Raw genomic sequence first — 72,089 nt, forward strand, 5'->3', positions numbered from 1 at the left:
TCCCGTATCCCGGCTCTTGATGCCATTTGTTGGGTTTCTATGGAATTTATAAACTTAGTTAACCATTTAACTAGTCACAATAAAGGCGGAAGCGTGATATAAACAAACTAAACATATGTATCCATGTGTTTATATATGTATATATTACAAGTTTATAGGAAATGTGTACATGAACAACCTAATTTATTCATGTTAAAAGATTACCAATAATCTATTTATTAGAAACCCGAAGCAAGGATCAAATGATACGGGAAAACTAAACTATCAAAGCTTGTAAAACTTACATTCTTAAACCTTTAAGAGATGTAGTTGATGTTGAAGAAGATGATGATGTTGATGCTAGACTTTCAAAGGGAAAATCCTCAAACAGAATATACCCCGAGCCTCCAACACACACCGAGCTATGTTAGGGAGCTTGAACACGAAAAACCGAGACCCGAGCCTCCTTTTTGATCTTGGCCGTAAGCTAGAACCAAGAAAGAAAGAAAGACTTGTGGTTTTTTTATATCTTTTTTATATCTTACTTGAAAGTCTTTTCCATACTATATATATAATCATATCATATCTTTGGTTAGGTCTTGGTTAAGTAAGGATCACTCCATCTCTACCATATCCATGACATGATTTTTGACCAAAACTTTGGGGTGTGGGGCCCACCCTAAACCGGCCCCATAATTATATATATATATTTTTTATTTATTTATTTTATACTTTATAAAATATATAAACACCCCATCTTTTATAAACTATTTTACAAAATAACATATAGTTAAATAATCATTCCAATAATAATTATTTGAATAAATAAATTAACCAATTAATTTATTTAACACTTTCAAGTAAGTATTCAGAAACCCGATTTTCTGAATGTGTCGTGTTCTGTATTTGTCTTATAGATCTTATCTTAACAAATACATAATTGGTGTGTGTCTAACTCGTTATTGGGTATGACCCGACTTGGATCAAACACGACTAGCCACATTAACCTAATTATGTGTCTCGGGCATACGGTATTCCAACACATAGTTGGTACAGAAATAATTCTTGGCAACCTAATTCACATTCACATGGAGGCGTTGGTGCATGGCTTAATGGTTGGAGCCCACCACCATCTCATTATCCAACTCAAGGAATGGATCAATACGCAAGTAGCCAGTTTATGCCCCAGTTTCAATCGAGCGCTCCAACTGAGCAGGTCCCGGGTCAGGTGAATTACTACAATCCCAGCCCAAATTCATCTTCTAACTTTGTCGGTTTTTTTGAGCATGAACCGAATGATCTTGCACATACTATGGGCCAAGCACACCTTACCACCAACGACCCCTGGTACATGGACACCAGTGCGTCGTCCCACCTAACCCCGGACCCAGGTAAAATTTCTTCACGCTTATGAAATTCAACTGTAAAAACTATTTTCGTTGGAAATGGCAATCATATTCCAATTGTTGGATCTGGCAACGCCCTACACCCAACACCAAACCACACCTATCAATTACATGACATCCTTTATGCACCATCAATTATTAAAAACCTTCTTTCTGTCCGAAAATTTAATATTGATAATTGGACTTCAATGGAATTTGACCCGTACGGTTTTACTATAAAGGATTTCAAGACTGGAGCTCATCTATCCCGACACGATAGTACGGGAGAGCTATACCCCTTCACTCAACCGGTCTTTCCTTCCGCTTTTGTGAGCACCACATTCAATCAGTGGCACAATCGTCTCGGTCACCCGGGTGAACCTATTTTAAATTTGCTTCGTTCTAGTTCTTCAATTTCATGTGATAAGCAATCCACTATACCTTTATGTCATTCGTGTCAATTATCCAAACATAAACGATTACCATTTTATGAGTCTAATTCTATTACATTTGCTCCTTTCGATATTATACATTGTGATCTTTGGACGTCTCCCATTACAAGTAAAACGGGTTATAAGTATTATATGGTATTAATCGACAACTTTTCTCACTTTGTTTGGGTTTATCCTCTAAAATTTAAATCTAAAACATTCACAAATTTTTCCAAATTTCATCAACTCATCCAAACCCAATTTAATATTAAAATTAAAACCTTTCAGTGTGTTCTTGGTGGTGAATTTGATAATCATGAATTCAAAAACTTTGCCATCACTCATGGTCTACTCTTTCGTTTTTCATGCCCCCAAACATCCCAACAAAACGGTAAAGCCGAACGTATGATTCATCGCCTAAACGACATCATTCGTACTCTACTTACCCATGCCCGCCTCCCACCTATGTTTTGGGTCGAAGCTCTTCACACAGCTGCATACCTCCATAACATTCTTCCCACCAAACGCCTTAATTTTTCCACACCTCATTTTGCCCTCTACCTTCGACACCCCACCTACGATCACCTTCGGGTGTTCGGGTGTACGTGTTACCCTAACACCGCTGCCACCAACCCTCATAAATTTCACCCACGCTCCATTAAGTGTATCTTTCTCGGTTATCCCGCTGATCATCGCAGTTACCGTTGTTATGATCCTGTCTCGGGCAAGGTTCTAATTTCCCGACATGTCGTCTTTGACGAACTGTCATTCCCATCCATAAACTCCATCTCACCCGATACTTATACCTTTCTTGATGAACCACTTCCTTCCCATTTCCTTCCCCACATCTCTCGGCCAACCAATCCAACTTACCACCCCCCACCTCAAACCCAAAGCACCCCCCCCCCCAATCCACAGCCCACCATCTTCCAACACAACTCCTTCACCTCCATGCCAAACCAACCCAAACTCTTTTGACTACCCAAATTCATCCACAGCTAGTGGAATTCCAAGTAGCCAACCCAATTTACCAACTCAATCGGCCCATCCTATGACCACTCGTGCCCGTGCCGGAATAACAAAACCGGTCACTCGATTAAACCTTCACACGACAACCAACGCACCTATCTCTCCACTTCAGAAATCCTACCAAATTGCTCGTGCCGATCCAAATTGGCGTGATGCCATGGTTAACGAATTTAGGGCCTTACAGGAGAATGATACGTGGGAACTCGTTCCGAGACCAACTGATCACCCGGTTATTCGATGTATGTGGTTATTCCGACATAAATTCAAGTCGGATGGGTCTCTAGAACGATATAAAGCTCGATTAGTGGTAAATGGAAAGTCTCAAACCGTGGGAATTGATTGTGATGACACGTTTAGTCCGGTTGTTAAACCGGCCACCATACGCACATTCTTAAGTTTGGCAGTATCACGCTCATGGCCAATTCATCAATTAGACGTCAAGAACGCGTTTCTACATGGGGAATTACAAGAAATAGTATTTATGCACCAGCCACCGGGCATCGTCAATCTCACGGTTCCTAATCATGTGTGTCGGTTGAAAAATTCATTATACGGTCTAAAACAGGCACCGCGGGCTTGGTATAATCGTTTTTCTACGTTTATTGCTACTCACGGATTTCGACGTAGTACCTGTGACAACTCGTTATTTACTTACACCCGTGGTCACAAACAAGCATATATGCTTTTGTACGTTGACGATATCGTTATTACAGCATCTGATACCGACTTGTTGCAGAGCATTATCAACATTCTTTCCAGAGAATTCGCAATGACTGATCTTGGTAGTCTACATCATTTTCTGGGTATCACTGCAACCCGTGATACGAACGGCCTCTTTTTATCTCAAGCTACGTACACACGCGTTATTATTGAACGAGCGGGAATGATATAGTGCAAACCGTGCGCAACTCCGGTTGACACGACAGCTAAATTAAGTGCTACTGATGGTGAACTTCTACCTGATGGTTCTCTTTATCGTGCATTAGCGGGGGCACTACAAAATTTAACGTTTACTCGCCCGGACATTACATACGCCGTGCAGCAGGTTTGTTTATTTATGCACGCCCCACGAGACACCCATTTTGGCTTCATGAAACGCATTATACGGTACCTAAGTTGTACCATTGATCATGGTCTATGCATCGTTCCGTCTCAAACAACTACTTTAACTGCTTATTCTGATGCCGATTGGGGAGGGTGTCCTGACTCCCGTCGTTCCACATCGGGCTACTGCGTTTTTCTAGGCGATAATATGTTATCTTGGTCCTCGAAACGTCAAGCCACCATTTCCCGTTCTAGCGCGGAAGCGGAGTATCGTGGGGTGGCTAATACGGTAGCAGAAACAACTTGGTTACGTAACCTTCTGTTGGAGCTTGGTGTTCCACTTAGTCGGGCCACCATAGTTTATTGTGACAATGTATCCGCAGTCTACCTATCTCAAAATCCTGTTCAACATCAACGTACAAAGCATGTCGAGATCGATATTCATTTCGTTCGGGAGAAGGTTCGTCTTGGTCATGTTCGAGTTTTACATGTTCCGTCCTCCTCTCAATATGCAGATATTTTTACCAAGGGATTGCCACGTCAACTATTTCAAGATTTTCAGGCTAGTTTAAACGTTCACTCTACACACGTTCAAACTACGGGGGAATATTAGCGGATATATACTCACATATTAATATATATTCAAGATTTAGTTAAATATGTATTTGATTTAGTTTCATAATTAGAGTTGGTATAGAGTTATGTTTCTTCCCCTATATAATGGGTTTATTGGATCAATAATAGGGGAGGATGTTTGGATACCATAAACACTTTTATATAGATGTTTTTGTAGCTTTAACATGTATATCAAGTACCTTTAAAAATTACAACTTAAGCGTATTATATCTTTTGATGATATGAAAATGATAAAAACACATAAACCGCTCCAATTAGAAGCTAATTTAATGTGGAATAACTAGTTCATTCCAAACTTAAGCATGAGTACCAAATTTTATAAACCAGTAATGAGTACCACACATTGCCGGGCCTGTAGTAGTGAGGATGCATGTGTTCCTCCAGGCCAGTAAAATTATAATAAAAGGAGGCATGGGTAACAAATTATGCAATCTATAGCAATACTGAAACCGTAAACTATATCTATAACAATTAACAAATACAATATTGTACCAATATTTAATGAAGCATTTAATACATGCATAAACGTCAGGTTCTGCTCGTTTTTCCAACGAAATTCGAAGCCCAAGGTGGCTTCTTCTCGTTACTACTGGCTGGTAGCCGGTGGCTGTGTGATGGTGACGGTGGTTGGCCCAAAAACTACTCACTCGGACAGATATATATGCACAAAGAGTAACCATTATATATAATGAATGGCAGTGCAAATGTGCAATCTGCATAAACATACCATCCTTAATATTGGAAATCACAAGGACACTTTAGGATAGAAATAAGAGGACAATTCTCACCAGTGCTGGACTGTAGCTTGTCTCACTCTTAAGTCTTAACTATGTAAGGTTTCCTGTTAACAATAACAAAATATCTTAAAGTTCTGATATCAGAATGTTAAGTGCTAATTACTATAAATATACATACTTGTAGCTCAAGCCTCAATGTGCGAGAGTCCTTGCATATCTTCTGAATTACCTCTATCCTGGTGATTGTTGTTATCGCATTAGGATCTTGCATGCCAACCTGTAACAAAGTTTGCACTTCTTTTACATACGAATCTTAGCTAATTCATAAAGTGTTAGCTTCTAACAACAACAACAACAACAACAATAATAATAATAATCATACCTTGGACTTAAGCATGGAAGAAAAATCATAATAAGCCTGGCACACGTCTCCAACTGTTCTAGTCCGATCGATTACTTTTGCAGCAAGACCTAGAGAAACAAAGGCCCCAACAAACTCATAGTATAGTAAGTAGAAATATATGGAATAAACTTACCATGTCTCATCTTCACTACACCCTTGTAAACATTAATGTTATTATAGCATAAAGCTAATGTTCCATATGCAATGACCTGCAAAGTACACATATTAAATTAGGCTACTAGTAACAAGATAACTAAACATTCTGTTAGAAACATCGAGCAAGTCGACAAAAGTGGAAATACTTGCTTTACCTGAGGTATGGCACAAAACCTAAAGATAGCCGGATCACGCAAGTCAGACGTATACTTGAAACAATCTTCAATGTGTATTATCGCGTTTGTCACCATATCATTAAGGCACTGATGGCCTTTTCAGAGTTCTGTTCATGCTTGAGGTCCTGAGAGTGAGTTAGAGAGGTGCATAATTAACAAACAACCTATTGTTTTTTTAAGATCGACACGCACGTATAGGGGTGAGCGAAAAACGGTTCGGAACCGGAACCGAACTGGTGCCTCAGAACCGCTAATGTGTGTACCGGTTCGGTTCTCGGTTCTCAGAATTTGCATTAAACGGTTTCCGGTTCGGTTCCGGTAACACCGGTGGTTCTAGACTTGGAACCGACGAACCGGAATATTCAAAACGTTTTAAATAAATTTACCAATACCCATTTTTTATAGAGTAACTTATTAACCGGCATCCATTCAATTATTTTTTAATTCAAATCTTCTTTCTTTACGTTCAAGAACTAGCAACCATGAACAATTTTGATTTAAGCTATCAAGGTAATTTAATATAAAATGATATGATCTTCCACTAATCTATTGTTGCTAATGATTTATTTAACTTGAACACTTAAGTTTTAATAAAAACATATAACGGATGTTCATATTGTAATCTAAATTAGTTTTACCGTGAAAAAAGACATTCAATTGTATAAACTTGTTTTACAATTTGCAAAGTTTGCATAACTCATTTGATAAATAAATGATCGAACCGGTTCTAGCCAGAACCGGCTTTAGCGGTTCTGGAACCGAACCGGTTTACTATAATAGATTCCGGTTCCGGTTCTATTTTTCACTCATTTACGGTTCCGGTTCGGTTCTCGCGGCACGTACCTCTAGTTTATTCACATATTTACTCCATATCACCCTAGGCCAATATGCGCGTGACTTAGGTGTCGCATTTAAATCCTCTAGATAATCTTGTATTATATTTACTTTTTGCAATTTTATTACAATATAGGATCCAGAGTTTCATAAAACTGGGACAAAATATTAAGGCTTAAAAATGTTTATCCAATACTTACCTGAAGAAATACACCCATAGAGTTGGATAACAATTCTGGAAACAGTACTTCGGTGCCTGAGGCATGGAAGATCTTCGACAATCCCAATCCGACTAGTCCTGCAACATAATGACAATACTCATCATAGTCGTCAACTGTTTCCACCTGCAAAGCGGGATAACTGTTTTATGATTATGGACGAAAGAATAGTATTTAAAGACGACGATTAATGGTTTGGTTTGAAAACGGTAACAATTACCTCTTTACAAATAAATTTTGCCATTCCTGCACCACCCATTTGCATGGTTATGTCCTCTATTGCCTCTTGATAACTGTAGATTATATAAACCAAATTCAATTGCTCAATAAAAGTCATGATCCGCAAGTTTTATATGTAAAAGTTACTCTTTCTTAAGCTCTAGAAAGGCAGCAACAACGTGATAGAACTGGTCCATGAGAACTTTGCACTCGTTTCTGCCACCTTCGAATATCATATTCAGGAGTGACATAAGATTGGAGTTATAAACAAACAACTAGTAAGTTCAGTACTTACATGCAAAGCGCCAGCCACGGTCATAAATATGCCGATGAAAAGTTATTAGAATGGGTACTTTGATATCAGCATCTCGTCCTCTGGCAAAAATCCAAATTACTATATCATGAAAATCAAATGAGTGGTTTAAATTTCAACCAAAAACATATTTAGTTTGTCCCAAATTGGAAAATCCTCAGGCCACAAGAGGTCGAAATCGATATATCAACCATCACTAATGAAGGAAGATCACTGGGAAACAGTGTGAGCAACTGTGCATGAGCCGGTACGGTTCAGTTTTGACTTTTGGGTTAAAAACGAAATGTCTGTTTTCGAGTTTTTTTTTATAATCATTCGGTTTCACTTCTTTCAAATTTTGGTTTGGGTTCGATTAGGTTTCGGTTTTGCCATTTGGGCTTGAAAATTTTAGGTTGAATATAAATTTTGACCAAATATTTAGATTAAACAATATATTAAATTATTATAAATTACTTAAAATTTAATATAAACAATACAAAATGATAAGCTTTGTTTTTCGGTTTTAGTTGCACGCAAAACCACTTAACCGAAAGTTTGGGTTTTATGAAAACATAAAACTAACCAGTCGGCTTTTGTTTTCAGTTTGGTTATTTCGGTTTGTTTTTTCAGTTTCAGATCAGTCTTTTCAGTCTCATGCACACCACTAGCATGGAGGTATGAACGCATACCGACGGTGTCAAGAGCACGTAGAACCAAATAAAATATGCACACCTGCATAGCATTTCGTCCAACACATTACAATCAATTTAAAAACACACACAAACAAGATGGATCAAGTTTGGTTGATTAAACTTACAGTGTCGCGAAGCTCGAGATTGAGCTGTACGTTGAATAAAGTGTGAGAAACTTTTAGAAACCTTATGAAGGATAGAGTAGCAGAACCGCCAGTGTGGCTCTGCCGGAATCTGTTTCTTCGCCTTCTTCACCGCCATCTTCAACTTCAACAACGGGTAATTAAACTTCCCATTGTATCACATAAACTGATTACACAGGTTATATATATATATATATATATATATATTAAAGTTTAGGATTCCCCTGATTTTGTGGTTGATCAATGTGTGTGACAAATGGAGGTTGTTATATATGTGTATGTGTAGGCATGCAAACATGGTCGACAATCTATAAAATGTATATTTACTTTATTAAAATTTGAAATAATAATAATATGATTTAATTATATATTCTCGTAACCTTTTCTAGGTGTTATAAATCTCCACACTTTCACAATCTTAATTTTTAAGAGAAAGCTTTATGTATGTTTGTGTGTTATAACTTATAACTAAAGTTTTGGCATAATGCTACAAGTTAAACAACCTTCAAGTCTTCTTGTACAAAACTATTATATATATTAAAACAAGACATATATATTTTTCTTTATATGTTCACTGATTTATGACTGATTTTTGGTATTTATAAAAGATAAAACAAACATAGGACTTCATTTTTGGACACTAAAATGCTAGTGTGGACTTCAATTATCAAACCACGAGGCCAAGAACACGAAAACGGAACATTACCTAGATTTATGAATCTTAAGACGGTCTTCAAAATTAAATGAAACTTTCTTGCTAGATAATTCTTTAGTACTATTGGAAATTTATGTGTTTAGTTTGTTATAATATGGCGTGCACCTTGAATTTCTGACATATTGTAACTTATTCTGATGAGTTATTTCAAGTTTTAGAAATTATGAAACAAACCCCATTTGTATTAGATTTTTTTTTGTTTCTTGATTGCATATCCAAAACTTATTTATTTTTCTACAATGTTTTAATTATTTTCTTAAAAATTTAAACTTAACATCACTTCCTTTGTATATCACAACGAGAAGTGAGAAAACAAGTTTATAGCCACTTTCATTTGATGAAAAAACAAATTTTCTGTTAAAACGATTTCTAATATAATTCTATTAACCATATATGTAGATTTTATAGAGGAATGTGGAATGAAACAAAACCTATGAAGGATTATAATGTAGAGGAGTGTATAAAAATTTATTAGGTGTTACAAAGATTGGTGGAAGAAAGAAATAAAAGTTATCGAAAAATAATTAAAAAAAAAGGGTTTGGTTGGTCAACCCTAGTCCTACCAAGAATCTTGGCCCATCATCTTAAAATTGTGTTAGTGTGGGTCATTTTTAAAATAATTTGGGTTGATATGCAGGGATGGCAATGGGTCGGGTTTAGGTCTTCTCAAATCCATACCCGGTTATGAAAGTCCGTCCCAAACCCGTCGAGTTTTAATCGGGTAATTACCCGTCGGGTTTCGGGTTTTCCCATCGGGTTTCGGGTTTTTAATCTGGTTTTGATAAAATACCCGTTGGGTAGACTCGGCTCAAAACCCGCTAGGTTTCTACCGGGTTTTGACAAAATATAACTAATCGATTACAAAGATGGTTACCATAAAGATAAAATGTCTCAAATAATTGACATAAACAAGTTCCGACAAACAATATATTTGGAATATAGTATATATATAATAAGTTATATCGGGTATATAATCGGGTAACTGGGTTTATGTTATCGGGTAATCGGGTATATTAGAAATCCCAAACCCGTCCCAAACCCGCGAAAAATTTCAAAACTAATCCAAAACTCGTCCCAAACCCTAATGGGTCGGGTATTACCCGTCCCATTTATATCGGGTTTCGGGTTTTCCCATCGGATTCGGGTTTCATTGCCATTCCTATTGATATGGGGAGTGTTTCTCATACAATAAAAAGATCAAAGTGGGTTGTTTGAGACAAACTTTTCTAATTAAACATGTCGAAATAGGTTTGTACTATTTTTCAAACATATCGAATGAACAAGATTATTTTTCAAAGAGGTAAAGCTGATGTGATTGCGGCGGTGTCCCCACGAGCCAAGGGGAACCCTTAGGCCGTTCGTTGTAGGGGCGGTGGGTTCTGGCGTTAACACCACGTGACCGCCGATGTGGCATGCTTTTTGCAGGGATTAGCACCATGTCGGGGAGGCTGTGTTTGGCGTTGAGGTACAACGTTAACGCATTAATGAGCAAAGGGGAAATATGTGAGACGGTATGGTGATGTTGATGAAGCTTAACGTCAACCAATGTTTTTTTAACGACCAATAAAGAAAACTTTATTAAAAAGGTTAGCAAGATTTTAGGTATAGTGGTATCCGATTTACAATGGTACGAGACCAACCCACCTAAAAGAAAAACCACCCAACACCCCCAATTAATCAACTACATTAAAAGGCAGCCAACTTTCCCATGCTAATCCCGACTACCTTGCTCGACTCTTCACCCACAAAAAAACTTAGTGCTTTAATTTCGCCAATCACTTGGTTTAAACAAGCCGACTTACTACCTATTGAATACCACCTCGTTCCTTGTCTGCCAAATACACATATCGTTGTTAAACACACCGCATGAAACACCTTAGCCACTTGCTTCGGAAAAAGCATGTATTTATATAACTCTAACAAGTCATGTGTTGAGAACGCGTAAATTGCCAGGACCTTACACCATGCTGTAATAATACACCAAACCGATTGAGTGAATTGACACGATACAAGTAAGTGTTCCGCCGATTCCACTTCTTATTCACAAATTGGACATACTACCATTGCTAATCCCCACATTTTATTTTGCCAACGGAAATAATGTCCGTTTCCATTCTATTTCCTCCCTCCATGTTAAAATACCCATGTTTGTGGAACAAAATTGTTCCCACTCAAATAAATACCTCGTATCGGTGTTAACCACAACGAATAGCCTTGCTATTTTGATTCGTTAAAACACAATTAATTAAATTAGGCCCGTAATTTGTTCGTTCGATAGAAAGTTCTTTTATGTTCGTCCATTTAATAAATGAACAGGGTATAGACAAACTTAATTTTTTAATGAATGTAGATGGACATTTCACGAATTTTCGTTTAGTACGGTGTTCATAATCCGTCCGTTAATCCGACAAAAACTTAACAGACCTCTAAATAAATGAAACAGGAGCGTGGATTCACCATCTTACTCGGTAGCAATATGGGCGCGTTATCATCATCAGCTTCCCCTCTTATCCTCCGATGTCTCCTTCGCCGTCCGCCGCCATCAACCACCACCTCCGCCCTTCATTTCTTCAAACCCTTCACAAACACCACTTCAATTTCCAATTTTACCCCTCCACTTCCAATCTCTCACACTCCACTCTCCTCACTAATCCCTAGACCTCTCTCCACCTCCACCAACACCGCCGTTGAACCCGTCATATTCACCGGAGACGAAACCCACTCCGACACCAAAACCGACGTCGTTTCGGAAACCCAAATTGACGATGTGGGTCCTACAGAAACTGAGGCTGAGCAGGCTCCTGTAGACCCTAGAATATTAAGTGCCCATAACGAAATGCTGTCGAAACTGAAATCAATGAGTGTGAAAGAAAAGAAAGAGTTGGGTTCTTATGCCAACAGTTTGGGGAAAAAGCTTAAATCCCAACAGGTCGGCAAGTCCGGTGTTACCGATGCCGTTGCCATTGCGTTGGTCGAAACCCTTGAAGCTAATGAGCTTCTCAAGGTATTAACTTTCTTTCGTTTCAAATTCGGTTTCAGTAGTTAAGCATTGTGTTATCATTAGTTGGATGTTAGGGTTTAGGAATAATGCCATATGCAGTAGTATTGAGGTTTTATTTTAGTGAAGCGAATTTTAAGATGAATCCGAGGTACTAGAGAAGCTAACCTCAAAATCGGTGTTCGTTTATATGGTGTATTGACTCTGTATAACTAGAAACATTGCTAAAGTTGTTCTTGAAAAGAAACCGCTGTTGGTAAGGTTTAGTGTTACTGAAAATGTGGAACTGCACTTCACGTGGCGGAACGTGCAAATGGGGATCCGAAAGATGTGGTAGAGTTTGTGAGACATTTAATGGATTGGATGAAAAAGAGGACGTTTCGTCCTTGAAAATGAAATTAACTGTTGTTTTCATTTGGGCTTCGCAGCTAGAAACGTTGAAACTGTTAAGAACATGGCATTGTCAGCAAAATATTGTTCTTTTCTGTCATAATATTAACGTTGTCAATGTTTCTAGCTGCATTCGTTAAATGGAGCATAGTGTTGAATTTTTATTCATGTGCCAAGTCTTCTTTTTCCATCAAATTCACTAGCTTTCTTACGGACTCTTCCACATCTTTCAAATCATCTTTTGTAGATACCGCTACATGAAGCGCGGTTTTCTCAATTTTAGTGATGCTAGTTTCAAGAAGCAACGTATCTAGTTACATTTAATCGAGGCATCATGTAGAGTGACACCAATTTGAGGCACTTATCTCTAAGTCCTTAAAGTAGTTCTAATGCAAATATAGTTAGTACGTCATTCATCTTAGGATTATATTCACTAAGATAAAGCTTCGATTTCATTGCATTTTCTGAGTTTAAAGAATTCCTTAATTTGGTTTTGACATGATTACTTCAAGCCTTGGTTTTAAAACACGCGCATCAGGAATGCATAACGTGGTGATGAAACACCGATGCACATAATGTTATGTTTTGACCTGTAAACTTGGAGGTTGTTTAAAATTTTAGAAGACCTGTTTGCATTGTTTTCGAATGTGCTTAATAAGCCTGTACAATGAGCTGATGAAGCTGCTAAGTTAGCTGTACAGAACGACAGATCACTTGTATCTTAAGCATAGACTACTTGTACACACAGAGTTAAAAATACTAATTTTTGGTTACGCATAAAACTTCTTTTGTAGTAATAGAGCCTTATTTGTATTTATTTATACTAATTTCTTATTTTAGTGTTCAAAAGGTAACAAGTTAAAATTTTATCTATCAATAATATTATAGTGAATCCATGTAAAAACTATAGTGAATTATGCCATTTTTTGTCTTCTATATAAATTAATGTGAGCCGACTATTATGCCATTTTGGTTTAACTTAAAAACTCTTAAATATTTCTGTGTGTATTCATTATATACATGCTATGGTTATGGTATTCCTCCACTTCAGTATCATTAACAAGAGTCATCTCTGTGTTTTAATTCTAATGATTGCAACAGCTTAAAATTCACAATAACTGTCCGGGAGAGCTAGACGATGTGGTGAGTCAGTTAGAGGAAGCCACCGGTTCTGTTGTGGTTGGTCGAATCGGTCGAACTATAATCATTTACAGGCCCAGCTTAACCAAACTCAAAGCAGAAGAGAAAAAGAAACAGGCTATGAAGGTTTTCCTTAAAAGAAGAGCAGCATATAAAGCATCTTATCAGGTTTAAATGTTTAATTACAATTTTATTCTTGACCTTTAATATTTGTTTATATTATATCCATAAGGTGTCATAAAGACATAAAGTTTGGTTTTTTATATGCAGGGTAGAACGCAGAGTAGAGGACAGTCAGCGACATCATCTAACCGGAGTCGAGAGTATAGAAGGTCTTGAGTTTGCTTTGTTGGTACATTGGTTCATTCACAATGTACTAGTAGAGCTTGTTTTGTCTATAAGACTGTTGGGTTGGGTTGACTACTCCAACCAGAAAGGTATGATGTTTTGTTAGGATACATTCTCTATTAATGGGATTGGGTTGGATGGGGTCTGGTATACGAGTATCATAATGTTTAGCTACCGACACTTAGAAGCATGATGTTGTAAACGTTTAGACATACTTAATGCGACTTTAAACGCAATTGATGTTTCCTACCATCTTTTTTTGGTTAAGTTATTAAACTTGTTGAATGTGCCATAAAAATATATGTTTTTATTTGATTTGAGAGAAAAAAAAATTGCAAGTTGGTTTGGTTAAATGGAAGAGATGGATGGTGTTTGCCTGTTCGGTCCTTGGTCAAGAACTAGTTTTTGGAGGTTCTTTTGTGTGGCATAGGTCCATCAACCGCAATGGTTATGATCTTAGCGTTATGGCAAACCAAAGAATAAAAACCAACGTAAAATAATCCAAAACGACTTAGTGTAAACCCCTAGACTAGTAAAATGATTTGTAATATGTTCATTGTTTAAAACATTATTTTCTAGGAATCATGATTCAAGAAGGCATGAGAGTAATTTCTGAAGGGTCTTAACTAAGCATTTCTTAGCGCCTTCTCTTCATCATAGTTATCATTCATACATATAATAACGACGCAGTTAACTCAGTTACAACGATACGTCTGAATCTAACATTGTAATGAGTTTCGTCTCGTATCCTTATCCCTATCACATATCCCAACATTATGTCCATCTTATTTGTATTGCTTCTAATCTTACGTGCGTATACGTGTAACAACCACATCATTCTCACACTGATACGTATGATGAACAAACTTGCAAAATAAAATAAATAAAAAATCATATTAAAACACATGCCTTTTCTTCTACCAATGTAATACACGAGGAGTTTCTATCCATACTAAACTTAAAACATTTTAACACAACAAGTTCGGTTACCTATTACTCCTTGAAAAACTAAAAATTCAATCATAAAAGACGGGTAAATTAGTAAATTGACAGATGACAAAAAGGTCCATGAAAGCAGGATATGGGATAGGCAAAAGCAAAACACACTCGATTCAAAAGTCAATAAAAACATTTGATCTTTTTGACTTTTCACTGGACCTAAGCAGTGGCAATAACGTAATAAACGGTAGAAAACGGGATATTAAAGAAACACAATATCCCTCCAATGGAAAGTAAATGATGATGCGAGAGTCCACAAGAAGCATTCGATTTGTCATTTGCTCTCGTCCCAATCACCAGCAACCCGATTCCAGCGAGTGCAATTATCCTGACACAAAACATTGTACGTTTGATTATATTCGTATATTCAAATCTGACACAAACCTGAAAATTTTCCTTGTAATCATGTCATACAAATGAACCTAAACATGATTCGTGTATTCAGTATTCATGGTATGACACAAACATGACTATTATTATACTTCAAAATTCTAAACATACATATTACTTTTATTCTTCTGAAACAATTATATTTAGGCTATGTCAGCTTAATTTTAAAATTTTATATGCTGGAATAATAAAATACTCATACTTTAAGCATAATGTATGAAACACATTTTTATATGAAAGCAAATAAACGGTATATGGGTTCGACCCAAAAAACTCACTCACATTTATCTGTCGAGCCTAAACAAGCAAATAAAAGTATTCAATAAAATCTCACTCACATTTATCTGTCATATCATGAGATAAAAATGTTGCACTACTCGTAATGATTTCTAATAGATCAACACTCCCTCTCTCCCGCTCCCGATTGTTTTCGTGTGTGTTTATTTGTTCGATTAAAGTTAAAAAGAAATTACAAAATATATATGATTAACTAAGATTATTATAAAAGATGAAAGGAGATAGGAAATGAGTACCATGTAATTATGAGAGATACAAATAACAATTGTTTTCTCCACTCAGAAGCTTTATGGTTGCCCTCTTGACTACACGCGGTGCAAGCACCTAGCAAGTTAGCCAACACATGAGCTACAATCAACAACAAAATTGCGCCAACACCGAACCTAAATGCTTCTTGGCTTGGTTCTTTGCACTCAAACAACCACAACCTCAAATGCTTCTCCTATATACTCATCACACACAAAAAAAAACAAACATTAAATCACAAATTCATTCATATGAAATACAAATAACGTATCATTCATAGATAATTTGTCGGTAAAAGTCTATTTTCTAGTAATGTTTTGATTCTAAAAATGAGTTTAAAAAACAGTTGTCAAACCTGATTTTGTGCTGCTTCGGCTTTTATACCAAGAAATCCCGCAACTATATCTAACACGACGATGACAAGACAGACAAGTATGCCAATAACTTTGTTAACCATCGTGACAAAGATTTAATCAAGCTAATATTAGTGTTAGGGTTTGCTGTTTGTCTTGCAAGTGTTGTATGAATAGAGATCAAAAGGAGGGCGTGTAATAATATATAGGGTTCACGCGGGATACCATTTTTCTACATTCTTTTTTACTTTTAAATCTTTTTAATTATTTTTATGTTTTTACTTTGGATTCTTTGTAGGGAGACTAGGTTCTAACCGGGTCCAGAGCAAGACATACATGATTCTAATTTCTAAACATAATATAATATATTAGTATTTAACCATTATTTTAGTTATACGTAAGTTTTAATATGTTTAATCTCATAGTTATTAACAAGATTTTGTGAATAATGTTGATGTTTTATGATCGATTTCTTGCTCAAATTCATAAATATTTAATATTTTAAATATATATCTTGTAATTATATAAGCACTTTACCCAATAATATTATAAGATTTACTAACAAGAATCTTAAACAAAAATATTTGACTTTTATGGGGCATGGCGGTCTTAAATGTGATATCAAGCATGCTAATATTGCTAAACGCTAAACCTACTTTATTTTCCTTTCTTATTATTCTTTTTAATATGAGGCACTATGGTTTTTAAATACTTCACGTTTGATCCTTATACTTAATTAATTGCAAACCTGATCCTACATGCTAACAACTTATTCCTTGTGTGATCCCATACATGAACGTCCATTAGATTTCACCGTTAATTCTCCTCACATGAGGGTATTATAGTCTTTTCAAGCTGAAAAGATGCAACGCTTGGATTGCACACTCTAGTCCCTAGATGTTAGTTGTCCATTTTTCCCTTTGATTCTCATACTCGATCTTCAAACACAGTCAAGCTAGGGACTAGACTGTACAATCGCACAAGAAATAAATTGTTAATGTGTAGAACCAAGTTTGTTATTAATAATTAGTTAAGTCTGAGGATTAATTGTACTTTATTTGAAAACCACATTGACTGGCCAAACAATTTTACTCTCATAATTATGTTTGAGAAAGTTTTCATGAAACTATCAACGTATATATTGATTGTTACAATACTAACTATTTGTTATACATTAGACAATACCTATGCAAAACTAACATACATTTTGTAGTTTTTTTAACTTTTTCTCTTGACAATTTTTTCGAGCAAAAAGATAACATAATTTTTTTGTTTTCATTTTCTTACAAAAGTCCAGTAAGAACTTTTACACATTAAACGTATCTACACATTTTAAATTTAAGCATAATTGTAACTTTTTTTTTTACATATTAATGGATCGTTCGGTTCACTGAAAATTTTTGTTGGAATTCACGAAAAGAATATGAATAAATAATTTACATTTTTATATCATGTTTGGTTTACAAATTTATTAAAGGAACTAGAATGTTAAAAAATATAAATACATAAATTCTCTTAATAAACTCCTACTAAAAATAATTCCATCACTATCTTTTAAAAATGTAAGGATTACTTGGTAATTATATAAAACTAGTAAAAAACCCGACGCGTTGCGGCGAGGGGACATGAATTCGGTCAGGATCAATTATCAAGACTAGTTTTGTGAAAAAACAAAACAATATCGTTACACACACAACTTATGATTAAAGCTACACAGTTTAGGTTGGTATCAGTTAAGTTTGTACCAATACTAACACAACCCAAAAATAGATTAGTAAACGCCCATAATAGTAGTAACAGTCATATATCTTATAATGAAAAAAATATAAAATGTTTAAAACGATGTTTATCGGCTACGTTCGTTATGGTGCGAAAGTTAACAACCCCCCTCCCCAAAAAAAAAGGCAAACACGCAGCCATTATTGTAGATAGTCGACATGAATTCGGTCGCTATCGGTTAGGCTTTCTACAATACCGGAAAGAAAAAAACCCAACAAAATCATGTTTAATTTAATATATCTAAAATAACTTCGGCATGTGTTTACTTCATTGATTTCTTTGCTATTTATCAAAGGTAATCATTATATCTTTTTTACAATTTAAAATTAATTTAGTTAAGTTATAAAAATAATAGTAAAACAACTATGAATTAAAAACAAATATAAAGAAAAAAATAACAACGAAGAAAAGACAACAAAGCCTTAACTAAAAGTTTAAAGCAACCGAGTTAAACAATTAAGTAACATCACAAAGCAATACATTTAGTAAAGGGACTTGCACCTTTTGTCCACACACTATAGATAGTACAGAGGAAGGACAGGTGGATAAACACGTCAAGTGGAAAGCACAAAACTAATAGGTAAACATAGAGTAATTTATTTGGTCCATACTATTTACTATTTACTATAAACAAATAATAAATTGCTAGAGGTGCACAAATCGGGTTCACCTTGAAAACCCGAATTGGTTCAGAACCGGTTTTTTTCACACCGGGTAGAAAATGAAACCGGTTCCAGTCAAGAACCGGTTCGGTTCTCAACCCGAACCGATGCCCAGAAATGCAAACTTTTAGGAACCGGGTAGGGTTGGAACCGGACCGGTTATTAGGTAAAAACCGGTTCCACCGGTTTTTTTTGAAATTCAAACAATATAGCCGTTAGAAACCGGTTCCAACGGCTATATAGCCGTTTTTGACCGTTGGAACCGGTTTTATTACTATATTTAGCCATTTTTCATTCTATAAATACCAATGTATGAGTGTGTACTTGTTAAACCACTTCCAAAACTATAAAACACACTCCAAAACACAATTAAGCTTAAACCGACAACAAATGGCAACTAATGACGACGTTGTTATGGTGATCGAAACAACAAGATGCCCCGATGTTTGGGTTCATTACGATTTGTGTCTAATGACCGACTCACATGAGATGGCACGTTGCAAATATTGCTCGAAGTTTCTTAAAGCAGCGTCCAACTCGACATTACGAAAACATACGAATAAGTATTGTCGAGAGAAAAGAAGTTTGGATGCTAAAAAAGTGGAAGTGGGAGAATCGTCTGGCTCTACAACCCAAAAATAAGTATTCCCGAATTAAAACGACGGACTTTGTTTTTTAAGTTTTAGTTGTTATGTTTAGTATCGTTTATGTTTTAATAATGTTTGTAATAGTTATTGTTTAAATAAATAAAATGTTCGTTGTTATTAAAAAAGTACAAAAAATTAATCATGAGTAACAAAAGTAATTATAATTAAACAAATCAAAACTAAATATTAGTTGAACAAGTTACAAATAATTTTACTAAAACAAATAAAAAACACAAATTACAACTCTTCTTCGTCTTCATTCTCGTCTTCACCCTCGTCTTCGTTATCGGAAGAAACCCCGTCCTCCGCCTTCTCATCATGAATATGACGCTCTATTGGTATTTCGTCTTCAAAGTTCGCCTTGTGTTGTACACGATCCACCGCATCCAAATGATCCTTTAGGCAAATGCAAACCTCTAGAGACTCGGGAGTTAATTTTGTTCTTCGCATAGATAACACCCTCCCACTAAAGGAGTAGTATTTTAGTTTGTTTTTGAGTTTGGTGGTGAAACAAGTGGTGGAAAACAAGTTATATATAGGTTTCGGGCATCAAAAACCGGTTCCAACGGCTATATTACCGTTGGAACCGGTTACAATGGCTCTATTCTCTCTCAAAAACCGGTTCCAACGGCTATATTACCGTTGGAACCGGTTCCAACGGCTATTTTGTGTCTCAAAAATCGGTTCCAACGGCTATTTTGTGTCTCAAAAACCGGTTCCAACGGCTATATTACCGTTGGAAGCGGTTCCAACGGCTAATTTGACCAATGTTTGACTAGTAAAAAAAACCCGCCGGAACCGGGTTTTTCGGGTAGGAACCGAACCGGTTACAATTAAGAACCGGGTAGGAACCGGGTTGAAACCGATGGGGACATACAAATAGGAGAACCGGGTACGATTTTCGGGAACAAAAATACCCAAACCGGGTATTGGGCCAACCAGGTAGGAACTGAAACCGGTTCCGGTTCGGTTCCACCAGTTAGGTTCCGGAACCGGTTTTTTTGTGCACCTCTATAAATTGCAACCGTCACATTGAAAATAGTGTTGCTTTGCACACTTGTCAAAACCCTATAGGTATTTCTTATGAACAGTGTAGAACTGTGAGTAACCGGTAACTTACAAATTAATATATATATATATATATATATATATATATTAATTTCAACGGAGAATTTGAAAGCCGATGAATGAAAGTATTAATATTAAAAAAAAAAAAAAACAATCCAAATGCATTTTCCACAAATGTTAAATTCTATTTTTCACAAATATGGACCAAACATGATTTATATAGGAAAACATTTCAACTCCAACTAGGCAACTACACTTCCAAGACTATCAACATACCAAACAACCCCTAGTCCTAGTATGTAAAAAAATATTGAGATGAATAATTCTCTGTAAAAACTATCTGATTTGGATAAAAGAATTTCTTTAAATCATTTAAAAAATGGTACAACATTGTTGTTGACAACATTTATTGATAAATAATATAGTTCTTATTCAATCATCATAATAAAACTTCAATGAGTCATAAAAAAACTAACCATGCCATAAATTCATGAGATTAAATATAATAAAAGCCACCTAGTTTATAACATTTTGTACAAATTTAACTAAATAAAATTTAAAACAATGGACCAATAGACAAACCAGAACAAAGAAAGTTTACAACCACATCAATGTCCACAACCCGCACTAGATGTCGACACCTCAGTGCTACAAACTGGACACACCTGCACATGAGAAGCAAACATCATTCATATTTTGTAAACCGACAAACATATATTATTAAGATTTCACCTTAATACTAGATTGCTTAATTCAAAAATGATAATTAATTAAAAAGCTAAATTTGATAGTAAAAACATATACCTTGTTTATTTGTAACCAGTTGGTTATGCACTCAGCATGGTACGAGTGCTTGCACGGAAGCAAGGTCAAGTTATCACCATCCTCATAGTCTAAGCGACAGATAACACATCTGAAACATGCAAATAAAAAAAATAACAAAGAGAATATGGACGGAGTGCTTTAACTCTTTTTGGTCAAATTAAAGAAAAGATCAGAAGAGAATTGTACTTACGTTTCACTGCTTCCATTTTGAGCATTTTGGGTCTTGTAGACGACTGACTGTAAAGAAGCAATTGAATCAGCAGAAAGCCCTCTGCTTTCGGTCCCGACTACTTCACCCAGCGCAATCAGTTCCTAAAATAATTACATGTGAGCAGAAACACATACAAGAACAAAACACAACTAACTTGAGATAATGAAATGATTTTGTTACCTCGTATGAAAGTTCATCTGGGTCAACATCATCCCATGAGCCCTGAAAGATACAAACACTAAGCATCAACACATATGAAGAGTGGTAAGCGGATATCAGTTATTTTGAAAAATAGTATAGAGTGAAGCAAGATGTGTAATGAACAAATATGTAATAAAGTAAAAAAATCTAACAGAAAAATGCAGATTTTGGTTGTACATAAAGCTTATTCGGTTGTACATAGAGGAACGACTCATGTAGCCTCGGGTTTTGGACCTACATGCTCTGGAGCACCTCTCGCTTCTTACAACCTTGGTTTTTAAAAAGCGTGAGGGGCTCTAATGTCTATTAGTCCAAAAATATGATGTGAGAGGTGCATGTCACTTATGCGAAGCGTTCATTATTAAAAAAAACTAGAAAAGTAATTATGTGTCGCTTTTTATATTGTTATACTTGAACATAAAAACAATCTAGTATCACACTTTCAAAACATATTTATAAGTTATAACAAAAAATAAACTCAAAATTATCACACTTACACATACTTAAAATTTAACGTGTTCATAAGAAAAACTAGGTTTTCATTTTCATTATTGTTATGTCCTCAAGAATAATATATTTAATGTTACCACAATAATTGAGACAACATCATGAAAAAACAAAATTCGTTATGGTACCTATACCAACAGAAAAAATACACTCAAGGTGTACAAGCAAAAAGCGTACACTGCGCAATATAATAGTACTAAACTGGTTATTCGGTTTTGCTCAAGTATCTAAAATATCTATATGCATTATTATTACTAGTAAGTTTACAAGTGCTAACTCATTTTGCAGACATATAGTTTACAAGTGTTAATGTGTGTGTTTCTTTTGTTCTTCTCACTTGTTTTTCATTGTTAACCTTAACATTCTATATGAGTACACGCAGATTAGAGAATCCAAACATATGATCAAAAGTTTGATAATTGACAAACTCATGACCATAGTCACATGGATCGCGGTTTGCTCCGATACAGGAACGAAGAAAGGTAACGCAATTCGCCAGTTCATTTCTGTACAAACCGGTACGCTGTACCGTAGAGTTCGGTTCGGCGTTCCCAATTCAAAACAGAATTTCAAAATCCAAACTCTAATCAAGAACAAAGCAAACAACGAAAACATAAAAGTTCTAAATTATTAATTTATTGGCGGTTTTTAAAAATTTGAAAATTACTAGTTAATTGATTATATTTTGTAATATAAATTACTAATATACAGATTTTATATTTATAATATAATATAAACTGCCCAAATTAATTGATCGTCTTTGGATTTTGGAATCCTTTTAATTAATACCTAAAAATAGGGAAATGAGAAGTTGCCTAATTTGCCGCCCAAATTGATTGGAATCATTGGATCGATTAAACTGATTACCATATCCATCAGATCGGCTTTAATTTAGCTCTGAATCGACAAGCCAGTCAACTGAAATCGTTTTCACCATCCATTTGGAGCAACAAACCAGTCAATTGGATTTGTATCTATCATCGATTTGGAACGACGAAGCAGCCTAATCAATTCGCGATCTGATAGCAATTTGAATCAATTGCGAATTCGTTTGGGAACAAAACGTTCCAATACAAATTTCACGGCTTGTTGAGCGACTTATGTGACTATGCTCATGACTAGATTTTTAATGAGCAAGTGTGTGAAAACACATGTAAACAATACTATTGAGCTAAATTAAAAATCGAACAATTACCTGAGAATTGCCACCATCATCCTCCATACTATCCTCTTCCTCCTCGGTAACCACTGGCAATCAGCAAAAACTTTGTTAACCATACACGTTTTAACCGGAAGCGGAAACAGCATCCAACAAGACTAACCTAAAACAAGAAAATGAAACAAATAATTAAATTCGAAACTCACTTCCATTAATGCCGGTGAGAGCCAGCAATCTAGCAGCCATTTCTTGATCTTCAGCATCCTGTAACGCCCTTGCATATGCTTCATCATTCGGAAAAGAAGCCGGGTCCAACTCAACACCTCGGTTGCCCCTATCTTCCTCACTAGATCCATTATCAAGGTGAGCATGCACATCAAATGCATCTTCTTCATCTTCTTCAACATCAGAACCAACATATTCACTATTATTTTGATCAAACTCATCATCTTCACCTTCCACATAGCTTCCAGTTTCCCAACTTTCATGGTCACTTCCACCTCCGTTCATCCTCAACATCATATACGCCCTTTCCTATAAACACAATCACAGTTTCGTAAAATAGAATCACAAACTAACAAAACACAAAACTATCACAATCAATGACATTATATCACATCAAATTTCATACTCCAACGCCTTATTCAACCTAAGTAAGCTAATAAACATTGAAATCAGATACAATACAAACACGAACTAACAAAACACTAAAATATCACAATCAATAACATAATATTAATCAAATGTCATACTCCAATGTCTAATTCGACCTAAATAAATTAACAAACAATGAAATCAGAGATAAACACAACCTCGATTTCATAATATACAAACACAAACTAACAGAACACAATGCTATCACAATCAATAACATAATTTCACATCAAATTTCAAACTCCAACAGTCCAACGCCTAATTCGACCTAAATAAGTTAATCAACAATAAGATTAGAAATAAACAAAACCTCAATTTCAAAACATACAAACACAAAACTATCAGAATCAATAACATAGTCTCACATCAAACTGCATACTCCAACGCCTAATCTGACCTAATCAACAATAAAATCAGAGATAAACACGACCTCAATTTCATAATATACAAACACAAACTATCAAAACACAAATTCACATCAACTTCAAGCTCCAATGGCTAATTCGACCTAAATAAACTAATCAACAACAAAATCAGAGATAAAACACAAGCTAACAAAACACAATTTCACATTAATTTCATGCTCCAACGGCTAATTCAACCCAAATAAACAACGAAATTACATATATACATGCGCATACCTGATCTAGCATATTCATTTCACATAACACAAAACTATCAGCAATCAATAACATAATTCCACATCAATTTCATACTCCAACGGCTAATTCGACCTAACTAAACAATAATACATACCTGATCTTGCAGTGTACGAGCGAGAGCAAGATCCGCATCGACCTGACTGAGATTTGTGAACGGCGTTCTCGTAACGGCAGCAGCAGGCCGGTTCGGATTGGCAGACTCTTCAGCAACAACGGCAGGATCAGCAATGGTGTTGCTAGGGTTTTCATCGGAGATCTTGCTGGCTTCATCTTTGAAAGAGTTATTGTTGTTGTCCATGGAGTAAGGTTAGGGTTAGGGTTAGGGTTAGGGTTTGAAAGAGTTTTAAGACAAAAGTAGTTTATGTGTTGCAGTGAACAGAGTAATACAGTACGCAAACGCAAAGTCTTTTATACTGCCGCAATGGCTACTTCTTGATGAGATATACTCGATATTTCGTAAGAGGATTGGTTAACCCTCAATCTCTAATATTCTCCTCCTCCCACATATTGTTATTTTAATTTAAACTTGGCAACACGTTATTTTTGGTAAGTAGTTACAGCTAGGGTATGCATGATTTGCGGTGGTGAATATGACAGTACGTCTCGTGATGAAACTTTGTTTTTATGATGATGTTGTTGACTGTTGTGTCATTCGAACGCAGATTGTATATACAATATGTTTGAATCTTCTGGAATCAGGAATGTATCAGGTCTTCATGATTCAAGGTTTTCACTTGATGAATAATGAAATGGTTGGCATATTTTTACACCTTATTATGAACTTCATGTTATGCAAACAAACGGAAACAGAAATAGAAACAGATAGTACATCATGATAAGTGGATTCGGGATTATATAGTTATTGTTGGTGATATGTATTAGTCTACGACTCTACGGAATGATATGGTTATTGTCGGTACATTTTGTTAGTTTCCATTAAGAGAGTTTGTAATATTCGTTTTTATAACATTAATAATTCAATATATAGAAATAAGAGAGCTCTTTTTTTCACATGTAATGGTTTATTATTTTTTCCGGTTCATCGGGTAGACAATGAAAGGACATGTGCTTCTGCTTTCTTTTTTAATAACGCTAACCAATGCACGTTGACTATAATCCAAAAGGGACGATTTTGAGACGAACGGATTTAACCGTTGAGGGTGATCGATATTCCAAAGCCCTTCGTTTAAAATTTCAGCTCTTCAATTATCACTGTAGTAATAAAATCAACAAATGCTACATCTTTCTTGAAAATACTATAAATGATGCCATGTTTAGATTAATAAATTTACTTTTGATTCATCGTGAATTGAGAAAAATAAAGATCACCAAATATTTGTGGGACATTTGTTCATAAATGTAAGAGTTTTCAACATCTTTAAAGATCCATTATTAAGTTAGATCAAGTGTTCTTGATCCTTTATGAATGTAGCAAAGTCTTCATAAATCATTTTAACCCATTTCATCTAGAAAAAAGCATACTTATTTGTAAAAGAAAAACTTTATTTATTTTAATTATTTGAGGGGTTGAATGTCCAAGAATTCATATATTTGTTAATGAATCAAAATGTAATTAAATATTCGATGCAAGATATTGATTTATAAATGACTTTCTAAAACTAGTAAAAACAATAACCTGACATCGATATTTTAACGAAGTATAGATGTTATTTACGTCATTAATTAATGTGTCATTGGATTTAAATACTTTCAACTTTCATCTATACCCTCCCAAATTTCATGTTATTTGTTTATGTCATCCTATCACTAACTAAACGCTAACGATGTTATGTTCATACTGACGTGGACGTTACATTTTATTAAGCCGGTATGCACATGTGTCATATGTGGGTCCCACATAGCCACCCGTCATCTGTTTTTTATCAAATAAATTCTAGCCACCTCCACCACCACCACCAACCTCCACCGCATGTCACCATCATCATCACCACCGGATATGAAATGCAGTTATTAGCCATCGGGAATCATCATCTTCATCAGGGCGTAATAGGTTGTGTCATTGGAAATGGTTGACATCATAAGACTGTTATGCACACAATTACACACCATATTAGAAACGATTATCCGTTATCAGATGACGATTAATGACGATTAGATTTGAAGAAACACTAACCGGACCCCAGACAGATTACGGGTAACCTGGGGGTTAGATAAATGTTTCTCACGAGGGGTTAGACCCGGCAAAGATGGTTCTTCTGATAACCTGCAAAACAGACCGTGAGCTCGTCACTGAGAAGGGGGGGGGGTTCCTCCTTGTGACCACCCTCCGGCGTGAGAATCAGACTAGATTGCTCTTTAAATATAAATGTATATTAAGAGATTGCTAGAGCAGATATCAGGTATAATATGATGATAATGTGATAAGATGAGATGGTCATACCATTTGTGGTATTTATAGCCGAAGGTAGGTTTCCAAGGAGGTGTGGCCGGCTGCAACAGTATTCCTGTTCCACCAACAGTGGCCTACGCACGTGCCCTGCTGGTAGTTGGCGGGTAGGCAGCGGCTGATAGTGACCAGGCCTGCTGTGTACTATTCCTTTTCCACCAACTGCCGGCTATGCACGTGGTATGGCAGTAGTTGGTGAGTAGGCAGCGGCTAATAGTGACATACAGTACAGGAGCATGCTGCTCGCCATACTGTTATCAACAAGCTGTCGTATCTTTAGTCTGATCTTTTGCCCATACCTCGTCAGGTACAGTACAGAAGATCTTCCCTTATCGTACGGACTGGCTTATTTGGGCGGGAGTATTCCCCCTCCCGCCCTTGTGCGGGATTGACCCCGGCTTTGCTCATTCCTTCAGGTGACACTGAGTTATTGAGAGCTAAGTGCCTTGTGCGTGTAGCCTTGCTGCGCGGGTGGCCTTCCCTGATGGCTTGTATCCGAAGCTGCGGGAACAGGCGGAGTCCTTCACCATTGGGAGGCATTTCCTGCGGGAACAGCTTGCGTACTGCGCGTAAGGACGTCACGTCTCTGAGCATGGTTGGTCCGGCGGATCCAGTTGGTTTCTGCGCAGACGTCCCTCTTCAAGGTGAGTCTTGCGGGTCCAACTGGGCTCTGCTGGGACCTACCTCTTCAAGTCCCCCCAGTCCAATGTTCTTCTCATGAGTGTTTAATAAAGTGAGGTGAACTTTTGGACTTAAGCAAAGGGTTTTGAAAAGGGTTTTTTAAGGTTTTCCATGGGGATTCCTCCCGCGGAAGTCCTTGTCACTTGCAGAAATTCCCGAGTTTCCTGCTTGGTCTTTGGGTATGATGCGGGTAGGTCTGTAACCTCCTCGCAAGTCAGGAGCGTTGAGTCCCACTTGTGTGGATTCTCCATGAGGTTTTGGTAGTTTTGAACATAGTGATCAATTATGTTAAAACCACCAATTCCATCCTGGAGCTTCAAACAACGTAGTTCTCGACGTTCCCGCTATGCGGGGATGTTATTTCCGTTTCCGCAAGCATTGCCCAGAAGATCCTTCTTGGTTTCAATTCCCAGCGGAGCGCTAGGTATGTGAAGGGTTTTGCCTTAACACTGTACCCGCGCTCGTCTTACGGTTACTTTACTTCCAAGGTATTCCTGGCGTCAATTCCCTGCGGGTGCTAGGTATGTGAAGGGTTTTGCCTTTACACTGTACCCGCATCCGTCTTATGGTTACTTGTTTGCCAAGGTTTACTTGGCTTCAATTCCCTGCGGGTGCTAGGTATGTGAAGGGTTTTGCCTTAACACTGTACCCGCATCCGTCTTACGGTTACTTGTTTGCCAAGGTTTTCTTGGCTTCAATTCCCTGCGGGTGCTAGGTATGTGAAGGGTTTTGCCTTAACACTGTACCCGCATCCGTCTTACGGTTACTTGTTTGCCAAGGTTTTCTTGGCTTCAATTCCCTGCGGGTGCTAGGTATGTGAAGGGTTTTGCCTTAACACTGTACCCGCATCCGTCTTACGGTTACTTGTTTGCCAAGGTTTTCTTGGCTTCAATTCCCTGCGGGTGCTAGGTATGTGAAGGGTTTTGCCTTAACACTGTACCCGCGTCCGTCTTATGGTTACTTGGTTGCCAAGGTAAGGGGTATTTTCCCGCTTACTTTTTAATCTTTTTGAATTTTGAATTTTGAAATTCGAAGAGTTGGTGGAAAGATAAGAACAGTCCAAACCTCTGAAACGTCGTGCGACGGTTTCTTCTGACTGTGTCAGGACGTGCAGGAAGTTATGGTGACGTGACAGTACATGGTCATTCCAGACGCTTTTTCAGGCGCGTGGGCGCGATTTTTCGGGCGCGTGGCCGCGAAATTAATGGTATGCGTCCTGTCAACAGCTGTTGCCAGCTTGCTTTTTGCCACGTGTCATGGTTTCATTGCACCTTTGATTTCTCTCTCTTCCGCATTAAATTCATCGCATTAATTACGATTAGTATATAAAGGGGGAGAGGGTTCTTTGTAATCCACACTTTCACTCTTCTCTTCATCTTAAGAACGATTTCCGGCGAATACTCATCTTTCCGTCGAGCATTCTCTTGAAATCGTTTTTTTCTTTCTGCAAGATGTCTTCACGTGATCTCGAGTCTACAGCCGATGACAAGAGTACTGCTGGCGAGTGCCAGTGTGCTCTGCCTGGCGATCTGTACCAGTACGTCGTCAGGAAGTTCATGCTCGAGTCTCTCGAGCCTGAGTTTCCTAAACCCCATCAGACTATGTACGACGCCCCCAGAGGCAAGATCGGGGTTTATGCTGCATTCTTTGTTTATGGGAATCTTAGGTTCCCATTGACAAAGTTTGTTTTCCGTGTCCTGGAGAGGCACGGTGTGCACCTGACCGAGGTGCATCCGATGGCGATTGCCAAGGTTCGCCACTTCGAGTGGGTGTGCCGGATACTGGGCATTGAGCCCTTCGTTGACCGCCTGATGACCTTCTACACTTGGAGGTGCGTCCAGGGGTGGTATACGTTGACAACCCGGATTAAGGGTTTGAAGATTTGCGCGACCGAGCGCAGTCTTCGCTCGTGGAAGCGGGAGTTCTTCTACATCTCTGCTCGCGCCATCCCCCTTGCCATGAAATTCAAGAATGGGCAAGCACTTCCCAGCCTTCACGCCTCCAACTACCAGGAGGCGGAATGGTTTGCGAAGATATCCCGAGTCCAATCTCCGGTTTACCGGTTTGCGGAGTCCGGGATGGTGATGCTGGGGATGAGCCGAGTGTGGAAGGCTGCGGATGCGCAAAAGATCCCAATCGTCCTTGAATACGGTTCGAACTCTGTTCCTTACGGTATGCTTTGTTTCCTTTTGTTGATTTAGAATTTCTTCTAACTTCTTTCCTGTTTATTTCAGAGGGGAACGACTTGACGTTGCTCCTGAACCCGCGGGAGGCTGACGGTCCAGCTCGGATGGGTACTCGCGCTCTAGACGAGAACGAGTTGCCCATCCTAGAACAAACGGCGGATCGGTTCGTGGAGGTCTACCCGCTAGGCCACGAGATCCTGAGCGCCAGGCGGCCAGGTAAGGCGCTATTCAACCCTCGACCCCTCAATGTTGAAACCTCTGCTGGAATTCCTTTAATCGTATGTTCTGATGAGGAATCCGCAGATGGTCCTCCGTTGGTGCGGAAGAAGAAGGCCGCCGGCGGGAAGGGGAAGGAGAAGGTGGCCTCCACTGCCGATCCGGCGCCTCGGTCTGATTCGGAGACCGAGAGCGAAGAGGTGGCGGGGAATCCCGGTGGTGATAAGACCGCCGCTCCGGAGGCTGCGACGATTGTCACCTCCGGAGAGCCAAGGATGACAACGGTAACCGGCGCGAAGAGGCCAGCTCCATCGGGTTCATCCCCGCCCGTCCGTACTTTCAAGCTCAAGAAAACCCGTAAGTACAAACTTATCTTTAACTTTTATCTTCATAGCTTAATATCGTTTAACACTTATCTTCTTTACGCAGGCGTGGATGTTGACGCATTCCAGGGTGGAGCGCAGAGGAGTATCTCCCCGCCAATGACGGTAGGCCCGGTCTGCCTACCTGAGGCGACGACCCAGGCGCCTGCGCCTGCTTCCGCTGGTTCAGTTGCTCACTCCTTTGAGCCGACTGTTCCAGCTGTGATGACGTCACCGCCGGCTGTGAGTGCTATTTTTACAGCATCCTTCACCGAGCCGGCGGTTACTATTGCTGCGGATTCCGCGGCGGCGACCGCGGCGGCTGCTACCATGCCCCCGTCATCGGCAACGACGGCCGATCCATCAGGTACGCATGGGGCTTCTCGCCAATCTCTGCCACCTTCCCATCTGCCTGACCTCTTGGATGGATTTCCCTTGGGTTCAGGTGATGGGTTCGGCGGCTATCGGCCTGTTATTGACCCTACAGGTGCGTAGGGTTCTTTTGGCCCATTTTTTTTTTATATATATTTTTTCTATCATCTTTTCCTAATTGCTCTTTGTTTTTTGCAGTGTCGGATTCCAATGAAGTGTATGTTCCACGATGGAACATTCGCCGAGGAACAACCCTTCGCACCCCTGTGGAGTGCGTGGAATGGGCTCGTCACGCTGCTCCAAGTGGTGCGTTGGGGGAAGCCATGGCTAGCTACCAGGAGGGTAGGCTAACCAATGAGCTTCGGGTTCTCCTGGCCCGGATGCAGCCGCGCGTCGAGCTGCTTTGTCGTGAAAACGACAAGTTAAAAGCAGCTCGCCTTAAAGAGGTGGCTCAGGCGCGGGCTGTCCGGGAGGAGAACCAAAGGCTTTCCGCCGTAGCTGCGGAAAAGGAGAAGGCCTTCAAGGCCCTCGAGGTTGAAGTTCAGGCACGACTCGAGGCCCGTTCCAAGGCTGCCCAAGTTGTTAATGAACAGCTTCAGCTGGCTAAGGAAACTGCAAGGAACGCAACCGAGAGGGCCACCAAGGCTGAAGCTGTTGCTGAGCCTCTACGCGTGGAGAATGAAGAGCTTAAAGCCAAATTAGAGGCTCTCCAGCAGGCTCATGATGCCTTGGCGATGGAAGACGCCAAAAAGCTCCAGGAGATCTTGGACCAGGGGGGGGTGCTTGACCATACTGAGCGGAAGCTAAAGGGCGTCGAAGAGGCTGCGGCTAAAGAAGTGTTGCTTGCCAACCTTAACAAGAGTGAAGCCGAACGCGCCCGTAACGAAGCTCAAGCTGCCCTCCAAGAAGCTCTGGTTGCCAAGGAATGGCTTCTTCGAGAAGCGTTGTCTCAGGTATGTTTTTCATGTCTTTACGCTTTTCTTTGTAGATAGAAAAGGTTTTGACACTTGTATATTTTCTTGTAGGTTGTGCATCGGGTCTTCTCAGAGACCTCTTATGATGATGCTATGAGCGCAGCCCTCAACGCTTCTCACGAGGATGTGGAAAAGGCCGGCTTCCTGCTTGGTCTAGGGTTCGTTGAGAAAGGCATCCCGCCTTCCAACTTCCCTTTGTACAATGTTGATACTGAAGCTGTTTACGACCAAGCAGTGAATCAGTACGCCGCCTTCCCGCATCCGGTGGTGGAGAAGGTGAATCAAGTTGCTGCTGCTGATGATGGGTTAGCTATCCTTAAAGCTTTCCTTGAACTGCCACGATCTACTGATGGTGCTGGTCCAAGTGGAAGTGGCCCTGAAGCCTGATCCTGAAGATCCCTTCCCACTGCTAGGATAGATTTAGCTTGTATAGATTTATTTTCTTGTAGGCGGGTAGTTACCCGGCCATTCTTGTAATGAATCTGTGAAATATAAATCTTTGTGCGGGTAAGACCGCTTCTTTTATTGGATTCCTTGCTTTATAAACGTTATATGACTTGCATACTTTAGTTTAAATTAGCAATTTTCCAAGTGTAGAATAAGTTAACCTTTGAACGTGGTAGATAATAGGTTGAAGTTTTGCTTCCTCTTTCGTGATTGTGCGGGTTGGACCGTCACTTGCACTTAGTAGGATGGCTAACTTTACCTGCGTCTAACCTGCGTGTAGGTTTTCCTCATCTTTTCTTGAGGATAAGTTAACCTTTGAACGTGGTAGATAATAGGTGTGAAGTTTTGCTTCCTCTTTCGTGATTGTGCGGGTATGACCGTCACTTGCACTTAGTAGGATGGCTAAACTTTACCTATATCTGACCTGCGTGTAGGTTTTCCTCATCTTTTCTTGAGGATAAGTTAACCTTTGAACGTGGTAGATAATAGGTGTGAAGTTTTGCTTCCTCTTTCGTGATTGTGCGGGTATGACCGTCACTTGCACTTAGTAGGATGGCTAAACTTTACCTATATCTGACCTGCGTGTAGGTTTTCCTCATCTTTTCTTGAGGATAAGTTAACCTTTGAACGTGGTAGATAATAGGTGTGAAGTTTTGCTTCCTCTTTCGTGATTGTGCGGGTATGACCGTCACTTGCACTTAGTAGGATGGCTAAACTTTACCTATATCTGACCTGCGTGTAGGTTTTCCTCATCCTTTTGTTAGAAATTCTCTGTTTTGAGTAACCGTTCGACGCGCGGTTGTTAATAGGTTAGTGTTCAGTTTCCTCTCATGATTCATGCGGATAGACCGGCACTTTCATTTAGTGGGATGACTGAACTTTACCTTTAACTGACCTGCGTGAAGGTTTGCCATTTTTTGGGTTTATGCGGGTTTTGCCGCCTTCCCCACGCAACGACTTTCCACGTATTTATGCGGTGAAAACCGGCATATCCGTGTTGAATAAATTAACCGTTCGACGCGCGGTTATTAATAGGTTAGTGTTCAGTTTCCTCTCATGATTCATGCGGATAGACCGGCACTTTCATTTAGTAGGATGACTGAACTTTTCCCCTTTAACTGACCTGCGTGAAGGTCTGCCGTTTTTTGGGTTTATGCGGGTTTTGCCGCCTTCCCCATGCAACGACTTTCACACTTATGTATGAGGTGAAAACCGGCATCAGTGTTCATAGTTAACAGTATAAATGTAAAATCATCAGCGTCGATGTTTTAAGGAGAATCATTTCCATTAGAAGTGGCTCTTGGCCTTTTCTTTACAAATTTGGAATTGATTTACATGCAAACTGTGTAATTGAGCTCCCTTCCATGTTGTTGGGATGGGAGTGCCATCGAGCCGATACGCACCTGGTTCGGGATCTCGTTCTTTACGCAGCATGTAGTCTCCACATTGAAGCTGGAATTTTTATTCGTGTTTTCCCCAGCTGGGGTTCTACACGCATCAGCCTGCTCAGCGTTCATTGCGCCACGAGGTGCGCGAGCGTCCCATCTCTGACGAATGCTTCGACCATGTCCTTTACGTCTATGCATTCTTCGGTGTTGTGGCCTTTTGTCCTGTGAAAGTCACAGTATTTACTCCGATCAGCATTGTGACGATGTCGGATTATTTGAGGCTTTGGCCATGGGAGCTCCTCAGTAGCGAATATTTCGGTGACGCTTTTGGTGAGCGGCGTCCATCTGGAGTTCTTGTTTGACTGTACGTTATCCCTTCCGCCTAACCGATGTTGCAAGCCGGATGAGGTGTCAAAGTTTACCCTTGACTGCCAAATGCCTAGCTTCCGCTTTTTGTTTAATCGGGCGGTAAGGACGTTGTCTTCTCTTGTTTTCTGGGTGTAGAGGTTTGTGCTCTGTGGGAGATCTCTACCCAGTTGCTTCTCCGTTTCCGCAAAGCGTTTAGCTGCTGTCATGATGGCATCCCATGTGGATGGCATGCCATCTTTACCCGTTAAGGTGCGGATGAGCTCTGGGTCGTTCGCGCCCTGGATAAAGGCAGCGCGAACAAGATCTTCGCTAATGTTACCCAGACTTAGCTTCTTCGAGTTGAAGCGAGTGATGAAGTCCAGCAAAGATTCATCTTTTTTCTCGAATGCACTTGAGGATTGTCCATTGCTCCTCGGTATACTTTCGTTGTTGGCTGAAGTGTTGGCTAAACTTCTGTTGGAAGTCTGCCCAGTCGTAGATGTGGTTGACCGGTAGACGATCGAACCACGCTCTAGCAGCCCCGACAAGCGTCATTTGGAACATGTAACACCACGTGGGTTCCGTCCAACTACTGACGGTTGCCCCCGCTATGAATCTGTTCAAATGATCATCTGGGTCGGATATACCATCATATGTGCCTATGCTGGACATTTGTTTGGCACTTTTTGGGGCAATTGCTTCTGCAATGTCCCTTGCAAATTTGGACGTTCCTGCATTTGCAACATTTGGTCTGAATGTTTTGGAGAAGTCACGTGGACTTCCACCTGTGTTTTTTGGTTTGAAGGCTTCTCCAAAATGCCTTCTCGGTTGGGAGTCCGTTTCCTTACGCTTCCCTTTTGCCCTATGGCGAGGGTTCGCGTCGGAGTCGGACTCCTCCAAGTCATCGTCCAGGTATTCTACGAATTCGTCAGCCCGTTGTACGGAACGCAAGCGTTCGTCCAACTCAGCTTGGAATTCCCTCTGACGTGCCTCCGCCCATGCCTTAACTTCATCGAGTGTTTGGCGGGGGAGTCTTGTTCGTTTCTCTAACTGGGTATCGGTGAATCCCAGTGAGCGATTATTTACTGCACTTGCCCCAGCTTGGGTAGCTGGGGTAGTGTTCGTAAAATTTACTTCACTTGCCCCGGCTTGGGTAACCGGGGTAGTGTTTGTAAAAACTGTGTAGCCGGTATTCCCCCCAGTAGCTGGGGTTGTGGTTACCGGAATTTTTTTAACCATCTTTCCAAAAGTTTGAAAAAACTGGAGAAAAATGAAGTTCTAGCTTTATGCACGGATGGCGCCAATGAAGAAACACTAACCGGACCCCGGACAGATTACGGGTAACCTGGGGGTTAGATAGATGTTTCTCACGAGGGGTTAGACCCGGCAAAGATGGTTCTTCTGATAACCTGCAAAACAGACCGTGAGCTCGTCACTGAGAAGGGGGGGGGGGTTCCTCATTGTGACCACCCTCCGGCGTGAGAATCAGACTAGATTGCTCTTTAAATATAAATGTATATTAAGAGATTGCTAGAGCAGATATCAGGTATAATATGATGATAATGTGATAAGATGAGATGGTCATACCATTTGTGGTATTTATAGCCGAAGGTAGGTTTCCAAGGAGGTGTGGCCGGCTGCAACAGTATTCCTGTTCCACCAACAGTGGCCTACGCACGTGCCCTGCTGGTAGTTGGAGGGTAGGCAGCGGCTGATAGTGACCAGGCCTGCTGTGTACTATTCCTTTTCCACCAACTGCCGGCTATGCACGTGGTATGGCAGTAGTTGGTGAGTAGGCAGCGGCTAATAGTGACATACAGTACAGGAGCATGCTGCTCGCCATACTGTTATCAATAAGCTGTCGTATCTTTAGTCTGATCTTTTGCCCATACCTCGTCAGGTACAGTACAGAAGATCTTCCCTTATCGTACGGACTGGCTTATTTGGGCGGGAGTATTCCCCCTCCCGCCCTTGTGCGGGATTGACCCCGGCTTTGCTCATTCCTTCAGGTGACACTGAGTGATTGAGAGCTAAGTGCCTTGTGCGTGTAGCCTTGCTGCGCGGGTGGCCTTCCCTGATGGCTTGTATCCGAAGCTGCGGGAACAGGCGGAGTCCTTCACCATTGGGAGGCATTTCCTGCGGGAACAGCTTGCGTACTGCGCGTAAGGACGTCACGTCTCTGAGCATGGTTGGTCCTGCGGATCCAGTTGGTTTCTGCGCAGACGTCCCTCTTCAAGGTGAGTCTTGCGGGTCCAACTGGGCTCTGCTGGGACCTACCTCTTCAAGATTACATGTTACATGTATTACATACTAGTGGTTGCAGATTCGTACTTATCGCCCCAAAACAAAAATAGGTATTTCTAATGACGGTAGGCTCCGAATCCACATCTGAGTTGGTTTCGCTGAAGAAGGTACCGAAGACTAGACATTACTTTGTTTGAATGAAATGGTTGTTGCATGTATTAATTAATGGATTTGACACTGTAGATAACAGTGCAGCTAGAGTTCAATAAAACGTTTTTGTTTTTCTGTATTATTATTATTAAGAAAGCTGGATTTTAATAATTCAAACCATTAATCATTGGTTAATAATAATCTTAACTAACAATCTGATCTTTATCATCGTTAACAAATATCCCATTCTAACAAATGGTTAGTTTTATCACCGATAACAAATATCCCATTCTAACAAATGGTTAGTTACATCATTAATAAGTTAGTGTTAAATTAACCGAAATGCCCTTTACAAACAAAAGAATAATATCAAATAAAATTTGCCCAATTACATGTTAAAATGATCCATTAACCTTATTGAGCTTACAGTAATAATTAAAGAGGTTAACTAAAAAGAATTACAAACCACCGATGAAAGTAAAGTAAAGTAAATCAGAAGTAGGTAGGTTGAACAATAATCACCGACGATGAACTAATTCGCACGACGAAACTCTGAATTCTTATTCAGATCAAAGCGACCCTAATTCATCCGATCATTGTTACCAACTCCGGGTCAATTATGACCAAATTTCTATGCTTTGCTTTCTAGTGCTCAACCGATGATGATGATGATGCAGCTGGCAAGTTAATATTATTATAACTAATTGGCATTTTGGTTGATTGATGTTTTAATGCTGTTAATGTACATCCATTGTTTGTTTTTATTTATTTCACTCCAGATAATAATAAGGGATTTGTTTATGGTCTGACTAACAACATTTTTATCGAGTTTCTAAATAAATAAATAATTAATTAGCGTCTTTCTTAATATGATCAGTCATAAGTAACCTATTCTTTTCTTTTAAATACATTGTTCATAGGGATTGATTGCTTATTTAAACTTTGAATGAATATCTTATAATGCCTCTTATTATTATTATGTTTTATAAGCATGTTGTAGAGGTAGGGTACCAAAAAGACCCGAACACCCTTAAGTACTACCCGCGGGTCATAGAGAATCTTCTTGTAGGTCACCCGCGGGACGCATGGATCACCCGCATATCACGATTGAGGAGGAATATCCTCATAACACACGCGGAAACATCCTGGCATCCTCAAAAGTTATCCGCAGGACAGGACATCTGTCCGCTTAAACATCCGGAAGACAGTGCCAGCGGGACAGCTGTCATCACTCAAGTACTCTCTAGAAGAAGGTTTACGATTCTAACTTGGGGAATACGTGACATACAAACCAGTGAAGAAAGGACACCTGGCCAGGTTGTTATAACTGTGCACATGGCCAGGGTGCGATCCGTCCTATCATTTGGTGACACGTGTCCAGGTTGTTATACTCATGCACATGAGACGTATAGTTCAACCTATCACAAGAGGACACGTGTCCAGACGGTTATCAGAGATCTTCTAGAAGAAGACAGCTGTCCCAATCATCTTCCATCATCCTTCGGCTATAAATACCTTGTCAAATGGTATGAGGTATTCATTCACTCCCACTGTACTCTCTCAATTTACTTAAGCGCTTATCTTCTACAGAACAGTACTGATTCCCACGCCGGATGGTGGTTACGGGAAGACCCCCCTCTTGCCCTTCCCGTAACGAGACTCACGGTGTCTGTTTTCCAGGTTTCGGTCACTGGACTTTGGGAGGTTGTACTCATATCCTGGTTATAATTATTGTATCCTACCTTGTGGACTCATTAGATCCAGGACCCATACCCGGGGATCGGATCTGTGTTTCTTCATTGGCGCCATCCGTGTTTTGTGTTAGAACAGCAATAGTTTTCGTTGGTTTTTTAGTTCGTTTGATATGAGTAAACTTCCTGAAGGGCCCTGCATCCGATTCACGTGTGACTAACACAGAAGCACCTCCGGGTCTTAGTGTTTTTGCACGTATTACGACTCCAGGTGGCCGTACTCTTGAATGTGTCACAACTCCGGTGTCACGAATCACCAATGTAACACCTGGGGGTTTTACCTTAGAAAATGCTACAACACCAACCGGTCCCACTCCCACGGACGGGGGACGTGGCTCGGCACCGGAAGGTTCAAATTTGGGTAATCTTAGACGGATTACGGACGAGACTTGCCGAAACCAGTCAGAATTTGATCTAGAAAATGACTCAGGCAAATCTGACATGGCGAGATCCCATCAATTAAGAGAAAAGCTAACTCCCGAGGAGTGGCTTCATGTGCAACAACAAAGTTTGATGGCTGAATATGAGCGCAGAAAACGTGATGAACGATTTCATACCCGCACTTTGAATTATGAGGAATCTCCCAAGAGATCTCCTTCCCCTCCACCAACAGTAAGAGGAAGTCAGCTCCGTTACAGCCAATCGACGGAATCAGAGTTTGATGAATTACCGAGGTTACGTCCTCGTCCTCGCATAAATATGCGGATGCCATCTTACTTGGAAGAATTTGATAGTTATGACTCAACTTACCAACCGGGAGAATACAGTATGTACACTGGTGATAGTAGGATGAGTTCACGGGCAAGAAGTAGTCGTCCGCAGGACATAGTCCGTCACACTGAATATCACAGTAATGCTGAACGGGACTTCACCAAACCATATCGTCCGGCAGCCTTTGCCGAAAAATCGAAATTCATAGCAAGTATTGCTACTGCACCCTTCCCTGTTAATGCCAAAATACCTACATTAGTAGGCAAATACAATGGTATGACTGATCCAAGTGATCATCTCCAGAACTTTGTGGCAGTAGGGGGTGTTAGTGGTTGGACGCTCCCTTATTGGTGTCATATGTTCGCATTGACATTAACAGGGGCAGCGAGAGAATGGTTTGAAAAGTTACCTGATGGTCAAGTTTCCAGCTGGGATGACCTTGTAAAAAATTTTTCTCAACAGTTCAGCCAGCAAAAGAAACATATGCGAGACCAGTCAGAAATTTTGGATGTTGTCCGCCGTGATAACGATTCCATAGAAGATTTTATCACCAGATTCAACAATGAAAGTCTGAACATCGGCGGGATAAGTACGGACATGCTTCGTGGTACCTTCCGCAAAAATGTTAAATGTGATGATCTAGTCCGCACACTCACTGGCAGAGATGGAATGCCAAAAGAATGGGACGAACTTGTGACTGCAGCGAAAGTATATGCCAACACGGAAAAAACTTTGAGGAATGGTAATCGAGGCAAAAATTTAAAGTCGGATTTCAAACTCCGAGACCTAATAGACAGGCGAAAGGCCCAATTTGGTCGAGACTTCAACCAAGCTCGGACGTATCAAAACCATTTGATGCAAGGTCCCTCATATGCAACAAAAACAAAGCGGGGCCCTCGAATCGAGGTCCCAACAGTTGGACTCCTCTTTCAAAGCCTCCTGCCGAAATTTTCACAACAGAGAATACAAGTTTTAGAAAACCACAACCATTGACAAGAAGGTCATTCTTAGATGCTAAGAAGCATTGTTCGTATCACGATGACGTCGGTCATAATACGAATGAATGTAGATAATTGAGAAATGAAATTGAGGAGGCTGTTAAATCTGGAAAACTCGGGCACCTGGTGAAAAATGGGAAACCTGATAATGGTAAAGCGCCCGTTCGGGACATCCAAGGCCCGAGTAAGAAGCAAATTAAAGATTTGAACGTTCATATGATACAAGGCGAGTCCCATATAGGGAATAAGAGGAAAGAATCTGATGATGAAGAGTGGAAGAATGAGCCAGTTATCTTCCCTCGAATTAAAGGGGGCCCGAACAATAAGAATCCCCTGATCATCACTGCCCTTTTCGGGCATTATCGTTCTCATTACGTCTTCTTCGACACTGGCAGCACATCAGACATCATGTATGAACAATGCTTTGAACAGCTTGACGAAGAAGATAAAGAAAGATTGAAACCCATCCATGCTCCAGTATCAGGATTTGGAGGGGAAATAATGCATCCGCGAGGGGTAATTTCATTCCCAGTTACCTTGAGCGACGAAATTCATTCGAGGACCGAGGAGGTCGAATTTCTAGTTTTGCCAGCAATATCGAAACATGACATTATTCTTGGACGAGAAGCAATTGGTGACTTCAATGCCCATCCATCCATAGCACACGGTGCAGTAGGAGTTCCGACCTGCACTGGTATAGCAATAATTCACGTCAATCGACATTGCTTTTCAACCGAGAACTCATAACCCAGCAAGATCCCAAAACAAACTTGAGAACCGAACCAGAAAAGTGAGTCTTGAACAAAGATTTCCCCGATCAAACTGTAACAATTGAACCTGCTATTTCCGAGATAGTACGGACTTTCTTGAAACAGTTATTATCAAAAAATGTTGATGTATTCGCATGGCAGCCCGCGGACATGACTGGTGTCCCGCGGAACATTGCGGAACACAAATTAAGGGTAAACCCGTTGTTTACACCGATTGTTCAGAAACAACGTAAGATGGGTCCGGAACAGACAAAAGCAATGAACGAGAAAGTCCAGGACCTCTTACAGGCCGGGATCATCCGTCCAATCCGCTATCAGACATGGGTTGCTAACCCAGTCATAGTCCCCAAGAGCAACGGGGCGTGGAGGATGTGCATTGATTTCAAAGATCTAAACAAAGCATTTTGTTGGTGCATTTTGTGACCGTCGCTATACAATTCTGACCAGCGGAACGCCACAGGCGAAGTTAGCACAACTTCGCCTTAGGCGAAGTTAGAACAACTTCGCCAACGGCGAAGTTGTAACAACTTCTGCCTTAGGCGAAGTTATCACAATTTCGCCTTAGGCGAAGTTAGCACAACTTCGCCTACTGAAGCCCAGGCCCGAGAATGTTTGGTCTATATATTGTTGTGTCATGTTTAGTTTTAAATCAATCTAGAAATCAGTGTGTGTTTGAGCAGCTTGTTTATTGAGAGAGAGTAAGAGACTAGAGTCGTGTGAGACGACCCGAGGTAGAGCTCACCTCGGGTCAGTCGTGTTTTCTGTTTTTGTTACGGTATGTAACGTGATTATTTTATATATGAATCTGCAGATTTGTTTATCCCGTTCTAGTATTTGTTTGTGTATTTGATCGTGTACGTGTTTGTGTTATTCGTCTGTACACCATAAACGAGTCTAGGAGGATTCCGCACTCCTAGACCTCGTGCGGATCTCGTATCGATCGCCGACGCCCCGGGGGGACTTACAAGTGGTATCAGAGCCTTAGGCTCTTACGCTATGGTTCGAGATCTGCGTTTTGGTGTTTCTGGCACGTTTCTGTGCGTTTCTGGCCGAACAGTTCTTCAGGTGAAGTTATTGTTCATCAGGCGAAGTTGCCGTCACTGTTCGTAGGGTTTCAGCGAAGATATAAGGTCAGGCGAAGTTATGAACAGGCGAAGTTGACTTTGGGCGAAGTTGACTTCTCGGCGAAGTTATGGCCAGGCGAAGTTATAGCCAGGCGATGTTAACTTTCGGCGAAGTTAACGAGATTAAAAAAAAAAAAAGTATTTTGGAATTTTCCGTCTGTATGGCCAGATGTACACGATTATTGTGAGACCGAAGATGTTGTTCCGTCAACGAGTGATCTTGTTATCTTTTGGTTTTACGTGTGAACAAATACGTGTCAACTCTGATTTGGAGTTGAGGTTGTGAATGGGTTATTGTTTGAAACTGGATAGTGACACATATTCGGGTGTTTGTGGGAAAGGAAATTGTTGTTGTTCGTGGTGACCAACCGAAGAAAGTCAAATTGAACTGAAGGTTTTTCGTCATTACTGGATTGCGGTCAGAGCATATTATTTATGTTATTTTCAAGGCGTTCGAGAATTGGATCCTGAAACGTGATGCTTATTTATTAGAGTGAAGATTCTGGAACAAGTTGGATTTAACCGGGAATTAAAGTGTTTATGTTCCTGATCGTTATCCCTGGTGATTGAAGATGCTTCAGATTTTTTAATGGTCATGTGTTAGATTCTGTCAGGGTGGTTTTGTGATGAAATTGATCACTTGAAGTTGAGTAGTTGAAGATTAAACCTTATCATATGCCGACGAGTTGGTGAAGTTGTGGAGGATGCCCAACTTCATGTGTTGGTGAAGTCAGATGGACTCACGTGATTGGTTGAGATGATCTATTGGCACGGGGATGCATGCATTACAAAGACCTCAATCGTTATAGTCGGAGAAGCTTACACTGAAGGGGAGATCTGATATGGAAGACGCTGGGTGATTGGTAGATTTGTGAAGCTACAGGACAGTTTCAGACACGGCTGGTTGACTGCAAACAGAAGATCATCAGTTAAGAGGGAGTCTGTTGGTGCATGTTTTGTAACAGATGATCTTTCGTGTTTTGTTAGAATTGAGAGCAACGGTCAAAGGGGAGACTGTTGGTGCATTTTGTGACCGTCGCTATGCAATTCTGACCAGCGGAGCGCCACAGGCGAAGTTAGCACAACTTCGCCTTAGGCGAAGTTAGAACAACTTCGCCAACGGCGAAGTTGTAACAACTTCTGCCTTAGGCGAAGTTATCACAACTTCGCCTACTGAAGCCCAGGCCCGTGAATGTTTGTCTATATATTGTTATGTCATGTTTAGTTTTAGAAGTATCTAGAAATCAGTGTGTGTTTGAGCAGCTTGTTTATTGAGAGAGAGTAAGAGACTGGAGTCGTGTGAGACGACCCGAGGTAGAGCTCACCTCGGGTCAGTCGTGTTTTCTGTTTTTGTTACGGTATGTAACGTGATTATTTTATATATGAATCTGCAGATTTGTTTATCCCGTTCTAGTATTTGTTTGTGTATTTGATCGTGTACGTGTTTGTGTTGTTCGTCATTACACCATAAACGAGTCTAGGAGGATTCCGCACTCCTAGACCTCGTGCGGATCTCGTATCGATCGGCGACGCCCCGGGGGGACTTACACATTTCCTAAGGATTGTTATCCTTTACCAGAGATTGACCTCAAGGTTGATGCTGTGGCACCATTCAAATTCAAGTGTTTCCTGGACGCCTACAAGGGTTATCACCAGATCCGAATGGCAGCAGGTGATGAAGATAAGACAACATTTCGCACAGACCAGGACACTTTTTGTTATAAAATGATGCCTTTCGGACTAAAGAATGCGGGAGCCACATATCAACGATTAATGGATATAGCGTTCAAAGACCAAATTGGTCGAAACTTAGAGGTGTATATGGACGATCTCGTAATCAAAAGTGTCGAGGAGGACCAGATGTTGAGAGATATTGAAGAGACCTTCGAAACATTGAAAGGTATTAACATGAAGTTGAACCCAGCCAAATGTTCATTCGGAATGAAAGAAGGAAAGTTTCTGGGAGTGATTGTCACGGATCCGGACTTCAAAGCTAATCCAGATAAAGTTCAAGCTATAGCCCGCATGCCTTCTCCGTCTTCCCTCAAGGAAGTTCAGACACTTAATGGCCGACTGGTTGCTTTGAATCATTTTTTGGCAAATCATGCAGCCAAATCTCATCCTTTCATCTCAACTATGAGGAATTGCCTCAAGAAAGCACAATTTAAATGGACCGCGGAGGCGGAACAAGCTTTCTTGGAGGTTAAAAAATGTTTGATGGAACTCCCCACGTTAACAGCACCTCACGCGGGAGAACCTTTAACGCTGTATCAATCGGCTTCAGACATTGCTATCGGGGCTGTCCTTCTGACATATCGAAAGAACGTTCAAACACCGATTTACTATGTCAGCAGAACATTATCGGACCCGGAAACAAGATACTCCATGCTTGAAAAACTTGTGCTGGCACTGGTCTATGCTGCCCGACGCCTCCGCACGTACTTTCAAGGACATCCCATCAATATCTTAACCGGATACAAGCTCAAAAACGTTCTCAGTAAACCAGAATTGTTTGGGCGCTTGGCCAAATGGGCCATCGAACTAGGTGAGCACGCAATAGAATACAAACCTAGGCCAGCAATCAAAGGGCAAGTGTTGGCGGACTTCATCACAGAAGTCCCGCATCACAAAGAAAGAGAATGTTTGACTGAGCAACAACCCCAAGCACCTCCGGAATCAGGACAGATTTGGTCTTTATTCACGAACGGAGCTTCAAGCAGTGAGGGATGTGGCGTAGGCCTTAGGCTAGTCAATCCCGAAGGCCATGAGTTTACATATGCCATAAAGTTGGATTTTAAAAGTACCAACAACGAGGCGGAATACGAAGCTTTCTTGGCAGGCTTACGGATAGCCAAAAAGCTTGGGGTTAAACATTTGGAAGCTCGGGTGGATTCCATGTTGATTGCGGGACAAATCAACGGTACATATGAGGCTAAGAACGATGTCATGGCTTCATATGTATCACAGGCGAAAGATTTGATGCTCCAGTTCTCTTCTTGCAAGGTCATTCATATAAAGAGAAGCGAGAACAAATCAGCGGATGCTCTCAGTAAGTTGGCTTCAACAAACTTTGAACACTTTGCCAAGGACATCCGCATCGAAATATTAGATCGCTCGTCTGTTCCGCAACATCAAGTTTTAGTGATCCAAACGGGAGTGGAATCCTGGATGACACCCATTATGGCATACTTGTCATCAGGAACACTTCCGGAGGGTAAAACAGCGGCCCGGAAGATAAAGCACAAAGCCTTGAATTATCAGATTCTTGATGGTGTTTTGTACCGACGTTCCTTCCTCGGACCACTACTTCGATGTGTGGATGTCGAGGACGCGAACTATTTAATCAGAGAGATTCACGAAGGCATTTGTGGTCTTCACGCTGGCCCGCGCATGGTCGTGGCGAAATTAATGAATGCCGGATACTATTGGCCAGGGATGCACTTGGACGCTGTAAACGAAATCAGAAATGCGATTCCTGCCAACGTCACGCTCCTAACACGCTACGACCAAAGAACGAGTTAGTTCCAGTTACTTCAGCTTGGCCGTTCCAGAAATGGGCTGTGGACATAATGGGACCTTTCCCTGAAGCCCCCGGACGTGTCAAATTCTTGATTGTAGCCATCGACTACTTTACAAAGTGGGTGGAGGCTAAACCGGTGGCTTCCATAACAGCAGCAAGTGTTAAAAAATTCCTGTGGGAATTCATAATATGCCGGTTTGGCCTTCCTCTGGAACCCGTTAGTGATAACGAAACTTAGTTCGTGGACAGTGGGCTACAAGAATGGTTAAAAAAATTACACATTTCTCAAATCTTTACTTCAGTAGCCCACCCGCAGGCGAATGGTCAGGTTGAACGAACCAATCGGACCATCAAAGAAGGAATTAAGGTCAGACTAGGAACTAAAAGGACGGGTTGGGTCGATGAATTACTCCATGAGTTATGGGCTTTCCGCACTCAAAAGAATTCCAGTAATTCCGAAACCCCCTTTAGTTTAACTTATGGCACAGAGGCCATGATTCCGGCCGAAATCGGAATTCCATCCGCCAGAGTCCTCATGATCGAGGATAATGATCATGAACTCCGGATGAACCTTAACCTCCTCGAGGAGAGAAGGGAATTGGCATCGATCCGCGAGCATAATTATAAACGCCAGCTGCAAAAATATTACAACTCGCGGATCCAAAAATGTGAATTCGACGCGGGAGACTTCGTCTTCCGCAGTAACAAAGCCTCAGGGCAGAGCCCTTGGGTAAGTTGGCCTCTACCTGGGAAGGACCTTATAGAATCCAGAAATTTTTATCTAAAGGTGCCTATAAACTAGAAAGGTTGGACGGGACGGAGATCCCTAGAACTTGGAATGTGGCCCAACTGAAGAAATGCTACATTTAGTGGGTTTGTCTTTTGGCCTGCGCATAACCTTTTGTAATTTCGTTTCTTGTAATTCGGCTTATGTCTCAGTTATGAAAATTTTTATTTCAGTCATTGAGACTTGTATTATTATATAATCCTTTATTGGCATACAAAGAAGATCCTACAAACACTTATATTATGACAAATAAACAAAGTGTACCGGATACAAAATTCAACCTTCTTTATTTACACAAATGGGATTACAATATAAAAAAAAAAGATCAGTTACAAGAACAGAAAAATTTATGGTGCAGCATCATTATGCCCCGCACCTTTGTCTCCTGCATCTTCAGCATGTTCTTCATCTAGTTTTTCTTCCTCATCAAGTTCAAGAAGAGATTTTAATTGCTGGATGCTATCATCCTTGTCAGCAATACCAGATATCTGCTCCGATAAGGAAAATTCAAAAGAATCAAAATCCTTTGATTTTTGTGTAAGGATGGCAGCAGTATCCTGGCCAGCCAAGATATATTCTTCAGAAAGCCTGGAAGTTGAGCCAAACTGGTAGCCTTCTTGGAAACCCAGTTGACGGCCAGCTTGTTTAGAAGCTTTCAAGAGGATGGACACACAATTCCCAAGCTCATCATTAGCTCGCACATCAGGGATGACCTGTTGAAACAATCATGCATAAATAACTCCAAACACTTAGATTATTCGTAGCAAGTAAACGGTACATACCTTGGGAATAGCTTCCGCCAATAGCCATTTTTGGTCCGCCTTGGCCCGGACAAGCTCCATTTTGTGTTTGGAGCATTCCAAGGCTTGATCACGGTTTTTGGTGTTAAGATCAGTTGAGCGCTTGTCCTTGGCCGCCGATTCAGCTCGAAGGTCCTCCATCAATTTGGATTGTTCATCCAATTGCTTCTGGAGAACAGCCTTGGCTTCCTCAGCAGCGGACCGAGCAGCCTTTTTCGCCTCTAGGGCCTGGCTGGTTTCCCTAGCTTCGTTTATAGCTTTAAGAGCTTCATCTTTGGCATTAGAGGCAGTGGCTGCCAGTTCATCCCATTGATCGTTCATCGCCAACCAGTCTCTGGTTATTTCATGATTCGTAGAAATGGTATTCGCCAAATAGTAAGAATGGGAGTTCAGCAACTCTTGGCGAATACTCCGGCGACGCCTTTCCTTCTCACCATGCGGAAGACATTCCCACGGAAATTCTGAACAAAGGTCCACGTCACGGAATGTAGAATCCCGACGTAAAGACCAATCCGGGTGATGTGGAGTGGGATCTTCCTCCTGAAAATCTGGGGAAGTTCAAGGAGCATGAGGAAACATGCTCACACCTCCTTGATCCTTGAAGTGATGAACATAATAAGAAGGCGACTTCTTGGCATGATCAGTTGTGTCGGCCTCCTTATTTTTCAAAGGGGAATCATCCGCTACAACAACCGGATCCGTAGTAGTATTGGGAGGCGGCGCTGGCGGATGAGGAGGTGAATCCCTTAAACCAGATATACCTTCGGAAAGGCTATCCAGATTCACTGAAAATACATTAACAGTGGGTTAGGAATATTCCAATTCAAAACAGATAAAAAAGTAAGATAGACTTTGCGTACCTAACGACGGGTTTTCCGCGTCAAGCTGTTCCAAACGTGCCTCCAAGGCGGCGGGGTTTGTCTTCTTGGATCTTTTCTTTTTTGAGACAACCTTAAGCGGATGAACCTTACGCTTGCCCGCCACCTTGAAAATGCCCGCGTCAACAATTGGACGCGTACCCTCAATGGTAACATCATCTGGCACTGGACCTTTATCATCTGCGGTAGTATCAACGCCACCTTGACCCGCCGCCTGACTAGTAGCAGCTCGTTGACGGGTAAGACCTGTAGTTGAGCCCACAACTTTATTAGCATTAGTTGAACAAACTTTTTCGCAAAGTGACGACTCCCCGCTAGACGAAAAAAGTACGATCACTCCGCTAGAAGTAATGGCAGTCACGGGTTGAGGTCGTGGAATTCCCTCACCTTTGAGTATAGCTTCCCGAACATACTTCTCACCTTTAGCGTACGTAGGTTCGGAAACCACCAGCTCCGGACGAAGGGCGGTAGGGAACAAAAAATTGTTGCGCATCCGATCCAAAAAGGGGCCATCTCTCGGGTCAATCGGACGACGAACCATCATGCCCCCTTCTTGATCCAACAAAGTGCTGAAGGCAGAACCTTCGCATACACAAATAAATAAAATAAATCAGAAATTACACATACATTAAGAAAGAGACAGAAGTCAAGAACAAACTTACTCTTGTCAGTCTTCTCATAGTATGGTTCCAACTCAGGAAAGGGCCACAATCGGCTCATCTTCAAACTCACCATCGCTCCCTCGTGAATGGGACGCATGGGAGTTGGGATAGAAGTCAATGTTTTAAACTGTGCAAGACCTTCATGAGCGGCGGCAGGAACAACAGGCAGAGGAGCGTCCGCCTTGCGTTTCATCATCTTGAAAGGAATGACGTCCTCCCGGATCCAGAAAAACTTTGGCTTCCAGCCATGAAGGCTACGGAGCCACTCCATGCCTATGGTCTTCTTCTCGATGGATGCAAAACTGTACCACCCATCGCGAAGGGTCATTTTATAAAAAACGGCAAACATGCCAACGGTGGGTTCAAGGTTGTGAGTTTGGCAACAGAATTCGAAGTGTCGAATCCTCAACATCCCAAAGGGATGGATATGTGAAAGATGAATCCCATAAGTTGTCAAGATTGATTGGACAAACTTGGTAACCAGAATCCGGAAATTCCCCGTTGTAAAATGATCTACATATACAGCCATTTTATTCGGAGGAGGACTAGTGGCAATAGAACCACTAGCAGGACGTTCCGGCTCCCACTCCGTCGTCAATCCGTACACGTTAACAACGTCATTATAATCCTCTTCTTTAAGGCAGAAGACAACCTCGTTGATTGCAGGGGTACTCTTCTTTTCTTTAGCTATTTCAATTTCAAAAAGATTAAGAAATCTCAGAAGGGCGAAGAAATCTCAGAGAATGTTGAAAAGTCTCAAGTGTTTGAAAGAAATCAGAAAGTGATAAAGGTTAAATGGAAATCACAAGGGTTATATTTATACCCATCGCAATTAATGCGATCCATAAAGAGCCAGAAGAGAGAGAAACCGTGGACCGCCAGATGGCTGACACGTAAGGCGGGAAATTCAAGATAATGCAAACAGGCTGTCAAAAGCGTCACACACGTCTTGTTAGTTGTCCTCAAAAAGTTTCTCTCCCCGCCACGTCACCATAGTTATCCAAACTTTCAAATACTATAAAATATCAGAAGCATCTTCTAAAGATATTTTCGTCAAACAAGTAGAATATTCACAAAAAGACAAAAAAGACCTTCCTCATTAATTATCCAAAAAGTAATTACAAGAAGGAAAAGAAAAGTTACAAGATACAAAAACGTTAAAGCCTATCATAAGGGTTCGGGGCTGATGGGTCTTCCGGAGCCTTCAACGATGTATCTTCCGAGGAGTCATCCTCAGATTCCTCCCCAAGATAACTCTTCAAAAGTTGTACGCCGTCATATACGGAGGCAAACTCCGGAAGCATATCTTGCAGAGGGAAGACTAGAGTGTCATGCTCCTTAACCCGATTAGCACGATCTTGTTTGACGTTTACGCCATAGAGCGGATGATCTTTAAATGTGCGGTTGCTTCAAGCATAGTTTACTCCTTCGTGAAAGCCCATAACACGCCCAAACGAAGAAGAAGCAGCCATCACATTAGCAACACTGTCATTAAGCTCTTTACTTCCCTTGATATGGCGGACGACATGTTGAGACAAAAACATAAGTACCTAGTATTAAAAGTGAGAATGAAACAACAAGTGATAAAATATAACTTACATCGTCAACTCCCCGAGTAAGGAACCACTAACGGTCCTGCTCCGCACGTTCTACCCACTCTCGGAACTCTTTGGATTCCGCAGTAGCTTCCTCATGAGCTTGAAGGAGAGAGTCATAGGCAGTCTGGATTTCAGCGGCACTTTGGTCCTTAAGTTCAACCCGCTCCTTTTGCAACTTTAGCTCCGCCTCAAGATCGTGGATCCGTGCACCTTGAAGGGCCACTTGATTCTCTAATGAAGAGTTAGCTTCTTGAGCACGAGTCAACTCGTCTATTTCTCTCTGAGCTTTAGCTCGAGCAGCTTCAAGAACAGAATTTTGCTTTTCGCAAACTTCCTTCCATCGGCGATCAGCCTCAGCGTTGCGATGTTGCTCACTCTTAAGAGCAATTTCTGCATCGGATTGTTTCCATTTAGTGGTTTAGGCAGCAATACGATGCTCCTCAGCTTCTTTCTTGGCAACTTCGGCCGCCCGACGAGCTTCCCCCACCTTCCCGCCTAGAGTACGCCATTCACTTAAGACCTCCTGGCTACTGGCTAAAGCATTAGCCAGATGATAAGCAACATTCGTATGAAGGTCATGGCGGGAAAGGTCACGTTGATACGTCATCTCGGCAGGAGGCGTACAATGCTCAACAAAGTCCATTCCGGTCCTAGGATGAGAAAATCAGGACCCATTGGTAATATTCCATGTAGGAACAAACAGTTCATGATTGTCGCCCAGGCCCGTATCCCCGTAATAACAAGAACCCGAAGGTTTGAGGCGTACTCCAGAACAAAAGGTTGTTGTGGAGGAGGAGACTCCACATTCCTAACATTTTCTTCATTTACAGCAGGATTGTCCTGCTGATCACCAGTACCGCCTCCAGCCTGAAAAAGATAGTCAAAACGAGTATCAGTTTCAGACTGGATATTAGCTCCCTCCGTTGAAGTATCAGCTGGCGGGGTCGACACCCTATCTTCCACAATAGTCTCAGTTGGAAAAAAGGTTGACTGACCCTCTATTTTAAGGTCACTTGGTGGAGTAGACAACTTAGTCTCAATATCTTCCCTTGGAGAAGGAGATTATGGTTTTTCAGAATGAGGAGTTGGAGTAGACAGCTTCTCAGATATATCCTCACTGAAGATCAACGGATCTACATAACAAAGTTATACTTAGCCAAATACTCATAAAAAAGGATACAGTATTTGAAGATTGACGAATACCTTCAACAATGTCAATGCGGTCAGCAAGGCTGTATTGAGGCTTCTTAGGACGGTGCATTTTTCGTTTTTTCTTCGATGGTCCCCGCTTCAGTATCCGCAGCCTTCACGTTCGAATGACCTGTTTGAGAAGCTATGAAAGCTCTCTTTTTCTCCAATTCTGCTAATAAAGATGAGACAGAGGAAAATTCAGAAGCACCCTCATCAGAGTCTCCCTCTTCTTCCAAAGCAGAAAACTGAGAAACATCTTCATCATCATCACTTGATGATAAGATGGCAATCGTTCCGTCGGAAGCAACGACAGTAAGGGGAAGAGGGTTTAGAACATACGCACCTGTTTCAAAGGTGGCATCCGAAGTTACAGGTTCAGCGCGAACTTTCTTTGGAAATAAAAATTGAGACTTGGTTTTCTCAAGAATAGGTTGGTTTCCTGCCTCGCGGATACTCTTGCGGACACAACCCCTGTTTTCAAAGAGAGCATTGAACATAGAGCTTCGGCCTGAAAAAGATAGAACCCGGATCATCAAAATGTTCAAGAAAGAGAAGAGATAAAACAAGACAACTTACGCTCATTCAGATCTGCAAAAATGGGTTCCATGAATTCCGTTGGCCACAAACGACTCATGCCCGCCCACACTAAAGCTTCCTCCGGCAACGCTCGCATAGGTGAGGGTTCCATAGTAAGAACGGGATACCACTCTTGACCCTCATGAGCAGCTGTGATAACCTCCGGAAGGGCGGAATTCACGGGGCGACGAACTATTGAAAGAGGCACCACATCCTTAGATACCCAAAAGAATCTATTACGCCAGTCAGTGGTCAACTTTTCAACTTCATACCCAAGGCTCCGGTTGGAAAATCCTTGACACGTATACCAACCGTTCCGGTTGGCAAGACGGTAAAAAACAGGAAATCGATCAATATGAGGCACCATGTCTCGCGCTATACATATAAATTCATAATGACGAATTCGCATCATAGCACGCGGATGCAGTTGAGATAAATGGATCCCATTGGCGGTTAACAACCTCTCAAAAAATTTCGTTATGGGTAAACGGAAATTTCCATAAACGAAATAGTCAGCATACACAGCCATTTTCCCAGGTGGTGAGAAACTGGCTATGGAACCTGGAAAAGGGAACTCCGGTCCCCATTCAGGTGGAATACCATAAGTTTCCAACAGTTTTTCGTATTCTGCATAATCCCACGAGACTTCTATTTTGTTGACTTCAGTTTGTACGTTCGACATTATAATAGAGAGAAGAAAAGACGTATGAAAAATTCAGAGAAACTATGAAGATAATCAGAAGAAAAAAGTGATAAAACTTCGAAAAGAAGGAGTCTCTCCTTATTTATACCCATCGCAATTAATGCGATGGGATATGAACATTAGAGAGAGAGAAAAACACCACCCAACCAGTACTTGCCATGTCACGCGGGAAATTTGAAAAAGAGTAAAAGTTGTACAGTCGGGTACAGTGAAAGCGTCAAAAACGTTCCATCATCTGTTCACGCGCCCGCGAGTGGTCAACTTGTCCTTTTTCATGATTATCCATACCAACAGAAGATATTTTCTACCTAACTTTCGAACAACAAAAATCCCCAACATACATTAAGTCCAGAATTTCACCCGCACAAAGACTCACACGGAAGAAACACTGGACTGGGGGGACTTGTAGAGGTAGGGTACCAAAAAGACCCAAATATCCTTAAGTACCACCCGCAGGTCATAGAGAATCCTCTTGTAGGTCACCCGCGGGACGCATGGATCACCCGCATATCACGATTGAGGAGGAATATCCTCATAACACACGCGGAAACATCCTGGCATCCTCAAAAGTCATCCACAGGACAGGACATCTGTCCACTTAAACATCCGGAAGACAGTGCCAGCGGGACAGCTGTCATCACTCAAGTACTCTCTAGATAAAGGTTTACGATTCTAACTTGGGGAATATGTGACATACTAACCAGTGAACAAAGGACACCTGGCCAGGTTGTTATAACCGTGCACATGGCCAGGGTGCGATCCGTACTATCATTTGGTGACACGTGTCCAGGTTGTTATACTCATGCACATGAGACGTATAGTTCAACCTATCACAAGAGGACACGTGTCCAGACGGTTATCAGAGATCTTCTAGAAGAAGACAGCTGTCCCAATCATCTTCCATCATCCTTCGGCTATAAATACCTTGTCAAATGGTATGAGGTATTCATTCACTCCCACTGTACTCTCTCAATTTACTTAAGTGCTTATCTTCTACAGAACAGTACTGATTCTCACGCCGGAGGGTGGTTACGGGAAGACCCCCCCTCTTGACCTTCCCGTAACGAGACTCACGGTGTCTGTTTTGCATGTTCCGGTCACTGGACTTTGGGAGGTTGTACTCATATCCTGGTTATAATTATCGTATCCTACCTTGTGGACTCATTAGATCCAGGACCCATACCCGGGGATCGGATCTGTGTTTCTTCACATGTTCAAACAGTTTTTTTCATAAACTTGTAATTTTCAAACAGTTTTGCTCATCTTCTGAACTACTTGACGATGTTTGTTCTGCTAGCTGGTTGGATGCCATGAAATCTTCTTCCCCTAGGAATAATGTTATAAAAAACAATTATTGTCCTATGAAAGATCACATGCTGATACGATACCCACCACAAACACTTTACTTCTTCCATACACCTTCAACCCTTTAATTATTAGTTGGGGAACCTGATGCCATGTGATTGATACCCACCCACCCACAATCATTTTCCTCATTCTATATATACATACACCTTCAACTACAATTACAATTGCAATTACTCTAAGCTAAAGAAATGAATTCCATCTGGCCCCTAGTTCAATCTAATTTGCCTCTGAATTCTCATTACTACAATCCATCCGATTGCACTTTGAAGGTCGATTTCATCATAACTCATTACTCAATGCCTCGAATGACCGCCTTTCAGCTGCTCAAGAAGATCAAGGGAAAGCAGATAACGTTGTTTCTAGTCTCAGATGGAACGTTATCCCTCATTGTATGCCTTTATGTCAGATGTTGTGAGTAATATCTAATATCTAGTTTACTTCATTTAATACACGCGTTCAATGTTTTTAATACATACTCGTAAATTCAGTTTGCTTAACTTTTGTTTTGTTTTTATGATCATTAGGTTTTAGAGGTCCGCCCTGTGCTTGATTGGGACAAGGGGAAGGCTGTTGAGTTCTTACTTAAATCACTCGGTTAGTAAAGACTAAAGAGTTCGGTTTTCATGAAAAGTAATCGTTTATATTTTTATAACATATTAGCTAAATGTGAGTCACGTGACGGTGTTTTGTAGGCTTAAGTAACCGTGATGATGTGCTCCCTATATATATAGGGGATGACAAGACCGATGAAGATGCATTCAAGGTAAACATAATTATTATTATAATAATACTTTTAATGCATAAAACCTTTTAAATCGTCTTATTTAAAAACGTTAAAACAGTATTTAAGTCAAGAGTCTGGTCGCGGTTATGGGATCTTGGTGACTCCTGCCCCGAGAGAAACAAGTGCGTATTATTCTCTTAGGAATCATCAGAGGTTTGTTTGTTGCCTTGCATAATAAATTATTTAAACCTCATTAATGTTTGTATGAAATTAATAGATGTATAATCCGGAGTTCAAATCGAAAAAAGGAACCTGAAATTGTGGTATGGAGAAATAACTCAGAAAACGAACAAGATTCGGTCAAAGGGCAACATATGGCATATTTGGATGTGTGGGGCTGTTTGAAGAAACATTGAAGGACAATGAGGTACTTTCTTTGACCAAAAAAGTCAAATTCCCGAGATTTGAAACTTCTTTCTGAGTTAGAAAGTTGACCCAAAAAGTCAAAAACCCGAGATTCGAAACTGCTTTCTGAGTTAGTAAGTTGAACCAAAAAGTCAAAAAACCCCAGATTTGAAACTTCTTTCTGAGTCGGTAAATTACCCAAAAAGTCAAAAACCTGAGATCTAAAACTTTTTTCTGAGTCAGTAAACTGGCCCAAAAAGTCAACAACCCGAGATTTAAAACTTTTTTTCCGAGACAGTAAGTCGTCCCAAAAAGTCAAAACTCTCGTATTACTGTTTGTCTGTCTGTTAATGACCACATGAAATTAGAAGTCAACTCTTTTGTTTTGTTCAACCGTGGCAGATTGAATACAACAAGAAGACTATACCGTTACCATTCAATCAAGATATCTACAAATGGGCTGCTACTACACGCAAGATGCTAAACAATGTGCAGCTACCCGAAGGGATTGAATTCTACAACATTTATGGAACATCATGGGATACACCTTTTGATGTTTGGTACGTCTAACCAAGATTGCATTTAAAAACATGATGTTGTATTATTTTTTGTTTTCTGATTGAAATGTGTGTGTGTGCAGTTATGGTTCAGAAACGGATCCAATTAACGACCCGTCTGAAATATGCCATACATTAGGAGGTATCACAAGGGACGATGCAATTTTGCTCTGCCTCCTAAAGTTTGTGAATCATGCAATCGTACTGGTCATGATGCTGCTGATTGCTAGAAGAAAAAAATGACATGCTTCATTTGCAAGGAAATGGGCCATTTTAGTTTCGAGTGCCCAAAGAACAAACCCGCTGGTGGTGGTGCGGGTGGAAGTGGCAAGGATAAGAAAGGAAATGCTCGAGTCTTTGTACTCGACACAAAGAAATCTGCTGACATGCCGGAAACCAATACCGGTACGTTTCTAGTCAACGACACCTATGCTAGAGTTTTATTTGATTCAGGTGCCAATTTGAGTTTTATAGATTATAGTTTTTGTAGTCTATTAAACGTACCTTTAATAAAATTAAATAAAACTCTAAGCTTCGAGACTGCTAGTGGTGAAATCGTTAAGATCTCCGAAGCCCTTGAAAATGGAAAAATTCACTTAGCTGGTTATATTCTGCATATCTGTTTGTTGCCCATGAGTTTGGTTGGATTTGATATTGTACTTGGTATGGATTGGTTATCCAACAACCATGCCCGTATCATCTGCAATAGCAAAACCGTTGAACTTCAAACCCCCGATATAAGAACGATTCGAATTGAAGGGGACAAAGACGCGGGCCAAGTTAGCATAATCTCCATGATTAGGGATAACAAGTTTTTAAATCAAGGATGCTTAGCATTCATGGCATACGTCACTGAAGAATCAAAGCCAAAGGAGGTAAAGGATGTACCTATAGTCTCTGACTTTTCTGATGTCTTTCCTGATAAACTTCTCGCAATTCCTCCCGATCGTGAAGTAGAGTTTAGGATCGATCTCATTCCCGATACTGCTCCGATCGCCAAAGCTCCATATAGCTTAGCGCCAACCGAAATGAAGGAACTGAAGAAACAACTCGATGACCTTCTTGAAAAAGGCTTCATTCGACCGAGTTCGTCACTGTGGGGAGCACCAATCTTATTCGTCAAGAAGAAGGATGGATCTATGCGTATGTGTATCGATTATCGTGCGTTAAACAAAGTCACAATCAAGAATCGTTATCCACTCCCTCGAATCGATGATCTTTTTGACCAACTTCAAGGTGCTAGCTTCTTTTCTAAAATCGATCTTCGTTCCGGCTATCACCAACTGAAAGTCCAATCCGAAGATATCCCAAAAACTGCTTTTCGAACAAGGTATGGACATTATGAATTCACGGTCATGCCATTTGAACTTACTAATGCCCCAGCTGCGTTCATGGACTGATGTGTGTCTAATGATGCTCTTTCTAAGTAACTCACAACTAAGCTTTAAATTTATAAAACAAGACTCTTAAAGAAACCACACAAAATAGGCAAGTGTACCGATCACTAATAGTATAGCACTAATGAAGTCCGAGTATCGAACACAAGGACACGTGAAAACGTTTTTAATACTTAACCCTAACCAAGACTCACCTAAGAATATTTAAATGACTTTTTAATAATTAACTACTTAACTAAACTAAATTAATTAACTAGACTTAACTAAACTTAACTTAACTCTTAACAAAACTTGGAAACTTGACTGCAATCGGAGAAAACGTCTACCTAGGTAAGAATCATATTGAAGGTCTAACAAGTTAATGGATTGAAGAATCTCATGACACCGGTTCCTAAGGATGACTCAACTAAGGTTCACTCAAGAAAGCTAGATCACCTCTCAGTCTCACTAACAAACTCTAACTTACACTTAGTTGATTTTAAGAACAAACCGGGAAACGAGTTGTTAAAGTGCTCTAATGCCGACTCTCCTCTCAGTCTCACCGACACGCTACCCTAATGGAGACGAATACTACGCAACCAAGGATAGAGGAACAATTTAGTTTAACTTAAACTAAATCAACTAATCACTCAAAACCCAAACCCGACAAGAACCAAACCCGCTCTCGCGTGATCCTAATCCTAACAAGCAAAAGCTATGAGACGAGTTTACTTCCTATCACCTCTCGGTCTCTAAGAAGGTGTCCACTCGCTTAATCTAATCAATTAACACACCCACTTAAACCCTACGGTTGTACTTCCCGCAAACAATCTCTAAACACAAAGTAAAGATTTCAAACAAGCTAAAATCAACCAAAACCGATTCAATCAATCAAAGCAAGAGGTATATGAGTATAATTAATAAAAACACAGCCACTAAACACAACCTAATTCAATATTAAACCAAACTTTCATTAACAAATCAAGCCATGATGATCAAACAATTCAATAAACTCATCAAAACCGAACAATAATCATCAAACATAGGTAGAACAAAAAGGTTTAGCCAATCATAATCAATGAACAGTAGATACAATAGACATAAATGATAAACATGTTCATATAAATCTTATTACAAAAGGTTTGAATGATTAAAAACCAAAAACGAACTCACAAACGTTAAAATAGTCAAAACCGACAACCGAAGGATAAAAGATGGAACCGTAAGCTTGTCCTCCTTGGTTTCTCCTCTAGAGCAGGTATGATGGCTGGAAATATTATCTCCAATCGTTCATAGGGTATAAACCCTTTATATATGTGTTTAAACATCTCTTTCCTAGTATAAAATAGGTTAAAACAAGCCCATAAGGCCCACTAGAAGACAAAATAGTCGTTTTTATGATTTCTGGTTGTTCTTGGCAGCCTTGGGACATGTTGGAATCCACCACATGCTGCTTGAATGTTATGACCTGGTCGCGTAGCTCGGCCATGCCATTTTCTGACGTTTTTTGACTTCCAGCTCGTTTATCTTCGTACGCGCGTACCGGCTTCATCCGAGCTCCGATTTAGCTGATTCTTTCTCCATTCAACTCGTTTTCTCGCTCTCTTCAACATGGGACCTACCATATACATAAACATTTAATTTCATGCAAGAAAAAGTTATATTCTTAATGGTTTACGAACAGAACGACACAAAATCGGGATAAAACTCTATGTGTTTTGCAACACATCATGGACATGATGAATCGTATTTGCAAACCTTACTTGGATAATTTGTTATCGTATTCATCGATGACATACTTATTAATTCAAAGTCAATGGCTGATCATGAAGTCCACCTTCGAACATTGCTTGAAATTCTTAGAACCAAGAATTGTACGCCAAGTTCTCGAAATGCGAGTTCTGGTTGCACGAGGTGCAATTTCTTGGTCACATCATCAATGTCAACGGTATTGAAGTTGATCCCGCTAAGATTGAAGCTATCTCTAAGTGGGAAATCCCAAAGTCGCCAACCGAAATTCGAAGTTTCTTGGGTTTGGCCGGCTATTACCATAGGTTCATTGAAAACTTTTCCCGAATCATTGTTCCCCTAACTTCTTTGACTCGTAAGAATATCAAGTATGAATGGGGAGCGAAGCAACAAGAGGCGTTCGATATACTTAAACAAAAGCTCACCAAAGCACCTATACTGGCCTTGCCAGAAGGTACTGAGGATTTTGTAGTATTTAGTGACGCGTCTCATTCCGGCTTGGGATGCGTACTAATGCAACGCAAGAAAGTAATCGCCTATGCCTCTCGTCAACTAAAGGTACACGAAAAGAACTATACAACTCACGATCTAGAGTTAGGCGCCATAATCTTTGCACTTAAGATATGGAGGCGCTATCTCTATGGAGTAAGATTTACCGTGTACACCGATCACAAAAGTCTAAAACAAATCTTTGATCAAAAAGAGCTCAACATGCGCCAACGGCGATGGATGGAAACGCTCAATAACTATGATTGTGATATTGTTTACCATGAGGGCAAGGCCAACGTCATGGCTGATGCCTTAAGTCGCAAGGAACATGAGAAACCTAAAAGAGTTCGAGCATTGCGTCTAGAACTTCAAATTGACCTCTTCAAACAAATCAAATCTGCCCAAACTCAAGCGATCAATGAAAACCAAATCTCCGATGAAAAATGTAACGACAACATTGACTCGCTTGTCAAAGGTGACGATGATATCCTTAGACTCGGTAATAGAATTTGGGTACCAATCGTTGGAGACTTGCGTGAGAAAATTTTGAATGAAGCTCACAAATCTAAGTATATGATGCATCCCGGAAGCGACAAAATGTATCACAGTCTCAAAGCAAACAATTGGTGGAATGGAATGTAACATCACGGAAAATATCGAGCTAAAAATGTCAATTTCTAAAGTCAAGGGACCAATTCTACCAATTTCCAAACTCCAGGGGCTTAAATGAAAAATCTGTTTTCTTGACCCATTGCGCTATGCGACAGGTCAAGAGAGACACCCATCACGTACCGCGATGGGGTGTCTGACAGATTGTGACACGTGTGCCACGTGGCAACGTCTGCCGCCACGTGGCAACACGTCTGCCACGTGTCGCCACGTGGCGCGGCGCTTGCCACGTGGCAGGCCTACTGGCTGACTGGCCAAGCCTACGTCGCGCTACGCGACGGGCTAGCCAAGGAGCCCATCGCGTAACGCGATGGGATCCAAAATCAGCCCTATAAATAGCGGCCACGGGATTTCATTCCATCACACCAAATCTCATACATTTACTCTCTCTATAACTTCTCACTACACCTGGTAAAACGAGCCTTCGATCCGCCTCGATAACCGTGTCCCGATTTCTCGATAAACGAGCTATACCTTGATAATCGTGCCATTCCCAGAAGACATTTCGAACAAGAAGGAGGTGCTGTACCGACGTCCCGACGATCATCTCGAAGGGCGTGCCAAAAAGTGTTGGTGTCTCGAATTGCGTGCCGAAGCAAGGTGTTGATCAAGTTGAAATATAAAAGAGTGAAAGGTGTCGAAGTGCTGCCCAAGTTTCAAGGGTATTTATAAGCCGACAGAGGTAGGCATAATGCCCGAATAAAATAATAATAAAATATTGGAAAGGCTTAATACCCTAAGTCGGAATTATTCTCGATAAACAAAGAAATATATAACAAAGAAAGTAAAGAAAGAAAAATAAAATATATGTGAATATATATATATATGTATATGATTATTCTTTGTTATAAAATATATTATTTAGGTATAATGAGTATACTTAAATAATAAAGAAAAGAATACGTTTGTTAAAGAAGAAGAAACGTAGGGTTTTATAAATAAACTAAAGGTTTATAAAGATTACTTTTTAACTAAAGATTTTAAAGTAAAAAGAGATAATGAACTAAAGGTTCATCGAGATAAATAAGACTAAAGGTCTTAAGCCGGATCGTGTATCCGACTAACAAAAGTTATACTCGTACTATAGGTGCGAGATAGCAAGACAAAGACTCACGGACGGTGTTGGAAGGCGATCCTATTGAAAATGTGAATACGTCCCACTTTTATAAACTTGTTTTCAAACAAACAAACGTGTTATGTGTAAAACTTCACATGAGGCTACGTGTCTCTAAAAACATTGTAAATAAGAGTATAAGCCTAGCCTCAGGCTGTGGTATACGTTTGTCTGGATCCTTACATATGTGGTATGCGGTGGGCACATCGCACCACCCCTGGTCACGACCTCCAGCCACGATGGGCCGAACCAAAGTATGTTCGAGTGAGAATGACCTTGTGTATATTTATGGTACCTAAGTACGTCGAAACGCTGCGGTGTTTTGCTGAGGTGACCTAGTGTAGAGACTCGAATTTATTATGATTTTTTAACTTGATTATTCCTAAGCCAAGATGGGCCGAGGCCTACGTGGTCTCGAGGGGTAGTTCAGTAAAGAAAATATTTTTAGCGTCATCATATTCACCAGCATTCGTTGCTGACGTATTTTATTAACATTTTGCAGTTAATCAAGATTAGAGCTTGTGATGACAAAGAAGCTCAAGAATCCGATGGCTCGGATAATTTTGTTTAAATATTAAAATATGATGTTTTTGAAAAAATATATAAACAAGCAAATACTAAATGAGACTTTTGTCTCGTCTTTTGTAATGTAAATATTTATAATATCGATCCTTATGTTTTATAAAGTCTTCCGCATTAACTCGCAACTCTGATATATTTACAAATGTGATACCAACTATTGATCACACTCTTAGGCCTAAGATGGGGGGGGGGGGGTGATATGGAATGAAAAGGGATGTCGCTTCGCATGTGGCGAAATGCTTAACTTGTTAGCAAGAAAAGGCTGAAACCAAAAGCCTTCGGGATTTCTCTAGCAACCCGAACTTCCCGTATGGAAGTGGGAGTTAATCACTATGGATTTCATTACCAAACTCCCGAAGACGACTCGACAACACAATGCTATTTGGGTGATTGTGGATCGATTAACAAAATCCGCACATGGATAGACAAGCGCGTATCTATGTGAATAACATCGTTGCTTTACATGGAGTACCGCTATCTATAATTTCTGATCGAGACAACCGTTTCACGTCTCATTTCTGGAAGAGCTTCCAACAAGTACTCTGCACAAAGCTTAACCTTAGCACCGCCTATCATCCGCAAACCGATGGGCAAAGCGAAAGGACCATTCAAACATTGGAAGACATGCTTCGGGCTTGTGTAATCGCTCTAGGTGGAAGTTGGGATGACCACTTACCCCTAATGGAATTCTCGTACAATAATAGCTATCACAAAAGTATTCAAGCCGCACCATTCGAGGCGTTATATGGTCGTAAATGTAGGACGCCCGTGTGTTGGTCTGGAACCGGAGACAATCAATTATCTGGACCCGAGATAGTCCAAGAAACCACCGACAAGATTCTACAAATTCGAGAACGACTTAAGACGGCACGTGATCGCCAAAAGAGTTACGCCGATGTCCGTCGTAAGCCGTTAGAGTTCAATGTTGGTGACAAGTTTTTGTTGAAAGTCTCGCCTTGGAAAGGCGTAGTTCGCTTCGGTAAGAAAGGAAAACTGAGTCCTCGATTTGTTGGACCTTTCGAGATACTTGAAAGAATCGGCACTGTTGCATACCGTTTGCGACTGCCCAAGGAAATGCAAGGGATACACGATGTATTCCATGTTTCGAATCTGCGAAAATGCTTAACCAATGAATCTTTGGCTATGCCATTAAAAGACGTTGAAATAAACAAAAACTTAAAATTTGTAGAACGTCCAATTCAAATAGAAGATTCGAAAACAAAGAAATTAAAAAGAAGGACATTGAAAATTGTGAAAGTTAAATAGGACTCGCGTAGAGGGCCCGAGTGTACATGGGAACTAGAATCGGAAATGAAAAGGAAATACCCCCACTTATTCGTATGAAGAAATCTCGAGGACGAGATTTATTTCAAGGTGGGGAGGATGTAACAGCATGAAAATTTTGAGCCAAAAATGTCAAGTTCCAAAGTCAAAGGACTAATTATGCCAAATTCCAAACCTTAGGGTTTAAAATGAGAATTCTGATTTTTCTGACCCATCGCGCTACGCGATGGATCATCATAGAGACCCATCGCGATACGCGATGGGGTGTCTGACACGTTTTGACACTTGTGCCACGTGGCACACGGTGGCACCACCTACTACCACATGTCGCCACGTGGCAGACCTACTATGTGACTGGGCAGGGCTAAGTCGCGGTACGCGACGGGTGCCCAGGAGCCCATCGCGTACCGCGATGGGATCCAAATTTTGCCTATAAATAGTAGGTTACGAGTTCAGTTGATTTCACACCAAAACACACACACAAAACCTCTCTCTAACATCTCACTAGAATTTCAAGTTCATATTAACGATCCGCCTCGATAAGCGTGCCCCGAACCTTCGTATATGTTCCGACGATTCCTCGAAATTCATGCCACCCTCCACCCACATTCGACCAAGGAAGGTGTTCTCGAAAGGTGTACTGTCAATTGTCAAAGATTTGTGTCGTCGTTGGCGTACCAAAGTTGATCGAGAAGTGAAGCGGCGTGGGAGTGCTGCTCGAACATTAGGGTTTTCACAAGCCTTTAAGGTAAGGCTTAAACGCCAATGAATATAATAAAGAAATATTATAAAGGCTTAAACCTTAAGTCGAGGTTATACTCGATACCTCGATAAAAGAAATATGAGCATAACAAAGAAAAGAATAAAACAATGAATTGTGAATATGTATATATGTGTGTAAGTATATATGTACGTTCTTTGTTATGGAACTATTATTTAAGCAATAATGTGTATTCTTAAATAATAAAATAAAAAGAATATGTTTCTTAGAGAAGAAGAAACGTCGGGTTTTTATATAAACTAAAGGTTTATAATTACTTTTAAACTAAAGGTTTTCAAGTAAATGAGATGTATGAACTAAAGGTTCATCGAGGTATAAAACAAGACTAAAGGTCTTAAGCCGGATTGTACATCCGACTAACAAGTATTTATACTCGTACTGTAGGTGCGAGATATAAAGGTAAAGACCCTCGGACGGTGAGTGAAGCCGATCCCAAAGCGACAAGGTGAATACGCCCCCAAACTTTTATAAATTTGTTTTCAAACGAGTCAAACGTGTTATATGAAAATTGTTTACAAGGAACTACGTGTTCCTAAAACCGTTATAAATAAGAGTATAAACCTAGCCCTCAGGCTGTGGTATACGTGTGTCTGGATCCTTACATAGGTGGTAATACGCGGTGGGCACACCGCACCACCCTTGGTCGTAGGACGCTCTCCTGCAGGAAGTACGACCTTTTGTGTATATTTACGGGTACTTAACTAAGTCGAACGTTGCGGTGTTTGCTAAGGTGACCTAGAGTAGAGACTCGAGTTTATAAATGTTTTGTTTTAACTTTGTTATTCCTTAGCCACGTTGGGCCGAGGCAGGCGTAGCATCGAGGGGTAATGAAGTAAAAAGAAATTATTTTGCGTCAGCGTGTTCATCAGCATTCGTTGCTGACGTATTTTATTTACATTGTGCAGGTGAACAAGATTAGTGCTTGGATGTGTCGAAGTGCTATATTTAAATCCGATGGCTCGGATCTTTTGTTAAAACTTTAATATATAAATGGTGGTGGTTTTGTAATGTAAAACAAGTAATCTTTTGAACTAGTTCGGGAATCTTTTATAATCCTGACTTTTGTATTGTAAATATTTACATCTTTAATCCACAAGTTTTATAAGACTTCCGCTAAATTAACGCAACTCTGATTTATTTACAATTGTGATACCAACTGTTGGTCGCACTCCTAGGCGTTAGATGGGGGTGTGACACAAAGTAGCAGTTGCAAGAAGGGAGCGAGTTCGTTTTGAATCCATGTTTTAGAAAGCAAGTCCGTTTCAGCAAGTAGCAAGAAAAATCTGATTAGCAAGTAGGTTAGTCAGATTAGCAAGTAGGTCTGTAGCAAGAAAACCTGATTAGCAAGTGGGTCAGGAGCAAGAAAAACCGGTTAGCAAGTAGGCCGGAAACTGATTAGCAAGTTTGTCAGTATAATATTCACCAAGAAAACTGGTTAGCAAGTTGGCCAGAGCAAGTTTGGATCAAGTAATCTGATCATCTGATCAGAAGCAAGAGCAAGTAACCCAGTTCGGGTTATAGCAAGAGTAAGAATGAATCGCTAGAATTCAAGCAAGAGAAAGAAAATCGTTTTCGAGTTAAAGCAAGATCGTAGTAAGAAAGAAAGAACAAATCAAGAAATCTCAAAGCAAGAAAGTTTAGCAATAATTCATCAAAAGAAAGAAAGATCTCAACAAAAAATAACGATAAGAATGAGCAAGAAGCAAGAAAGGAAGAGAATCTGTCGGTTTCAATATTAAGGGGGAATATTGAAAGTTAATCTTGAAACGGTTCATCAAGAAAGTTGGGGGGGCCAAGTGAAAGAATTTTAGTAAGTTGATTTTGGTATGTTTATATAGTATGGTAAGAATAAACTAGTTATTTAGTTTCCTAGAATGAGTTGTCTTGTTTTGCAAATTGTAAGTTTAGTATAAATAGATTGTTAGGGTTTATGTAATTTGTAAGAGTCAATAATTATAATGAAACAGAGAAAGAGTCGATCTTGGTTGAGATCAAATATTGTGTTCTTGGGCCTGATTTCCAACACAATGTGCCACATGCATACCAAAGGAGTCTGACCACGCCATGCGACAAAGAAAACATATCACATCAAACAAAATTAGGGGATCATGAGGTGATACAATAAAAGATAGAACAATACTCACCCGGCGACATGTGTTTTGCTAACCCAATTATAGAGATGACAAGAAGAAAATCCTGAGCATGTGGTGCTCGTAAACACTCAAAAATGACTTTTGATCTACTAATCTTGTCAAAGTGTGCTTCCATATCATCGACAATTTTACAAAAAAAACACACCAATACATGTTGGACTCACGAAGACAAACCAAAACACAAACAAAATCAAAATCAATACCACGTATTAGAGGTACACAAGAAACCCAAACCCGGAACCGGTTTTTTTTATACCAGAGTTTATAATGTTTGAACCCGTACCCGACCCTACCCGTAGGGTACGAATATGATATGCATTTTAGTACCAAAACCCCTACTCGATTTGTACCCGGTAATACCCGAAAACCCAAACCGCTTCCATACCCGGAACCATGTTTTTCCAATACCCAAAATCGGGTTTTTGAAATACACGATCTATACCCGATATTACCCGAAAAATAACTAGAAAATACCCTTAAAAAGTGGAACCCCTGAAAAATTCAATCTATACCCGGAAAAAAACAAAAAAAACCCGAAAATGTAATTTTTTCAATACCTGGAAATAGGGTATTCAAATACCCTGTTCTATACCCGACCCGAACCCGATATATAGAGTATGATTTTTAGAGGCAATACCCAGACCCGAACCCGATTCCATACCCAAACTCGGATTTTTCTAATACCCGATTGCACCTCTACCACGTATAAGACTGTCTGGTAAGATATGATCCTAAAGCACTTCAAATGGGTCCTTATGGCCACGACATCATAGAAAGAAGTCTTTACTATCAAATACAAAAGGTAAAATTCCCTAAATGGTCCTTATAAAGAGAGAAAAAAAAGACCTAAAAGTTCTCACTTTTTCAAAATAACCCAAGTAATTTGTATTGATGAGACACATTACCGACGAGTAGGGGTGAGAAAAAAACGGTTCGGAACCACCATAACTGAGAAACCGGAACCGAAACGATGGCTCAGAACCGCTAACCTTTGTTATCTTACGGTTATCGGTTCTCATAATTTGCATTAAACAGTTCGCGGTTCGGTTTCGGGTAAAACCGCCGGTTCTAGATTTGGAACCCGGAATATTAAAAACACTTTAACTATATTTACCAATCCTTATTTTTTATAAAGTAACTTGTTAACCGGCATCCATTCACTCATTTTTAAATTCTAATCTTCTTTATTTGCATTCAAGACCTAGCAACCATAATCAATTTTGATTTAAGCAATCAAGATAATTTAAAATAAAATGATATGATCCTCCTTTAATCTATCGTTGCTAATGATTTATTTAACTTCAATAATTAGGTTTTAATCAAAAATATAACGGATGTTCATGTTGTATGTTGGTGCATTTTATGACCGTCGCTATGCAATTCCGACTAGTTGGGTGAAGTTGTGGAAGGAGCCAACTTCACGTGTTGGCGAAGTTAGAACAACTTCACGTGTTGGTGAAGTTAGAACAACTTCACGTGTTGGTGAAGTTAGGAACAACTTAACCTTGAGGCCCAAGCCCAAGCCCGCGAAGATATCTATCTATATATATGTGTGTTATGTTTAGGGTTTGAGGTTAATGGTTCAGTTGAATAGAAAAGAGAGAGTGAGAGCAAAAGGTTGTCTAGAGAAAACAGATAGAGAGAGTCTCGTGGGCAGACCCGAGGTAGAGCTCACCTCGGGTCGGCCGTAACATGTTTTCTCTTTTGGTATGTAATGTGTTTTTGATTAAAATATAAAGTGGTCTGTAGATCTGTTTATTTCGTTCGTGTGTTTGTTTTTGTGTAAACGTGTTCTTCGTCTTCCAACACCATAAACAAGGCTAGGAGGATTCCGCACTCCTAGACCTCGTGTGGATCTCGTATCGATCACCATCGCACCGGGGACCTACAAGTGGTATCAGAGCCTTAGGCTCTTATGCTATGGTTCGAGATCTGCGTTTTGGTGTTTTTGGCCCGTTTCAGATCTGATTTTAGTTGGGGAAGACAACAACGGCAAAGTTACAGGTTTTTGGCGAAGTTGTCGATCGAATTTTAGGGTTTTGGCGAAGTTAAAGTTTGGCGAAGTTACAGGTGGCGAAGTTATTGGCTGGCGAAGTTATTAGGTGGTGAAGTTATCCGGTGGCGAAGTTATTGGCTGGTGAAGTTATCTGGTGGTGAAGTTATCAGGTGGTGAAGTTAACGAGGGGTGAAGTTATCGATATGTTTTCCTTTTTCCTCCGACGTTCAAGACATGTTATTCCAATATATATATAGAAAATGGTTCAAATAAAAAGAAAGAGTTTCCTAAGAATGGTAAGAACCAACAGATTTTTGACAAGTGACATTACAATATATGGTGAAAAAACAATTCTAAGAAACTATGTCGGTTATAGTGGTGAAAGAGTAATTATAGGAAACTATGTCGGTTTTTGGTAATTTTATATCTCAATCATTGATTAAGATGATCTAATGGCTATGATTTATTCTTATTCTTCCTACAAAACTACTTCTTTTTAGTATATAACCCTCCCGCATATATATATATATATATATATATATATTAAAAAATTCGGGAAATTTTCTTGAACGAAATTTTGTATATGTCGAGCGGATCATTGAGGAAAAATTTGGTTATAACATTTTTTTTTGAGTTGACCAACTGAAGAAAGTCAAATTTGGTTCGGGTTTTCGTCATTATTGGATCGTGTTCAAAGCATATTATTTATGTTATTTTCAAGGCGTTCGAGACTTGGATCCTGAAAACGTGGGATACGAGCATCCGAGATGCTTATTTATTAAGGTGAAAATTTTTGAACAAGTTGGATTTAATCGGGAATTAAATTGTTTAAGCTCTCAACCTGAAAACATGGGATACGGGTATCTGGGATACTTATTTATTAGGGGTGAGCTACTTAAATAATTTCATTCTCGGAAATAATAATAAAGTCATTTGATCGTTATCCCCGATGATTGAAGATGCTTCGGCTTTATCGGGTTGATTCGTGAAGATGCGAGACATGGTTCAACGAATTTTTTGATGTCATAAGTCAAGGGAGTGATTGTAAGGCCAATTTTAGTGGCTTGCGATATCAAATGAGGAAACTCGTTATATATTTGTGGTCAAGTGTGTTAGATTCTTTCAAGGTGGTTTTATGATGAAATTGATCACTTGCTGTTGAGTAGTTGAAGATTGAACCTTATCTTACTAACTGAATGGTTGAGATGATCGATTAGGCACCGGGATGCAGGTCAAAGATCTCGATCGATATAGTTCGTAGGGTCTTACACTGAAGGGGAGATCTGATATGGAAGACGCCGGGTGATTGGTAGATTTGTGAAGCTACAAGACAGTTTCAGACACGGATAGTTGAAGACAGGATTGATGTTGCATGTATATGTGAAGTTCAACCTTGAAGATCACAGTGCAATATCTGAAGATCGTGTCTTACCAGGAAAAGAACCCGGAAGATCATCAGTTAAGGGGGAGTCTGTTGGTGCATGTTTTGTAATAGATGATCTTTTGTGTTTGTTAGAATTGAGAGCAACGGTCAAGGGGGAGTCTGTTGGTGCATTTTGTGACCATCGCTATGCTATTCCAACTAGTTGGGTGAAGTTGTGGAGGGAGCTAACTTCACGTGTTGGCGAAGTTAGAACAACTTCACGTGTTGGTGAAGTTAGAACAACTTCACGTGTTGGTGAAGTTAGGAACAACTTCACGTGTTGGTGAAGTTAGGAACAACTTAACCTTGAGGCCCAAGCCCAAGCCCGCGAAGATATTTATCTATATAAATGTGTGTTATGTTTAGGGTTTGAGGTTACTGGTTCAGTTAAATAGAAAAGAGAGAGTGAGAGCAAAAAGTTGTCTAGAGAAAACAGATAGGGAGAGTCTCGTGGGCAGACCCGAGGTAGAGCTCACCTCGGGTCGGCCGTAACATGTTTTCTCTTTTGGTATGTAATGTGTTTTTGATTAAAATATAAAGTGGTCTGCAGATCTGTTTATTTCATTCGTGTGTTTGTTTTTGTGTAATCGTGTTCTTCGTCTTCCAACACCATAAACGAGTCTAGGAGGATTCCGCACTCCTAGACCTCGTGCGGATCTCGTATCGATCACCATCGCACCGAAGACCTACACGTTTTTTTTTTTAAGAACAATAATATATATTTCCAATCCAAAGCTAGTTTTTCAACATGACCAAACATAACCACATACTTAAAAACTAAACATAAACTTAAAATCCTTAAACAAAAACAAACTTAAATACTAGACAATCTAGATCAATACTAGAACATGTTCATGTTGAATGACACCGTAATCGGCTGACCCGCATAAGGAGGCTGCCATGGTTCAAGCAAAGTATCCGGTATTTCCACAATCTCATAAGCCATACCACTAACTTCTCGAGCAATATGCAAAACCAAGTTCAACGACTCCAACCTATCCTTCAACTCTGCAAGCTGAGCCTTCAAAACATTATTCTGGGAATCCAATTCAACAAACGACTGCGTCGTCCCATCAATCTTCTTCATTACCGTATTGCTAGCATCCTTCAACTGGTTAACTTCAACCAACAACTCATCTAAACGTAGTTGCTTCTTCGCACGAGACCGTCGTGCGGATTCCCTGTTCGATATCATTCGTTTCGCTTTCGTTCGTCGAGGTTTGTGTACCTAGAGTCTCCGTCGGACCCTAAACTAGAAGTTTGTTTTTGCTGTGGTGATGCCATTGTGAATCAAATAATAATATTACAATTTCCAAGTAGGTTTGATGGTTTAAAGGTGTTAATAAAATTAATCAAAGATTTTAATCGAAAAAACTAAAACGAAAATATTAGGCCAAATTCATGAGAGCTCGTGGAACCAGTAGAGGAATACAACGGAGAACGAGTGGAGGATGCGAATACGATGCATCAAGATCGCATACGTCATGAACTCATCTACTCGATTGAAAGTATTGAAATCAAAATCAGATCTCAAAACCCTAAATCAAATCAAGTCAACTTATTGAAGAATCGGATATATCTCGACGATCTAGTGGCGGATAAAGGTAGGTGGGTGAACCAATTGGTATCAGAGCGTTTTGCTCGTGATTGTGTGGTTCAGGATTATCACACGGGTGTTAAGATTGTTCCGTTATACAATTCGCGGAACTATTTTACGTTGAAATACCTCTTTTTGTTAGTCGCTCCTCATTACTCATTAATTACACCCTCCAATCACCCTCTCAACCTTCGAAATTGACCTACCTAACCTACAAAACTCCTATGCTCTTCTAGCGAATTTGCCGTCACCCAAACTAGGGTTTTAGCGAAGATATAGGGTTTCAGCGAAATTGTGTGACTAGCGAAGTTATATAGCCAGCAAAGTTGTTAAGTAGCGAAGTTTATAATATGCGAAGTTATCAGGCTAGTGAAGTTACAAGAGAAGTTTATAATCTGCGAAGTTACAAGCGCAGTTGTATTAACTTCGCTGCTTACTGCACACAATATCTTGCTTTTAAGTTCTAAGTCTCGTTTCGTTCAAGTATGACTTCGATAAACATCACTGAACTGGTAAATATGGAGGTTGAAGTTGGTTCAGCAACTAAAGCTCCAAAACTGCTTAAAGGTACTGATTTGAACAGTTGTGAAATACCAAGACGCAAAGATGTGGGTCTGCATTCAAGATGGGTACATTCCACCAACATCCATGTTTGAAGGTCGTGAACAGATTAAGAAGTACAGTAAGATGGAGGATGATGAAAAGAAGATGTATGAGGCAGAAAGTAAAGCACATGCAGCCATAACAATCGCACTTCCACAAGAGATTCTTCATACTTTCAAAAAATACAAAATTGCTAGAGAACTATGGGAAGCACTATAGAATCGATATGAAGGAAATTTTGGGATACGTACCTCCAAGACAAAGCTACTGAAAACTCAACTCTCCGTATTCAAGTATCTGAAAAATGAATCACTTGATGACATCATCACGCGATATTATCATCTGATATCCGAGCTGAATAACTACTCCATTGAATACAAGGAAGAAGAGATAGTAGAAAAGCTCCTTGATGCTCTTCCACCAAAATGGGAGATGTACACAGTTCTGATGAGAAAAGATAAAGATTTTGAGAAGATTGACTTGGAGACAGTGGTAAATAAGTTACGTAATTTTGAACTTAATATGGCTCGAAAGGAGACACCTACTGATCAGGTTTAGGATCCGAGATTGTATGGTGCTAAAGTCACTCCAAACTCAAGTTCAAAAACAAAATCCACTGCCTATTACTCAAAGGGGGAATGAAACGCCACTCCAAATGGTCATGTGGTACTCAATATAGATGGTGACGTATGTTTTGTACCAGAAGGTCTTGGGTCCCCCGATTTTAATCTATCTCTTTAATTGTGCAGG

At 40.2% G+C, this 72,089-nt stretch overlaps 3 protein-coding genes and 2 pseudogenes across 4 annotated transcripts; 1 reads left to right on the forward strand and 4 right to left on the reverse strand.

Annotated features, from left to right (window-relative positions):
- Positions 1–5,262: 5,262 nt before the first annotated feature.
- LOC143590438 (squalene synthase-like) lies at positions 5,263–9,005 on the reverse strand (annotated as a pseudogene).
- A 2,552-nt stretch (positions 9,006–11,557) lies between these two features.
- LOC143590439 (uncharacterized) lies at positions 11,558–14,402 on the forward strand. 2 transcript variants are annotated; one of them, XM_077070922.1, is made up of 3 exons: positions 11,558–12,093; positions 13,579–13,785; positions 13,900–14,402. In XM_077070922.1, the coding sequence occupies exons 1-3, from the start codon at positions 11,566–11,568 to the stop codon at positions 13,954–13,956; spliced, it is 792 nt and encodes a 263-aa protein (XP_076927037.1). In that variant the 5' UTR covers positions 11,558–11,565; the 3' UTR covers positions 13,957–14,402. The 2 variants fall into 2 exon arrangements, with proteins under 2 accessions (XP_076927037.1, XP_076927036.1); XM_077070921.1 differs by having other exon boundaries at positions 13,888–14,396.
- Positions 14,403–14,948: 546 nt separating this feature from the next.
- LOC143590440 (protein VASCULATURE COMPLEXITY AND CONNECTIVITY-like) lies at positions 14,949–16,396 on the reverse strand. Its single transcript, XM_077070923.1, has 3 exons — positions 16,253–16,396; positions 15,888–16,093; positions 14,949–15,292 (listed from the first exon to the last, which is right to left on the reverse strand). The coding sequence occupies exons 1-3, from the start codon at positions 16,352–16,354 to the stop codon at positions 15,124–15,126; spliced, it is 477 nt and encodes a 158-aa protein (XP_076927038.1). The 5' UTR covers positions 16,355–16,396; the 3' UTR covers positions 14,949–15,123.
- A 4,488-nt stretch (positions 16,397–20,884) lies between these two features.
- LOC143590437 (E3 ubiquitin ligase BIG BROTHER-related-like) lies at positions 20,885–24,944 on the reverse strand. The gene is made up of 7 exons (XM_077070920.1): positions 24,720–24,944; positions 23,516–23,843; positions 23,346–23,398; positions 21,623–21,664; positions 21,422–21,543; positions 21,211–21,319; positions 20,885–21,071 (listed from the first exon to the last, which is right to left on the reverse strand). The coding sequence occupies exons 1-7, from the start codon at positions 24,921–24,923 to the stop codon at positions 21,015–21,017; spliced, it is 915 nt and encodes a 304-aa protein (XP_076927035.1). The 5' UTR covers positions 24,924–24,944; the 3' UTR covers positions 20,885–21,014.
- Positions 24,945–69,897: 44,953 nt separating this feature from the next.
- On the reverse strand, positions 69,898–70,754 carry LOC143590441 (bZIP transcription factor 53 pseudogene; annotated as a pseudogene).
- Positions 70,755–72,089: the final 1,335 nt, after the last annotated feature.

This window comes from Bidens hawaiensis, unplaced genomic scaffold, assembly GCF_021521415.1.
Source record: "Bidens hawaiensis isolate Kalapana, Puna unplaced genomic scaffold, B.hawaiensis_p1.1 tig00038580_1, whole genome shotgun sequence".
NCBI classification, from domain to species: Eukaryota; Viridiplantae; Streptophyta; class Magnoliopsida; order Asterales; family Asteraceae; genus Bidens; species Bidens hawaiensis.

Excerpts from the sequence above, each read along its gene's own strand:
- LOC143590439 (XM_077070921.1), top strand. The coding sequence starts at position 11,566 with ATGGGCGCGTTATCATCATCAGCTTCCCCTCTTATCCTCCGATGTCTC. Across the intron at positions 12,094-13,578 it reads AAGCTAATGAGCTTCTCAAG|CTTAAAATTCACAATAACTG; the intron begins GTATTAACTTTC and ends TGATTGCAACAG. Across the intron at positions 13,786-13,887 it reads CATATAAAGCATCTTATCAG|GGTAGAACGCAGAGTAGAGG; the intron begins GTTTAAATGTTT and ends TTTTATATGCAG.
- LOC143590440 (XM_077070923.1), bottom strand. The coding sequence starts at position 16,354 with ATGGTTAACAAAGTTATTGGCATACTTGTCTGTCTTGTCATCGTCGTG. Across the intron at positions 16,094-16,252 it reads CCGAAGCAGCACAAAATCAG|GAGAAGCATTTGAGGTTGTG; the intron begins GTTTGACAACTG and ends ATGAGTATATAG. Across the intron at positions 15,293-15,887 it reads GTATCTCTCATAATTACATG|GATAATTGCACTCGCTGGAA; the intron begins GTACTCATTTCC and ends GTTTTGTGTCAG.
- LOC143590437 (XM_077070920.1), bottom strand. The coding sequence starts at position 24,923 with ATGGACAACAACAATAACTCTTTCAAAGATGAAGCCAGCAAGATCTCC. Across the intron at positions 23,399-23,515 it reads TCTCACCGGCATTAATGGAA|TGGTTACCGAGGAGGAAGAG; the intron begins GTGAGTTTCGAA and ends GCTGATTGCCAG. Across the intron at positions 21,544-21,622 it reads CAGATGAACTTTCATACGAG|GAACTGATTGCGCTGGGTGA; the intron begins GTAACAAAATCA and ends TAATTATTTTAG.